Below are 72,089 nucleotides of genomic sequence, written 5' to 3'. Positions count from 1 at the left end.
CTAGGTGTATATATTGATAGCAAAATAAATCAAAAATGCAAAACAAATCCTATGTCTACTAAAACAAGAGTAAGGAATAGGAACAAGGTAGAAAGGACTGTTTTAAGTCATTATATTAATGGAAAAGGCAGAGAGGGGTGTATATAATTAGTTATTATATATGTTGTATTTGATACTATTAGTGGTTCTATATATATACATAAATGACTTCTAATCATGTTCATTGGTAATGTACTTTGCAGGAAATTATGAACTTTACTTAACAAAAGTGTTCTATAATATTCAAAACAGCAGCAGTGATACAATCAATATGTCTTACATAATATAAAAAATAGCATAAATCTGAAATTGTTGTTCTTATTGAGGAAATCTATAAAAAATGGGCCAATTCCCAATCCATATTGATGCCAAGTGGATGGAGGCTTTCCATACAGAAAATCCAAGACATTTCCCTTTTATTTAGAAGTTTAAGTCTATCTCCACCCCTTCTTGCTATTGGCACATGCTCAAGGCCTGAGAAGGAGAAACCCTTTATTCCCCCCATAGGCCACATAGAAAAGTTTCTCGGAACCGGATGTAAATTAGGGTAGGCAGCATGAAGTGGAGAGAAACTGTATATGTGGTCTTCCAGATCCAGGCGTTTTCAGGGTAACACGAACCCCACGTAGTATCCCCGATCTCGATGGGTACTACAAGAACCTCCTTCTCAGGAAAATATCTCCTGAATCTGTCCCAGGTCTCCTGTATATAATCTGCAGTTCCCCTCTGTGGGTGCAGGATGGGTAGCAGCTGGACCTGTGGTTCTGTCTGTATGTGCAGGATGGGTAACAGCTTGACCTGTGGTTCCCCTCTGTGGGTGCAGGATGGGCAGCAGCTGGACCTGTGGTTCCCCTCTGTGGGTGCAGGATGAGTAGCAGCTTGACGCTGGGGAGATGTTTAATCTCCTACCGGATGAGACCCACAGGTCCAGCTGGGGTAGCCAGACCATTTTACATGCATGGCTACATATATATATATATATATATATATATATATATATATATATATATATATATATATATATGTATATATATAATATATATGTAACGGGTATTCCACCCCACCCAATCGCAGATATAGTGTGGGTGCGGAGACCATACAGTGTTACCAGGTGTGGTGCGTTACCTGTTGGCTCACAGGAGGGCTAAGCTTCCGCCACGGGGAACCTGGGGCAATTATATTAAGAGTAACCCTGTACTCGGTGCAGCGCCTCCACCTGCGATGGTTCCTAGCAGAGCAGGAATTGTTCCTCGCAGGACACATACAATAACTCACACACCGTAATGTATGATAACTAATACCTTTACTTGGGAAACAGCATACAACACAAATACTGTCAACATAGAATAACGGGTGTCCCTCTCTAGAGGCGACACTGACTACGGCGTTGCGCAGGACGCTTCCCCAACACCGGATGATCCCACCCCGTGTCCATAGGATCCCCACCCAATGTCCCGCACTCTTGCAGAGAGAGAATATGGGTGACTGCGCAGTCACTATTAAAGCTAATGGGCCCAGTTGGTGCACTTGTGGCTTTAAAGTACCTGCCCGAGCACTCCAGTGCTCCGATCAGCAATGGCTTCGCAAAGGATCTGTCGCTCGGTGATTCCGTCTGATCCCAAGCTGGTTCCTTGCACGCGGACCCCAGGGGCGATCCCACCCTGGAGATAGTCTCTGTGGGCCCCGACTTGAGCCTCTTCACGGGAAACGCAGCATCCGCTGTGTCCCTATCTAACTCTAGCGCTACTGTGACAGGATCCCTAACCTAGGGCCTGTCCCTGTAGCACCACAAACTGGGGAGTGAGGACCTATGTGGGACCTAAGGGGTTAATAGCCTGCTCCGCTCCACTAACTCTTCCCGGTCCTGACTCTAACTGATAACTAGCAGCGCCTGCTGCAACGCACTGCAACCTGCTGGGTGCGTACAGCAAACTTGCTGCACAACCACTATGCCTTCTTGTCAGGCCTCACAGCACTGCCAGCCGTGACCCTGACAAGACAGCACTCACACACTCACTAAGGGCAGCGTCCCTACCAAGGGCCGTCCCTAATCAATTACCCACTAACCTGGTGGGGAGTTGGGGCCTACCTGGGATATGGGGGACCTTACGTGGTGCAGGAGCTTCACTCGCTCCCTGCACCCTTCCTTCCCCTTCAGCTCCCCAGCTCCAACTCACGTAAGTGACAGAGCCCCTATCCTGAGGGCTGTCCCTGGCAACACTTACTCTACTGGGCGACTCAGAGCTATCTTGGGCCTTGGGGGCTGCTGGCCTAGTGCAGGGAGTCACTGACTCCTGCACCCTACCTCCTTCCCTTGGCTGCTCCTGGGTCTGACTGATCTGCGTGCTCCAAGCCCGCGAAATGTATCTATCTGCACCTGCAGAGTCATCCTCTAGCCCTATTGGCTCCCTGGTGTCATGTGGCTCTACCCCTGGGCACCCTGGGGGCTGACAGTCCTGCACTGCGCATGCGCGAGCTATCTGTGGGCCTCCCGCGCTATTGGGCTCCTGCGCATGCGCAACAACACTCACAATGGCCGGGACCCTAGCGACGCGACCGCGGCCTTAGCAGTGGCCCGATCGCATCCCCGGCAACCGGCCGCATCTCGGAGGTAGCGTGCGGCTCCCCGCTCCGGCCCCCACCCTTGGAAGCAGCCGTCGGGTCTGGCGCTGGCTCCGGCGGCACCCGCGACCGCACTGCTCCAAAGGAGGGGGGTCTGAAGGAGCTGCTGGAGACCAGGGATATATATATATATATATATATATATATATATATATATATATATTGTGGCAGGATGGCCGTGGTAAGTGAGGAGACAACACGTCTTTTCCGGTGAAATAATGCTGTTGGGTTTATTTGTCCAAAAACGGTAACTAAACAATGGGTACACTGTCCCTTTAAAATTGAAATGAAACCAAATCCTAACCCCGGTCGGGGTACTAGCTAAACAAAAGTGCAGGCTAACTATCTGGCTGGCTAGCTAACCTATTCCAGCCCAATAAAGTACAGCAAACGCAGTTGGCTCCTTACCTGGGAGCTTTATTCTTCCCTCTTGGGACAGGATCGCTTTGGGCAGCTTGTGGCTGTCTTAACACTCCTCTGTCTTCCCTCTATGCCTCAGAGAGAGAGACTGCCGCCCCAGAGGCATTTCCTCTTCCTGTTTTTAAAGCAGGTGAAGGAGCTTAATTCAAATCACCTGTGGTCTGCTTAACAAGCTGAGTTAACCCCTCGTTTATTGGATAGCATGCATACTGCCATCTCCTATTCACATACACGGAGTCAATGACCCTGTCACATATCCCCCTTCCCAGCGTAACGTTACCGAGTGGAGCGGCCCATGCACCGAGACTGTGCACCCTAGAGAGTGCATCAGCATTACCGTGCAGTATGCCTGGCCGATGTTGGATCGTAAAGTTAAAAGGTTGCAACGACAGGAACCAACGGGTAACTCTCGAGTTCTTTTCTTTATTTCTGTGCATCCACTGTAGTGGTGCATGATCTGTTACGAGTGTAAAAGATCTGCCTAAAAGGTAATATTTCAATGTGTCTGTTGCCCACTTTACGGCCAAACACTCTTTTTCTACTGTGGCATATCTTTGTTCGCGGGGACACAATTTGTGACTTAAATAGAGGACCGGGTGTTCCTCTTCTCCTACAAACTGTGACAGTACTGCTCCGAGACCTACTTCGGAGGCGTCCGTTTGTAAAAAAAACTCCTATTTAAAATCCGGGGCTACCAAGACTGGGTGACTACAGAGCGTTGTGCGTAGGTCTACAAATGCGGTCTCCGCCTTACTGTTCCATTTTACAACATCAGGTGCCTTTGCCTTTACTAGATCTGAATGCTGTGCAGCCCGGGTTGCAAAATGGGGTATAAATCGCCTGTAGTAACCTACAATGCCCAGAAACGTCCTAACCTGTTTCTTTTTTAGGGGACGGGGCCAACTCTCAATGGCTTCAACTTTATTGAGCTGGGGTTTTACTGTCCCCCTTCCCACAACATAGCCAAGATATTTTGCCTCTGCTAGGCCGACTGAACATTTAGCTGGATTGGCTGTAAGACCCGCCTCCCGAAAGGTTCTTAACACTGCTTCAACCTTTCCTAGATGTGAGTCCCAATCTGGACTATGAATTACCACATCGTCTAAGTACGCTGAGGCGTAGTACGAGTGTGGGTGTAGCAATTTATTCATCAACCTTTGGAAGGTTGCAGGCGCCCCATGAAGACCAAAGGGTTAAACAGTATACTGAAATAGACCATCAGGTGTGGAGAAGGCCGTTTTCTCTTTTGCTGACCTTGTTAAGGGGATTTGCCAATAACCCTTTGTAAGATCTAAAGTGGTTAGAAAACGAGCCCTCGCCAACTTCTCAATTAACTCGTCTACCCGTGGCATAGGATAGGCATCAAACTTCGAGACTTCATTTACCTTTCTAAAGTCGTTACAGAACCGTATTGTCCCATCTGGCTTAGGTACCAAGACAATAGAGCTGGATCAATGACTATGGGACTCCTCAATTATGCCTAGATCTAGCATTTTCTTTACCTCCGACTGAATAGCCCCTCTTCTAGCTTCTGGGATTCTATAAGGTCTTATCTTAATGACTACCCCTGGCTTGGTGACGATATCATGAGAAATCATCCTAGTTTTCTCTGGTACGCTGGAAAAGACATCTCTGTTCCTTTTCACCAAATCTACAGCTTCTCTGTGTTGTTCAGGCGTAAGTTCTGCCGATATTTGAACAAGTGGTTCCTCCCCTTTCCTGGATTCGTTAGCTACTACCGACAGGCATACCTCTTTATCCTTCCAGGATTTTAATAGATTGATGTGATAGATTTGCTCTACCTTCCTCCGGTCTGGCTGTCGAATTTTATAATTCACCGGGCCGACCTGTTCTAGAACCTCATAGGGCCCCTGCCAATGTGATAACAGCTTGCTTTCGGCCGTGGGAACAAGGACCATTACTCGGTCCCCTGGTCGGAAGTTGCGAACCGTAGCCTGTCTGTTGTAAAGGTTCCGTTGGGCCCTCTGTGCCTCTTCTAGATGCTGTCTGACTATGGGGGTAATATGCGCAATACGGTCTTTCAAATCTTCCACAAATTGGACGACATTTTTCCCTGGCACAGCTTGTTGCTCACACTCTTCTTTAAGGCTATCCAGAATCCCTCTTGGGCGTCTCCCATACAGGAGTTCAAATGGGGAAAACCCCGTAGAGGCCTGTGGTACCTCTCGGATAGCAAACAAGAGATAAGGCAACAAGGTGTCCCAGTTCTTCCCATCACTAGCGACTACCTTTCTCAACATCATCTTCAACGTCTTATTGAATCGTTCTACCAGTCCGTCCGTTTGTGGATGGTACACAGAGGCTCTTAGGGACTGTATTTTTAGTTCTACACATAAGTCTCACATAAGTTTAGATGTAAACGGGGTACCCTGATCTGTCAGAATTTCTTTCGGTATCCCGAGTCGGGAAAACACCTGTAACAATTCCTTAGCTATAGCTTTGGAGGAAGTGTTACGTAAAGGTAGTGCCTCTGGATATCGAGTGGCATAGTCTAGGATCACCAGAATGTACTGATGACCCTTGGCAGATTTCTCCAAGGGACCCACTATATCCATGGCAATCCTCTCAAATGGGACCTCAATAATAGGCATAGGGATCAATGGGGCCCTCAAACATGGTCGGGGGGCTGTCAACTGACGCTCGGGACAAGAGGCACAGAATCTCTTTACTGCATTATATATCCCTGGCCAGTAAAACCTTTTTAGGATTCTTTGCTGTGTCTTCTCTACGCCCAGATGACCCCCCAACAAATGAGAGTGTGCTAGCTCTAGGACCTTCCTCACTAATGAACTGGGGACTCACAATTTTTCTATTTCTTGGCCCTCCTCTTGGCTCACATGGTATAACAAATCATTCTTAATGTAGAAATATGGATAGGATTCCTTTGTGGTTCCTTCTACGGGGACCCCATTAACTTCTACCGCCTGGCTAAACCCATTTTTCAACTGGGGATCATTAGCCTGTTCTCTACCAAAGTTAGTTAGGGACAGTTCTAGACTTCCAAAACCTTCTTCATCTGGAGTTTGGTCGGTTACCTCCACGGGTAACTCAGACACCTGATCATCAACAGGCCCTGTCTCGGACAACTCTTCTCCCTCTGGTCTGCCTCCGTTAGGGGTAGTGAGCAGTGCTAACTGGGGTGGGGGTGTACCTCTTTTTTTTTCATTCCTACGTTCTCGTTTTGACTTAGGGGTTTTAGACACCTCGGCGACTAATTCGGGGTCTGTAAATGGAAAAAGCTCATCTGGAGTAGGATTGTTCAAGGTGAGCTGTCCTCTGATCAGGGTGTCAAAACCAGGGAAATTACAGCCTAACACTAGGGAATGGGGTAATTTTGGCACAATTGCTGCCATAGTTTCGATGACTTGCCCCTCGACTTTTACTTTTATCAGAGTCGTGGTGTACGGAAGCGTACACCCATGTACACATAATACCTGCAACTTCTCACCCTGGGGTAATCGGAGAGGCTTAATCAACTTCCCGGATACCAAGTTAATATTGCTCCCTGAGTCTACCAGTGCGGAGACTGGTTTTCCATTTAACATCACCTTGGTGAGGAAGTTGTGGGTACGTTTTCCCTCGCGGGTCAAACCCACTACTCCACAAAATTCAGACTTCACAGAACCATATGCACACTCCATTGGCTCAGACAACTGTGGGCAGTGAGCCTTAATATGCCCCGTCTCCCCACACTCAAAACAAACAATTGGCACCGTTCGTTCTTGAAACCCTTTCTGAAATTTAGAGTTTCTGTCCCTATCCGGGTTTTCTTCCACCCGCTCAAATCGTGCGAACGGTCGTGGGTCCTGGCGCCAGCGCTGGCCTCTACTGTTCGTGTTGGGACGTGGGTTGTAGTTTGTGCGAGTGGGGCGTGATAGTTCACGGGTAGCCAGAAACTGCTCCACTGCGCCTACCATGGCATCACAAGAGAGGGGATCTCCCTGCCCCACCCACTGTTGAAGGTCCTGGGGTTACGCTCGAATGAAGCGGTCCAACACCACCATCTCAAGGATCCGTGCCGGGCTATGTTCCTCTGGTTTTAGCCACTTGGACGCTAGGTGAATCAAATCCCATAACTGGGATCTGGGCGGCTTCTGTTCCTGGTATTTCCACTTATGGAACCTCTGCGCACAAACTGCAGGAGTCACACCAATCCTTGCAAGGATTTCGCTTTTCAGACAGTCATAATCTGCTGTGGCTTCTTCGTCAAGGTCACAATACGCTTTTTGGGCTTCCCCCAGTAAAAAGGGTGCGATAATCCCAGCCCATTTGGAGCGGGCCCACCTTTCCCGGGAAGCGATTCGCTCAAAGGACCTGAGGTATCCCTCTACGTCATCGTGCGGCGTCATTTTCTGCAGGTACTCGTTCGCCTGGACGGGTCGCGCCGGGGCCGTACTTGACAAGGCCATTTTAATCTGGGCCAGCTGCTCAATCAGCTGCTTCTGTGTGTCTGCAACAATGTCAAGCTGGGCTGCAAATAACCGGTTCGTCTCGCGTTGTGCAGCCGTGCTGTCCTGTCCCTGTTTGTTAGCTTCTTGCTGGACAGCGGTGCTGTGTACTAAGGCCTTCACAACGTCCTCCATAGTGGCAGCTACCGCGTGGACAGATTCCACCAGACGCAATCTGTAGCTCCGCCCCTTTTACAGGGTGTTCGCCATCCCACTTCTGACACCACATGTGGCAGGATGGCCGTGGTAAGTGAGGAGACAACACGTCTTTTCCGGTGAAATAATGCTGTTGGGTTTATTTGTCCAAAAACGGTAACTAAACAATGGGTACACTGTCCCTTTAAAATTGAAATGAAACCAAATCCTAACCCCGGTCGGGGTACTAGCTAAACAAAAGTGCAGGCTAACTATCTGGCTGGCTAGCTAACCTATTCCAGCCCAATAAAGTACAGCAAACGCAGTTGGCTCCTTACCTGGGAGCTTTATTCTTCCCTCTTGGGACAGGATCGCTTTGGGCAGCTTATGGCTGTCTTAACACTCCTCTGTCTTCCCTCTATGCCTCAGAGAGAGAGACTGCATTTCCTCTTCCTGTTTTTAAAGCAGGTGAAGGAGCTTAATTCAAATCACCTGTGGTCTGCTTAACAAGCTGAGTTAACCCCTCGTTTACTGGATAGCATGCATACTGCCATCTCCTATTCACATACACGGAGTCAATGACCCTGTCACAATATATAAAGAAGAACACACTTCAACTGACAAAGGGATTACCTTATCCCCGAATTATTGTGTATTCTTTATATATCTCTGCAATTAAAAGCAACTACTATTTGCATTGCTTGTGTTGGATACAAGTTTGGAGAGCTGTGGATTTATTTATGTGATGTTTGGGCATTAGGTCACTGCCTTCCTCCTTACCAGCACCACTGAGATATTTCCGTTGAAAGGATCAGAAGATTGATCAGGTTGAGTGCAGTAGTTCCTGCGATACGGGGATTTGTATGAGTTTTATTAATCCAGTGATTTATCTCTGTACGGTTCCATCATATTTTTGCATGCATGTAAATAAGGTGGATCTCTCAAATGTCTCATTCCTTTTTGGCATACAATATTCCTCACTTTTGGCCATTATCTTGCTTATATCATTTAAAATATGTCTGAAAGCGCTGCAAATTTAAGCCTGAAATTCTTAACAATAGCAGAACATACAGAACACATCATGATACTTTTTTTTGAGGAAGTAATCCAGCAGCAACTCGATGGATGAAGTTAAATTATCAACAGCTGTAATATTGAACAGTTATAGAAAACTGTAGTTTCAACCATTTAAAACATTCCCAGTGTAGAAATAGAAAATAGCTAAACAAATCCACGCATAAGATGAAAAGGGGAAGTAAAGGCAATTTTTAGACAACAACAAACATACAGCAAATAAACATTCTTGTGAGCACATTCACATGTCTCATACAGTCTACAGACAAGAAATAGGGGGGTGAACCCCTCGGGATACCGTGGCTACCAAAACCGTGGTGGTTCTATTTATGCAAGTCCATGGTAGCAAGAGGTGGACATCCTTTAAATTATAAAGACAATAGGCAACCAGGATACAGCCGTGCAGACTAAAACAGGGCGGGGGGCTTAGACCGGGGGAAATACCCGTGGGCACGTCCAGGGAAATGCCCGAAAATAAGTCCCTGATAAACCGGTAGCAGGACGCCTCACCCACGCCCTGTGTCCCGGAATAAACCCAGCGGTCAGTACTCACGACTCCTTGTGTGATCTGCCAAAGTGCTGGTTGGGAGGTTGCCCAGCGGTCTGCTGTATGGTGGTGTCCTCGTGTGCTCCAGCCGGAAGTAGAAGAGATGAATGAAAAAACGAGTGACGCCGCGGTCACGACTCCTCTAAACAGCCAAACGCATGTAGAAAAATAAAAAACTTTATTGAACAAACAAGTGAACAACAGCCATAGTCAACCTCTGACGCGTTTCGTCCGGGTCACGGACTTTATCAAAGAGTAACTCCCTATGCCTGGGATGATCTCTATATAGGGTGTACTGCACTATGATTGGTCATAATGACGTGGAGGGTAAAACCTCTCACCTGCAGAATAATGTGTATTAGCTAATTTCATATACGCCCATACCGAGACCATCACATATTAGGCACAAAACCAAGTGTAAAAATACATAAATAATCCCCCCAAAAAAGGTTAAAAAATGGTTAAAAAACAAGAGTTAAAAACAAAGACTGCTGATTCATCCCGGTAGATATTGCATAAGAAGAAATACATGTTAGGAAAGCATATACAATGTATACATGTGAACTTCTAATATATACATATGACTTTAGATATACTCTAACTCACTACATTGAATGATAGGTACCTCTTGGTAAGTAATCAGATGACATGATAATCTTTAAACTGTAACAACATGTGTGGACTTAGATATAGTCCAACTCACTACATTAAATGGTAAGTGGATTATGTTTAGAATATCGAATAACATGATAATCAATAGACCATAATAACAAAGTATACATATTGTTAGTATTATCGCATTAATACCATTACTGATAGAAAAGTATACAGAAGCATACAACATCAAAGGTTCCCTAAGCCACCCCTCAGGATAAGACAGAGAGATATATATACACCCTGGAGGATATTCACAGGGATGTATATGGGATTGGTGACTATGTCAGGAAATGTTTTAACTCCCATTCCTGATTTGTACCTGATGGGAAAAGGGTACCCAAGGAGTAGATCCAAAACATTTCACGTTTATTCAATATATTCTCTCTGTCTCCCCCTCTGATGTGGCTAGGGATATGTTCTAAAGCTGCATATGAAAAATTTGTAATTCCCCCTCTAGAACACAAAGAAAAATGTCTAGGTACAGGATGTACCAAATCCTTCTTTTTTATCAATCTGACATGTTCTGCAATACGTACTTTCAAAGGTCTAATAGTACGCCCGATATACCGCTGGTCACATCCACAGAACAAAATGTAAATAACAAAACTGGAATTACAGTTTATAAAGCTGTTTACATAGAAACTCTTTTTACCAACATTAATTGATTTCATCGGTTTAACATACCTACACATGGAGCAAACACCACAAGAGAAAAAACCTTTTGGTATTCCCTGTATATGTGCTTTTCCTGATTGTGATTTAAACAGACTAGGCGACAGATGTGTCGCTATGGTTGGAGACTTGCGAAAAACAAAACGGGGTCCATCTTTTACATATTCCTTAATATCTTTGTCCAATGACAGGGTCCGCCAGTGTTTTTTGAAGATATCGCATATAAGATGTGATTGGCGATTATAAGTAGATATAAATAAAGGACTTTTATTCCCGTCATTGGAAAAAGACTGTGGAATGGCTCCATGTCTAGAATGTTTGGTTTTCCTAATTAATGTGGATCTTTCAGCGAGATTTGCTGACTCGAATGCCGATTTGATATCGCTATCCTTATAACCTCTAGCTGAAAAACGTTCAGCTAAAATTTTTGATTGTACCAGAAAGCTGTCATGATTTGAGCACAATCTCCTAAGCCTGAGGAACTGTGCTTTAGGGATGCTTTTGATGAGTGAACGAGGATGATTGCTCTGAGCTGACAACAAGGTATTACGAGAGTTTGGCTTACGGAAAATGTCCGTTTGTATTCTCATGTTATGGTCGATATACAGGAGGAGGTCTAGATAGTGGATGTGATTGATGTTATGATCATATGTGAACTTAATATTTAAATCATTCTCATTGAGACTCTGGATAAATGATATGAGAGATGACTCATCACCTTCCCATATCATTATCAGGTCATCAATAAACCTCTTAAAGAATTTAATATTTGAACGATAAGGATTATTACAGTGATAGATGTGTTGTGCTTCCCAAAAACCCATAAATAAATTTGCGTATGAAGGTGCAAAACTCGTGCCCATTGCAGTGCCTAATTTCTGTAAATAAAATAGTGAGTCAAACATAAAATAATTGTGAGTTAATAAAAAGGAAATAACTTCCGATATAAAAGTGCAATGTGAGGTTGATAACGTGGATAAACTCAAAAAGTGATCAATGGCGCGAAGGCCGTGCTCGTGTTTAATAATGGAATATAACGAAACAACTTCTAGTGTGACCCACCTGTAATGTGATTTCCAGACCACGTCCTGTAGATCGACCATAAGATGCATAGAATCTTTTATGAAAGATGGCAAACTAAGTACCATGGGTTGCAAAAAGCTGTCCACATACCGCGATAAACCATCTCCCAAAGATCCAATGCTCGCCACAATTGGACGACCAGGAGGGTCCTGTAGCGATTTATGGATCTTTGGGAGATGGTGAAATATCGGAATCACGGGATGTGGACAGCGTAAAAAGTCAATCTCTTTTTTATTGAGAACACATAAGATCTTGCCAAACTCAATTAATTCCTCAAGCTGTGTGTTGAACACTATTGTGGGATCTTTTTTAAGCAGAAGATAATTGTCTGTGTCTCCCAGTTGTCTAATCGCTTCACCCCTATACTGTTCTGCAGATAGAACTACAAGGGCCCCTCCCTTGTCTGCTGATTTAAAGACGATATCTTGTCTTTTTTTAAGTAAATTTAATTGTTGGGATTCAGTGTATGTCAGGTTGTTGGAACATACTTTAGAGTGTGAGAAACCTTGGGCCAATAATTTCAAATCTCTTTTAACGATATATTATATCTGGAAGAAGATGGCTGCTTTAATTGACTTTATGAAGCATTGAATATGGCTATTTTTCCTGCATATGTATAGTCTTTTTTTGGTAGCTTTCACCATCTCCCAAAGATCCATAAATCGCTACAGGACCCTCCTGGTCGTCCAATTGTGGCGAGCATTGGATCTTTGGGAGATGGTTTATCGCGGTATGTGGACAGCTTTTTGCAACCCATGGTACTTAGTTTGCCATCTTTCATAAAAGATTCTATGCATCTTATGGTCGATCTACAGGACGTGGTCTGGAAATCACATTACAGGTGGGTCACACTAGACGTTGTTTCGTTATATTCCATTATTAAACACGAGCACGGCCTTCGCGCCATTGATCATTTTTTGAGTTTATCCACGTTATCAACCCCACATTGCACTTTTATATCGGAAGCTATTTCCTTTTTATTAACTCACAATTATTTTATGTTTGACTCACTATTTTATTTCCCGAAATTAGGCACTGCAATGGGCACGAGTTTTGCACCTTCATACGCAAATTTATTTATGGGTTTTTGGGAAGCACAACACATCTATCACTGTAATAATCCTTATCGTTCAAATATTAAATTCTTTAAGAGGTTTATTGATGACCTGATAATGATATGGGAAGGTGATGAGTCATCTCTCATATCATATATCCAGAGTCTCAATGAGAATGATTTAAATATTAAGTTCACATATGATCATAACATCAATCACATCCACTATCTAGACCTCCTCCTGTATATCGACCATAACATGAGTATACAAACGGACATTTTCCGTAAGCCAAACTCTCGTAATACCTTGTTGTCAGCTCAGAGCAATCATCCTCGTTCACTCATCAAAAGCATCCCTAAAGCACAGTTCCTCAGGCTTAGGAGATTGTGCTCAAATCATGACAGCTTTCTGGTACAATCAAAAATTTTAGCTGAACGTTTTTCAGCTAGAGGTTATAAGGATAGCGATATCAAATCGGCATTCGAGTCAGCAAATCTCGCTGAAAGATCCACATTAATTAGGAAAACCAAACATTCTAGACATGGAGCCATTCCACAGTCTTTTTCCAATGACGGGAATAAAAGTCTTTTATTTATATCTACTTATAATCGCCAATCACATCTTATATGCGATATCTTCAAAAAACACTGGCGGACCCTGTCATTGGACAAAGATATTAAGGAATATGTAAAAGATGGACCCCGTTTTGTTTTTCGCAAGTCTCCAACCATAGCGACACATCTGTCGCCTAGTCTGTTTAAATCACAATCAGGAAAAGCACATATACAGGGAATACCAAAAGGTTTTTTCTCTTGTGGTGTTTGCTCCATGTGTAGGTATGTTAAACCGATGAAATCAATTAATGTTGGTAAAAAGAGTTTCTATGTAAACAGCTTTATAAACTGTAATTCCAGTTTTGTTATTTACATTTTGTTCTGTGGATGTGACCAGCGGTATATCGGGCGTACGATTAGACCTTTGAAAGTACGTATTGCAGAACATGTCAGATTGATAAAAAAGAAGGATTTGGTACATCCTGTACCTAGACATTTTTCTTTGTGTTCTAGAGGGGGAATTACAAATTTTTCATATGCAGCTTTAGAACATATCCCTAGCCACATCAGAGGGGGAGACAGAGAGAATATATTGAATAAACGTGAAATGTTTTGGATCTACTCCTTGGGTACCCTTTTCCCATCAGGTATAAATCAGTAATGGGAGTTAAAACATTTCCTGACATAGTCACCAATCCCATATACATCCCTGTGAATATCCTCCAGGGTGTATATATATCTCTCTGTCTTATCCTGAGGGGTGGCTTAGGGAACCTTTGATGTTGTATGCTTCTGTATACTTTTCTATCAGTAATGGTATTAATGCGATAATACTAACAATATTTATACTTTGTTATTATGGTCTATTGATTATCATGTTATTCGATATTCTAAACATAAACCACTTACCATTTAATGTAGTGAGTTGGACTATATCTAAGTCCACACATGTTGTTACAGTTTAAAGATTATCATGTCATCTGATTTCTTACCAAGAGGTACCTATCATTCAATGTAGTGAGTTAGAGTATATCTAAAGTCATATGTATATATTAGAAGTTCACATGTATACATTGTATATGCTTTCCTAACATGTATTTCTTCTTATGCAATATCTACCGGGATGAATCAGCAGTCTTTGTTTTTAACTCTTGTTTTTTAACCATTTTTTAACCTTTTTTGGGGGGATTATTTATGTATTTTTACACTTGGTTTTGTGCCTAATATGTGATGGTCTCGGTATGGGCGTATATGAAATTAGCTAATACACATTATTCTGCAGGTGAGAGGTTTTACCCTCCACGTCATTATGACCAATCATAGTGCAGTACACCCTATATAGAGATCATCCCAGGCATAGGGAGTTACTCTTTGATAAAGTCCGTGACCCGGATGAAACGCGTCAGAGGTTGACTATGGCTGTTGTTCACTTGTTTGTTCAATAAAGTTTTTTATTTTTCTACATGCGTTTGGCTGTTTAGAGGAGTCGTGACCGCGGCGTCACTCGGTTTTTCATTCATACAGTCTACAACCCTGCATTTCCCCATTATCTCTTCGCATACAGTGCTTCCACTGCAGCCAGGGATTCTGGGAAATTACATGCAAATGAGCACGCAGTATCACCTTTATCCTTCTTATCCATTTTAATATGGAGCCCTATAAACATATCCCTGCTGCATTACGTATCTTTTCAGCACAGCGTGGATTAAAGAAATGCAGAGCCAGTAACCTACTCACAGACAGCTCCTTCCACCTTTTGGGTCTCGTCAGTGTGAGGATGGTTTTACTGACTTTGCAATATGAAGCTGGGATAGGTTTCAACCACACATTATATACGTTATGGTGGGTGAAAAAGTGACAAAACCCCTCCCCCGTACAGTGTACAGAGAATAAAAATATCACTTAATATCAATTAAGTGAATTTTTATTTTCATGCAGTGGGATCTTCTCGCGCTTATTTAGTTTTAGTTAAAATTGGTGTAGATGCCTGTTAATAAATAACTAGAATTTTTGGACTGAGCTAGAGAGAAAATACACAACCCACTAGGTGTGGAGAAGACTGCAGATATGTTATCCCTATGATAGGTCATGGAAGGACAAAAAAAAGATTAAAGGTGAGCCTGCTTGTACAAACATAAACTGCATTTCAGTTCTTCCTTTTCATTGTCGTCTTCTCCTACATATATTTTTCATACAAACACTATGTGAGAACAATGTTATGGGTCTCTCATAATAAAGAAAAGGTTTGGACACGCAGAGCTACTGTGTGAATCCCTTTTTACATTACATTAATTTATTTATTTATCAAATGTTTTGCCAGGCAGTAATACATTGAGCGTTACCTCTCGTTTAAAAGTATGTCCTTGGCACAGAGTTAGGATGACAGATAAATGGTTACAAGTATATGGTTACATTAAGTGAACAGGGTATACATTATATACAAGACATTGCATGCACAGTAAGAGATAATAAATGTTATAGGCGTATGTAACAGTTACAGACCAGATTAAAATGTGAGACAGCTTTAGTATTGAAAGAACTTAGGCTGGGGCCATAGTAACGCAGACCATGCGGACGTGTCCACACACTGAGAGAACAGACTGCCTTAAGGCAGTGTTCGCGTCCATGCGGCGTGCAGGCGCGTGCATGCGGAAGAGGGAGGGGGTTACGCGTTGTGCAAGAAATCAGTTGAAACTGATTTCTTGCCGAGACATGCCTGTCCCGTGAGTGGTTCGCCCAATGAGAGCGAACCAGCTCCGTGACGCCATAGGCATGCACCCAGAACACGCCCCCCCATGGCACGGCGCGGCCCGTCGACCATGCCCAGGGAAAGCACCCACTTTCCCACAGCCTCTGCACGCCTCCGTGAGGGCGAAGGCACCATGGCCCGGGCCTTAGACTGATGGCGGCTTTGAGAGTCTCGGGTAGATTTCTCCAGTTGTGGGGTGCACAGTAAGAGAAGGAGGAGGGACGGATACTTTGTTGGACCTTGGGACCATGAAGAGTCTTTTGGAGTCAGATCTCAGATGTTAAGTGCTGCATGTGGTAGGGGTGAGGAGCTTGTTCAGATAGGCAGGTAGTTTGCCCAGAAAGTATTTGAAAGAACGACAGGAAAGGTGAACTTTGCGCCTAGACTTAAGTGATGATCAATCTAGTTCTTTGAGCATTTTGTAGTGATGTGTGTATTGTAGTTGCATTGGAGGACAAAGCAGCATATTGAATTGCAGAGGGTATCAATTGCTAAGGTGATTGTGGGGTGATGTGCTATATACTGTGTCCTCATAGTCTATAATTGGCATTAGCCATCGCTGTGCAATGTGCTTTCTGACTAGCAGACTTAGGGAGGATTTGTTCCTATAAAGTACACCTTGTTTGGCATAGGTTTCAGATGTCAGGGTACCAATGTGCAACCCAAATGTTAAATGGGAGTCAAACCATATGCCCAAATATTTCAAACTAGTAACAGGGGCTAGAATGGTATTAGAGTTGGTTCTGATCTGAGGTTCATTCGTTGGAAGTTTAGAAATTTAGCCATGATCCCAAATACCATTGTTACAGTGTTGTGTGAGTTTTTTTAAAACTATTTGTTTTGGGAAATCTAATTTTCAAGTCTCAAAAAGTCAGATTGAAGTACGTGGCCAAGGTCGGAGAGGCTAGGGCTGTGTGCATATAAGATTGTGTCATCTGCATACATGTGTATTGAAGCTCCCTTACAAGCTGTATGAACATCATTGATGATCACTGAGAAGAGTAGAAGCCCCAGAACAGAGCCTTGCGGGACGCTACAGGTGATATCCAAGGGGTTGGAGTAAGAGCCTGAGATGGACACATGTTGGGATCTAACTGATAGGTAGGAATGAAACCAGTTTAAAGCATGCTTCCCTATTCCAGAGCACTGGAGTTTGTTTAGCAAGAAAACATGATCAACAGTATCAAAAGCCTTTGCAAAATCTTGGAATATTGCACCAGTGAGTTGTCCCAGTCCCATTCCACACTGGATCTCATTGCAAACTTTTAGCAGGGTAGTTACGGTAGAGTGTTTGGGGTGAAAGCCAGATTGGAATTGGCTACGGAAATTTGTCTTGGTATTGGAATCGCTTAATTGGGAGTGAACACATTTTTCCATGACTTTGGATAGTATTGGGAGAAGAGAGATTGGCCTGTAGTTTGAGACAGTGTTTTTGTCCCCACTTTTGAAGATTGGGACAAATCTGGCAGTTTTCCAGGTTTTAGGGATATAGCCTGAAGACAAAATAGAGTTGATTAGGGAAGCAATTGGTTTGGCGATGGCTGGGGCACCAAGTCATAGGAACTTAGATTGTAGTAGGTCAGGTTCACATTGGCTGCTTAGTTTTAATTTGAGGAGCGCTTGTGTAATCTCCTCTTCAGATACTGGGACAAATTGAAAACTGTGGGCAGTGTTGGGAGAGGGTGGGGCTATAAGGGTACTCCCAGGATGAGGTTCATGTATGTAGTTTGGGCTGCGTTTCGCTAATAAGGTAGTAGCACACCCCACAAAGTAATCACTGAATGCATTTGCAATTTGTTTGCTATACTGCCGCTGCTTTATCTAAGTTTATGGAATAGGGCCAGTGGCAGATTTCCCATAAGGCCCAATAGGCTCGGGCCTAAGGCGGTAAAATTTGGGAGCGGCATGAGCGATCGGCGCTTGCCAGCCGCTCGTACACGTGCGCAATCTGCACTTGCCAGCCGGGCATGCACAATCGGTACTTGCCGGCTTGCGAGCGCCGATCGCACATGTGCTGCCGGCAAGTGTCAAACGCGCATGTGCGACTGGCAAGGTGACATCTCATGGCATTGCATTGCCATGGAAACAGAACGGCGCGGCGCTGGAGGATGAGGGCGGCACCAGGTAAGTGCCTAAGGGTGGCATTTTTGAAAAACCGACACTGAATAAGGCCCTATGTAAGAAAATTATATTATTATTATTATTTACGTGGGTCACTACATCCTGTTTTGCTGATAAATGTATACGATCTACTTAAAAGAACGTTCCCTCATCCCAATGCGATCACATCTCCTTGAAGAGAGTCTCCAGATGTTGGCCCATATGAAAAGGGGAAATATATTTACAGTGCTATGTAGCTGTAGTGTAATTCATTCTCAATTTAATATGGCAACTGATTGCATGAACCTTGTTGTGATTCAGTTTGCCTGTAAAAAAATTGTGAACACAACTGAATTACTGTTCCCAAGAGCTTACCATCTTTTTTTTAGTGACTTGTGCAAAAAAGGTGGTTATTTTGCGCACCTATACAGTGAAAACAGTGATGAATAATAATTAAATATTAAATATAGAATCACTGAAAGGTGTATACAGTGCACTGATATAACTTAAATAGTGATACTGCAAATGCAAGATCCAAGCAAGCTACTCACCTTTAATTTTTATGTGTCCATGCTTAATGATAAAAATGTAAGTGTAATACCATCTGGTCTAATATACATTTCTAATATACATTTCTATTGAACAAACAATGTTGCACTAAATTGTCATCTTTGTTCTATTGAGGAACACAATGCATCGACCCCAGTTATTCACCTGAGTTTGGAAGAGATCTAAGACTACACCAGTGTGGAAATTGCTATCTATTTGCTGGGAAAGTGTGAGTCCCCATTTTTGGGTGATACCTAGAAGTCACAACATTTTGGAACTTATTGCGCTCCCCAAAGCTACAACTGCATCTTATTGTTAGTGCCTTTTACCACGTACAATTAAGTAACTTACTGTAAAATACATGGTACTTGCTCTGACCATGAGAATCCTGTCTCGTTATCTCTAATGGCGCATTAGGCATTTAAAGGAGAATAAGTTAAATAGCAGAGATGGATTCATATGGAAAAAAATGTAATCCTGACTCCTAGAGGGGATAAAAATGCTTCAGTCTTATGAAGTACATTATCCATCATAGCAAAATCAATGAACATTTTAAAAGGAAGAAAACAGAACAACTGCTCTGTGTCACTCATTAAAGATATGTGTTATATTCGTAATTTTTATTTTGCACCTTTTATACAAATTGGATCCAACAGACTTTCCACTAATACCTCAGATGATCTAGACATGCAGCCACCTCTGAGATGGAATTAGTGGCAGCTAAAAGATTTCCTTTCGCACCTAGCTATGTGGATGCTGATTTCATTTGATCATTTTTCAATCTCTGTAACTAGATTTCATATTCCACCTTGACCTTTGTCGGTTTTTAGCAAGTGTTTCTATCTTTAATATCACAGATGGACTGTAGTATAAATTAAACATTTCTTCATATTATGATTGCTTTATATTTATTTGTATTGTGCAGCCACTGTTTTTTTTTCCATATTTTTATCAAGCTGAAGCCTGTGATTGTGTGTGTCTGTGTGTGTGTGTGTGTTAGGTCCATCCCACAATCTCTTCAAAACCTGTCCACCCCTTTCCCCTGCCCATAACTTCCACCCTCCCCTCCATCATATAATTTCAAACGGCACTTTCAAAAGAAACAATCGATCAGCAAAGATCCTGCTTCCCAGGGTTCACTAAATGGCTGCCTTTTCAGTTTCAATCAATCCTTCAGTCAGTGTAACTCAGCAGCTACAATGTATTCTTATATTACTATGGTCAAATGATCTATTGTTACAGTTTGCAGCTCAAACTGCTGGGAATATTGGCAACAAATGATTCAACAGGAAAGTGTTACAAAGGTCTGGTACTGCTGGGGAAGTGGGCTAAACCTGCTATAGAAATCAATGGAAGCTCAGTATATTAAAACTCATAAAAAAATGTAGTAAGTATTATCAAATACTACAGAACCGATTTATTAAAAATAAAACCCACACATGTAGGATATTGCATGGAGTGCTCCTTAGGCCCTCATTGAGGCCTAACCTATTTATTATCCAGGCCATAGCTTCTTTCAATAAACCTGATATTGTTCTGTCCACATCACACACACACACACACACACACACACACACACACACACACACACACACACACACACACACACACACACACACACACACACACACACACACACACACACACACACACACACACACGCTACCAGGCCCTTTTGGCAGTGAAGGGGTTGAAATGTAGAGCAGGATTTGGAAAGAAAGGCAACCCAGGGGTAACCAGATGCTTGCTCTGGCTTTAAATCCCTCTGGTGCGTCTTCTCTTTTTAATAATTTATGGCTTAATTGATATTGCCATAATATGCCAAAGCTCTATTCAAAAACGCATTGATCACAGCTGACGTTTTCTGGCTGCTCATGGTAATGTTACCCAGTGGAATTCTGTGATGAGGACGGGAATATCAGAGGCCAAGTGAGTGTTACAATTTCCCTGCGTGGAACAAACTTGAAGGTGTTTTGTTTCTCTGAAATAAATACCAGAGAATATCACAATAAGATAAGTATGGGATCAGGGTAATAAAAAAATGGTGCAGTAGGTCAAATACACCATTATAGTACAAGCTGACCACTGACTGATGAAAAATACCTGTCCTGGAGTGACAATAGTGACAGTTTTCTATTTGTTAAAACAGAGTTTCCCTCTACCCGGCATCTATTTTTGTATTTTTTCTTTAAAACGCTATTGCATTGGAGCATATTACATGACACTGCACTGGCGACACATACAATATCTTCCTCCGTTTATACTGCCCTCTGATCACGGAATTACAGGTGCAATTGGCATCTTGCTTCCTGTGCATCTACTTCCACCCTGCAGTGAGCATGTAGGAGCTCGTAAGGGAAATGGAGGACAGTATTAAATAAATAATGTTAATCCAGGAGACACCGAAATTAGAGAGATGAGTAATGAATCTCAAAACACTTCAGCCTTTCTGATATGCAAATGTTATATATGACATTACAAATCCAACATGGCTGCCTCCTGGGTTCCTGCCAAGAGCACAGATAATCGTTTTGTATTTTCCACTTTACATTTGTTCACGGGGATTTCACGTAAGTCTTTGGTATTAAATACGACATTGAGACGGTTAATTAAAGTGCTAGCACCTTTTTGGAAAATCTGATCTTAAACCCTTCAATCCCATCATCACTATGATCCCCCTCCTCCTCCATCATCATCCTCCTCCTCCTTCATCACCCTCCTCCGTCATCATCATAATCATCCTCATCATCATCATCACCCTCCTCCTTCATCATCATTCTCCTCCTCCTTAACCATCATCCTCCTTCATCATGATCATCCTTCATCATCATCATCATCCTAATCCATTATCATCCTCCTCCTCCTTCATCATTATCCTTCTCCTCCTTCATCATCCTCCTCCTTTTTCTCCTCCTCCATTATCATCCTCCTTCTCTTACGCCATTGTCATCCTCCATCCTCCTCCTCCTTAACCATCATCCTCTTCCTACTTTATCATCATCATCCTTCATCATCATCATCATCATCATCATCATCATCATCATCATCATCATCATCATCATCATCATCATCATCATCATCATCATCATCATCCTAATCCATTATCATCATCCTCCTCCTCCTCCTCCTCCATAATCCTCCTTTATCATCATTATCATCCTCCTCTTCCGTCATCATTCTCCTCCTCCATAATCCTCCTTTATCATCATCATTATCATCCTCCTCCTCCGTCATCATTCTCCTCCATCATCCATCCAGATTCTTGTTAACACACTTTATCCTTTTGTTATGTGAAAGTACTATACGCTATAACAATCTGTTACAGTTTTTAAAGCATTAAAACAAAGTGCCCACCACAAATGATATCGTTGTTTGTAGCATTGAAACAATGTGAACCACAAAATAATGGATTTTTCTCACAGCGTTCAACCAAACTGCTCCACAAGGTAAACACATGCTCTCAGTATTAAAATATTGGGCAGAACAGTTTGCTTCAAGCACATTTTGTAACAAAATAAATCACTAAAATATATGAACTTTAAAAGTGGCCCATCCACTGGGTATGTGACAAACTAAAAAGCACAGCAAATAAATAATACCTGTCCATCGGCATGTCTTCCCCAAGCCTGCTTCATTTTCTCCATTGTAACAGATTATACAGTGGTCAAGCTAGAGTAAAGAATTCTGGGTAGTCAAATGCAAATGAGGTAAGTGGATGTGTGACTTTCAGCTTCCTATCCATTTCTATATAAATTTCCTATAGCTTTTGCCTGCTTCATTTCACCATGTAAAGTGAACATTTACTTTGGATGCTCTTCCAAAATGAACAAGTTTATTTTCTACAAGAACACAGTCATTCTTGTTCCTCACTTATTTCCCTCTACTTTTGATCACTACTCTGTCAAGACATCTTTCCCATGTCAGTCATAATGATGTGAGAGCTTGACTAACAGGGGGAAGAAATCTTCACAGCATATTAAACAGGATCTGTATACCCCAAACCTGTCAGCGTTGCCTACAATGCATTTCGTCTATCTCAGATGGCTCAGGTTGCATTACTGCAGTGTGTTTAGACAAGGCATGGGCAAATCCAGTCCATGGGATGGTGGCCTGTGGCCCGCCACAGGTAGGGACTCGCTACCTGGGCCCTACATGTAGTATGGGTGGCGGAGGCAGGGGAGACAGCAGAGTGACGGGAGCCCACCCAGGTGGTCATAATACGGAAGTTGGGATCAGCCGGAAATCAGGCTCAACATCTGTAATCATCAACTAGGTAGGCTCACGCCGTCGTGTATGGACCTGCATCGAGCCCAACTACAGGTAGGGCCTGGGATGGGTGGAGAAGACTGAGAGAGAAGGGGGGTGAGGTGGAGAAGATTTATAGAGAAAGGAGAAGAGTGAGGGGGGGGGGAAGATTGAGCGAGAGGGAGGGGAGAAGAGTGAAAGAGAGAGGGGGTGAAGAATAAGAAGGGGCGATAAGAGTAAGAGAAGAGGGGGAAGAGTGAGAGAGAGGGGGGTAGAAGAGAGAGATGGGGAGGAGGATTAAAAGAAGGGGGGAGTGAGAAATAAGGGTGGAGTGAGAGAAAGGAGAGTGGTGGAGAATGAATGAGAAAAATGGAGGAGGAGAGTGAGGGGGTGAGAGAGTGAAGGGAGTAAAAAAAAAGGGTAAGGGAGATGCAAGTGAGAAAAAGAGTATGTATGGGAGAAGCTGGAGAGTAGGGGAGCATGTGTGGGGGAAGCTGACGAGGGGTAGAGCTTTGGTGAGCTTTGTGGTCCACATACTTAATGTAGATTCTACATTAAGTGTGTGGTCCACAAAGCTTACCAAAGCTTGTCAAGGGGCCCTCCAGCCAAAATAATTGCTCACCCCTGGTTTAGATGTACTACTCTGTTTACAGGATCAGAGCTGCAGCATGTGTGAGAACAGTTTCTTACATCTTATGCAGAATTTTCTTACACCATTTATCAAATAAATGGTGCACAGAGACACATAATGTGATTCATGTCATTATAATAGGTGCACTGTGTAACTCCTACTGACATCCCGAAGTGCAAGCTAGGGCAGACTGGCAAAATTGGGGCAAAATGCTTTGATACATAGGTGCAGGGTAAAAATGCCACGATTTTGCTCCAATATTGCCTTCATACATAGGCCCCTCAATGCCAAAAGCATCTGAAAGGATATTTTAAATGTACGTATTGTCTGAGGGCATTAAATACTAGGAAAATACTATATTTTATACCGCATTGTGGGATGAGCGAGTAAACCTAAGATGGCAAAGATTCATAACATTGAATGAGCCAAAATTTGAAACGCCATCAATTTGTAGATTTTGGAATAAAATTGTCCTAGTATTCTCAAACTTCAGTTAAAAATGGCAATGCCCAGTAAATGTAATTCTCACACTATTGTATGATATTATACAAGCCTATAAATAAGCCTAGTTTCCACTGACAGTCGAGGCACTGTCAGCGAAGTTGTGCAGAAAGGCGGCTATTGTCTGTCACACTGATCAAGCACGGTCACCTTAACTCTCACGTTATTGCGACTCGAAAAGAAATACGGTTAATATAATATCACAAACTGTAAAATACTTCCATGTACCAATGCCAATTGCAGCAAACTGTCTGTAAGTAGAAAAGCAAAAAGCAAAACACAAAACTCATTATATTGACATTGTGGATACTGTGGCAAACCAATCAAAAACCTATTGCTCAGTGAATAATTATCACTGCCACCTAGATGTCAAAGGGCCTCATGCAGTAAGCGTTGATAAGGGAAATATGGCCATGTTATAGCCAAAATTGGGTTTGAGATTCAGTAAGCGCCGATAAGTGCTTCATATCGCCAGGTTTCGGAGCCGATAATTTGGTTATGGCCAGTCGCCTGCCGATAAGCCTGTTTTCGACACTGATCGCCACTTTTTTAAATCGGCTGGATTCAACAAAAAAAACCAGCTTATCGGGGCTGATCGGCACTACGAAATTGAGATGTTATGGCCGATTTCTCCCGCCAACTAAAGTTGGCAGTTTGGACGGGAGAACGATCGCTAAGGCTGCCGGAACGGCACTTAGAAAAAAAAAATCTTCTGTACATCAATGGAAGTCAATGGAGCGGGGACGTATAACAGTATAGTACTGTTTACGTTTCATTGCTCACAATACAAGGGGGATTTGCATTACAGTGTGGGGGCATTCCCTGCATTGTGTCACAGCTGATGTGTCTTATTTGCATAACATTCGACTTTTACATGTTTTCAGCATTTGCGGGTCACATTACTCATCATGTGATGATGTGGCAAGGGAAAATACTATACTACACTCTTAAAGGAGAACCTCACATCATAGCACACATTTTACTCAACTCAGCGACAATTATTTACATGATGTTACACATGTCACACATGTCACACATACACAGTATATTCATCTTCCTTTACATTACACAATGCTTGTAATGTGACACGCATCTTTAAACGTTCATGTACATCTGTCTTCTCATGTTTACATATACTTTTGGGTCCTCCCTATTTTCATGACGTCACTTATTGGACGCTCAATCACATTGCATGTTTACATTGTAACCGTTGCATTACAAGCACTTCAACCTAACTTATACACACATGTACAGTAATTCATCATTGGGACACCTTGTAAACTCATTCTATACCAACTATCCTCCTTACACAAATGCATGCATATGCACACGACTATTCATTGTTGCCAACATGTCACAATAACATGGATAATTACACATGTTACACAAAACTTTTCCCACGTCAATCTCAGCCTTTTTGTCTCATTACATGACTGACTCTTGCGTTCACAAGTGTTACATGCATTGCACATGCAACTATTTATTTGCAAGCAATCTTTGTACAAAGCTTCACGTCACATCATTGCCAAATATCATCATTCCCTGCAGAATACACACAACAAATACTTAGAACAACAAGTGCACACAGCTTGCCACAGAAGTACTTTATTATGTTAATGTAACACCTTGCATTTTACTATGTCACCTGACATCATCACATACCTATTTAAAGGACGCACATTACCTGCTCATTCACAGCTACTCATTTCAAAATGTTGCGAATGTTTAGGAGACGCAGGAACATTCTTTTCTATGACATGCTTGCTGATCAAGAGAATGATATAGGGCAAGGTAGGGACACACCGAGGGACAGTGACAGTGACGCGGATACGACAGGGACAGGGAGAGGGACAGGCCGAGGGACAGGTAGAGGGACAGGAGATCAGAGGAGAAGACAGAGGAGACAACTTGTGCCTCGTCCGCGTCTGTACAGGGAGAGAACCCTGTTAGATGGGATGAGTGAGGAGGAGATTGTAAGTCGCTATCGTTTGAGTTCAGCAGCAATCTTAGCTCTTTATGAGGAGATAAGGGGGGATTTAGATTTTTTCACAGCCAGAGGTCGTGCAGTCCCTGGGCTTGTTAAAATGCTGTGCTCATTACATTATCTTGCTTCCGCGTCATACCAGACAACTGTGGGCATAGTGGGCGGGGTCTCGCAATCTACATTCTCGCGGGCCTTGACCCAGTTTCTCTATGCACTCAATAGACGCGCTAGGAATTATATTCATTTTCCTACAGAGGCAACAGAGTGGCTGGAAGTCAGGACTGGCTTTTATAATATAGCAGGGATACCATCTGTGCTGGGTGCAATCGATTGCACACATGTTGCTTTGATTGCACCTAGTCAGAGTGAGCATGTGTACCGCAATCGGAAGCACTACCATTCACTCAATGTACAGGTGGTATGTGATGCCACGATGAGGATAATGCATGTGGTACCCAAGTTCCCTGGTTCCAGTCACGATTCCTCTATCCTGAGGAACTCTTCAGTCTTCCATGCGTTCGAAGAGGGACATTTTGAACCTGGTTGGCTGCTGGGTGAGTACATATTTACATGTTCTAACACAAAACACATGTTGATTTAGGAATGTTGGCATTGTACAATTTGATCACTAATGTCAGCTTATGTGTGCTCCATTCATTATAGGTGACTCAGGATACGGAATTAGGCCGTGGCTCTTGACTCCGGTGCTAAACCCTCAAACTGAAGCAGAGGACAGGTACAATGCAGCCCATATATCTACAAGATCTGTTATAGAGAGGACATTTGGCCTACTCAAGACCAGGTTTAGGTGTCTGGACAGAACTGGTGGGGCTCTTCTATACAAGCCTCAAAAAGTGTCTGATATTATCCTTGCCTGTTGCATTTTGCACAATGTTGCACTCAGGCACAATGTACAGTCAGACTTAGCTGAGGCTTTGGTAGACGAGCATCCCACCCATGTAGCTGCTGAAAATGAACAAACAGCCAGTGGTGGCCAGACACGACAGAATCTCATCAATTCATTTTTTTCTTGTAAGTACAAACTCATATGTTCCTAGTACTACTTTTATAGTTTAATTATGTTATATTAACAATAATGTTTCTTTATATAACCTTCTGTTAGGACACAGATGAATATGGGTTGCACACCTTTCTTTTCTCTGCTGTGTGCACAAAGGGATGTGGCACCGGTATGTTATTGTTGCACAGGTTATATAATCCCTCTTCAATTGTACTTTAGTTGTGTGTATGTGAATACAACTTGGGTAACAAAGCAATAATATTTTAGCATTGTGTTATTCCTTATGCTAAGACAAAACACATATTATGCCCATAATCATTCATGCTTCTAGTATGCTTACATACAATGTTATTGGTGCAGTGTAACATGTACATCCATATGATGTGTACACCAGGCTGATTTACATTTTGAATGTCATGAAATATACATGGTGTTGTACATTTAACACCAAATACACACTTTGCTGTGTTGTTTACGGTACTGAAGATGGCATGTCAATGTTTGCAATTTATATATTGTTCCTTTGCATTATAGGTATATCTCCAGTATGACTGATCATGGTATGTATATTTGCTGACATCTCTCATAAGATGTGGCTACCTCAATCTTCCTATAATTATTGGAACTAAAAACCCAACATATTGGTTTAAACACAAATGTTACATATATGTACTTTCTGTATCATGTATATGCATTTAGCTACTCTTGAGCTTTCATGTGCATTGTATTACAAAATGATTACTCACATTTCATCACATTTTATGTATGTTTCCTTATAATTTCCATTAATGTAATATAGAGGTGGTTGGAGAAAAGGGGATAACTGTACTTATTTGTTTACTTACGGGAGCACATTCATCACTAGCATAGACACACTTTTTAAGACAACTGTTTGTGTCTCTATCAATTGGTGTAGGATCCATGTATAACACCGACAAATGATAACACCAGCTTTATTATGGTAGCTTATATCATCATATTGACTATACTATGTATTTCTAAACGATTAATAAACACAGTAAACTATAGTTAGTTAGGTTAATGAAATATACACAGAAACGTACTTCATAACATGATGGTGATGTCATATTCAGAACATCATGCATTGGAGGGGACCATAACATCTGGCCAGTAACATTATTTGCTACAGTCCCAAACCATTTTATCTACATACCCATGTAACAAGAGATTTTAAAAATAAATGGCTACTTGGTTGTAAGTGTCCTTTACATTGGGAGAAGGAGTGGCTCACTGAGTAAAGACACACACTGGCACTGATAGTTTGAAGCAGGGGAGTCTGGTTCAATTCCCGGTGTGGGCTCCTTGTGACCTTGGCCAAGTCACTTTATCTCCCTGTGCCTCATGCGGCAAAAAAACATTTGTACGTTCCACGGGCCAGGGACCTCAGGCTGAAACATGTGTCTGTAAATCGCTGCGTACAACTAGCAGCCCTATACATGAACATGCTCATATTATTATTATTATTGTTACATAGTTTCGACAGTCATACGTTCCATTACATATTAGAATACACAAATGTGTTAGCAGAGTGGGAATGGTTGTTATATATAAAACACACCATGTCATAAAATGTTAGTAGTCATTAAAGAACACTCAATAAAAATTCATGAGGCACTCTTTTGCAACATCATTATGTTAATTAAGTGCTTATGCAATATAGGCATAAGGGTATCACATTTTTAATTGTTTGTTAATAAGCGCTGCAAGCAATATAAAATTAGTTCCATATGTAGTATAGTAGTCGGTGGCTCCTCCTCACAATCATCTCATATAAAGGTAGACTCTTCTGAAATCATACATTGATCCGATTGTATCTTCCCCGACATCTCTGAAATACAGCAAACACATGATGGTCAAAGATGGCACCTTACTAGATATGCATCCGTGACAACGCGTTACGCAGCTCTATATGATTGTGTAGATACACACGTCAGTCACTTATATGTTAGAAGTAAAACTGTTCATCAGTATGTAATGTTTCTTTAAATTTGTAGCAGGCATAACTATGTATAAGAAGTGAATGTTGCCTGTATACTGAAAGATGTGCGCGCACATCTTTGTGTGCGCACGCACTTCACGCTTGGCTCCACTAACTGTTAGCGCATGCGCAAAACAAAGCGTACGTTGTGCGTTCAATACATGTTGAAAATACCAGTAAACATAACATCTTTATTTCAAATACAATGAAGACGAAACTACATTCGTTCTAAACGAGTACATCTGTATTCTTTTTAAACAGACGTGTTTGAACAGAAAGCACGGCCGATAACACAATGCGCAAATGCAATACGTGTGACGTCATGTTAAGCCAGCGTGAAACGCACGCTAACACTCCTCCCACTCAATTAACATTCGGCTAACGCCCAGGGTACGCCTACAAACACTGAGCCGCACGCATCACACACTGCAGTTACCGTTACTATAACAAAACATGACAGCCAATAGGCTTTGAGGCGCGCACGTCGCTTGGGGGCGGGACTTACATCACTAATCCTTTTTAAGGACGCCTTGGCCCATGACAAGGGTCCCACGTCATACGTGGTGGACCCGGTTTTTAATGTTGTAGATGTTGCATGATAACAAAACAGGTATGTGTTAGAGTAATGGTAAAATGTTGCTAATATGTTTAAAGGGATAGGAAAGTACGTATATTTATTCCGTCAGCAATGTGTACTACTCTTTCAGGTCCTACTATATTGTATTAGGAAACAATTTGTTTGTGATCGCTACATGTTATGCAGTCTGCAATGTTACGCTGTATCCACGCATTGAAAGTGAAAATGGTGGTTACAAAAAAAAAAAAAATTTAAACGCAGAGTCAACGCATAACGATTGTTATATTTACCATTCTTCTAGAATTAACTCTTCGCCTGGCTGCAACTGGTCGCTCCAGAAATGCAAGGCATTTTCATCCACGCTTAACCCAACCGCTGAATCCAGTATGGCACATATCTCCTCCAGGATGCGCTCATAGGAATCGCCACTGCTTTCTTCAAATAATTGGTCGGGAGGTAGGTTCATTTCTTCCGGTTCCCATTCCAATGCATTTTCAGCTGAAAGGCTTGGTACATAATCATAGTACTTTTGTTCTTGTACAATGTGGGTTTCAGGAATGGAGGCTGCAGATATTGCAGCACGTATCGATTCAAACGGATCAGTAGTAGCGGATACATTGCTATTGCCATTAGGAATAAATATGCCTTTCACGACAATATAAGTGCCGTCTTTCAGGAGAAATTGTTTTTCCGGGGCAATCTTCCAGAAACCATAGGGGTGTTGTAGCTTATCCTGGTCACGTTCAAAAAAGTCATTACTTGATAAAGTGAATCTTATTGAGGAATTAAAATTCCGTGCATGCTTACGGTCTTGGTAATAAGGATATTTTGCTCGAATGAAATCATCGATTTGGCGTGTGCTTGCTTTCTGTCCGCGACTGTTCAAGATGGCTTCACAGATCATGTACTTATACCCTAAAAGGGGATTAATATTGTTAACGAATTCATCAGCCATGTCTGAGTAGCACAAAAGCTGTGTGCAGGTCTGTGTTATTTGCTCATCAAAATGAATGTGCTGAATGGCTAACAAACTCCTGTTTTTCCTTGTCAAGGTCAACAAAACTAACTACTTTGACTCCTTATTTCAAACGCCAATTGGATTTGTTTGTCTAATTGGGTTAACAGTTGTGGTTCGTGATATGGGACTGTGGGAGAAACATTTCTCCTTCTTTTATCTCGTTTGTGAAAAACATCCCTACACTTTGAATGCGTTCACATAGTGTTTTTTTGAAAACTAACAAAGACCAGTGTGTGAAAATATTTCTTAGCCAGGCATATCAGTAAAAACACACCTGCAAAAAGAAATGTTTTTTCCCCGCTTACATTTCTGTGTGTATGTGAAAGTCTGGTTAACTCCCTGTCTGCATGAGTTTAAATACGTGTGTATATATATATATATATATATATATATAAATATATCTCTTATAAAAATATATATATATTTATATATTATATTTTATTTTTTTTTATATTGCAGGAGTACACACAACATTGATGGCATTAAGTATACCTTGTATGAAACCTATTTAAATGGTGAGAAACATGATTGAATTAAGTAATAAACATTTGTTTAAGCACAATACTGTTAGAGTCTCATACTTAGGATATTTCTCAAACATTAGGCCTGTATTATTAAAATAGTGTTTTCACAAGGAAGCATGAAGTGTATTAGTTTGTGTATACCAGTTTATATAGTACTATATATATATATATATATATATATATATATATATATATATATATATACACATATATACATATATATATACACATATATACATATATATATACACATATATACATATATATATATACACATATACATATATATATACACACTCACACACTCACACTCACTCAGTGTGTGTGTGTGTGTGTGTGTGTGTATATATATTATTATACATTCTGAGATGTTATAGAAACGAACACACAACTGATTAAAGGACAAAATTACAATGGCCAAGCAAGGCAAAGGTAAGTAATAATTTACACATAATCCTGCTGTACACGTACAAGAAAGATGTTTGCACTTACTTAGGTGTTTTAATAATTGCATGTGACTAATATGCATATGCAATTCTTACATCAATTAACACACCCAAATGCAATGTTTTGCTGCAAAGTCAATGGCAGCTTCTCTAAACTTAGCAACTGGCTCCTGGTGGACCATTACTGAACAGACGATTACAACATAAATATTTATAACACAATTAATTATGAGTGTTAACATTTCCAAAACTTCACGTGTACAAGAACATAGTTGAAAGTTTGGAAACAACACAGTCTTCAGAATACATACAATAGTAATTAGATAATCTGAAGTCAACAAAACAAGGCCAAAGACATATTTTCTGAATTATAACATTTATTTTTTTTGTTCCTTTTGCGAGCGAGTAACAGGCCTGCTTGTTGTCTCTTGAATTTTCCTTTTTCTTTTGCCACCAACTTTAGGCACAACAGAGCCACTTTGAGTGGCCTCTGGCACTTCACGGGCAGGGCTTGTGGCCAGTGACTGTTCACCTACGGGGCTTGTGGCCAGTGACTCACCTACAGGGCTTGTGGCCAGTGACTCACCTACAGGGCTTTTGGGCAGTGATTCACCTACAGGGCTTTTGGGCAGCGATTCACCTACAGGGCTTTTGGGCAGCGATTCACCTACAGGGCTTTTGGGCAGCGACTCACCTACAGGGCTTTTGGGCAGCGATTCACCTACAGGGCTTTTGGGCAGCGACTCACCTACAGGGCTTTTGGGTAGTGACTGTTCACGGACAGGGCTTGTGCCCAGTGACACATGTGAGCAAGTTGGTAGACACTGCACAAGTGATGGTTGGTCTGTTTCATGTGTGTCTTGTTTTGTTTTTGTCGCCTCCTTTGTAGGTGTCTGCTGCTGAATTTGTACAGATGGCAGCGGTAGGATGTCATCAGGAACCTGCACAGCAATGTCTGCTACTTGACCGGTAACATTTGGGCCTGGTGAATGAATATCAGATGAATGTGGTGAAAACTGACCTGCATGAACAGATCCTGGCTGGGAGGTGTTGAATTGTGGTACATTAGTCATTCTTCAGTAATTAGCTTGTGTTTGCTGAACAACTAATGCTTCGAATGAGGTGTTGATTTTTTGCAACTGTTTAGGCACTTCAATGAAGACTCTGTGGAGATGTGCCAATTGTGATACTGTTTCTTCCTGCAGTCCAATCATCCTTTCCAGCACTGTCATCATGTCTGAATGGCGACGATTTTCTGCGTCCACTATTTTTCCCTCTGAAGCTACAATTGCATCGTATGTGGAAGTTGATGGACGATTTGGCGGTACAACAGTTTCTATTGGCACCTCTTCATGGTCACATGATTGTATTTCAGTCTCTTCTGTGGCGTCATCCTCATCATACTCATCATCCTCATCACCATGATGTTCTAAAAAGAAATGTACACATTATTAAATGGCATGTTAATGTATGCTGTGTTACTATGTAATTGTACTGTGTCCTAAGTAACACCTAACATGTTAGCATACGTTTTATAACCTCATTAAAAACTACCTTGACTTACGAATAATGTTTGGACTCAGTATGAAATATGAATGAATGAAAAGTTGCTCTAAACTCAGAAGTCCTACATGATAATTAACATCACTAACACAATACATGTTGCCTTACACTTAATTTTCACTGACACTAAGTAATCCTATTTAAAGAAGATGTGCAAAACAAATAATGCACATGACAACATAACATATAGAAGAGCACATATTATATGGCCAGCAAATGATACACTCACCTTCTAGTAGTGTTGAGCTGGCTGACCCAGGTGAAGACACTTGTTCCATCTCAGGTGACACATGTCCTCCAGGGGCAACTATATATAACAATAACATAAGTTTTACATTTACATGTGTAAATATTGAACAAACACTTATTGTATGTTCTGTATTTATGATTAACTAACAACATCAGTTCCTTAACCGAAAATGTGTGTGAAAGTGAACATAAATAGTTGTAATAACACTGTACATGCCTGTGTACTTAGAATTTTTGAGTTCCCTAACATACAACATACTATGTTTCTGCAGTAATGCGTGAGGATAAATAGATTAAATGAGTACATAAAAATCATATGTTGTGTAGTGATATCAGTATCATAATGTACATAACTATCATGAGATGACCATTCACAATGGTTATCATGAAGGTGGTCATATTGCAAAAAGTGTTATTTTTGGTAGAGGATATGTGTGGTACATTAATCGAAGATGTGGCACACCTGAATGTGGCTGTGACTCAACAAGACAACACATGCAGTGTGTGATAATGTGTCTTTCATAGTAGTTCAACTATAGATATGAGTGAACTAATGTGTGACGTACGCTTTGATAAGTAATGAGTTGTTGGGGCATTTAGTAGCTAGAGTTAAGCTTTCAAATGAGTGTGATTAACTTCAGTTGTGCTATTCAGGTTGTAAGAAAGGTATTCCCTTCCCCAAAAAGCCTAATCAGCCACACCTTTCAATGACTTGAAACAGGTGCAAATGGTGTGAACTAAGTTGACCGTGAAATGAGGCTGTAATTAGTGTGTGTGCTGAACCCCACCCCCTCTGTTGAAGTGTATGCTGTGATGAGATATTAATTGCAGCTGCTTTAACACAATGGTAGATGAGCTAAGTAGTCATCTGCAGTGTTTAAGTGATGAAAACAATGACATAACATATGATACGTGTGCCTCATTATGCTGTCTGTATATGACATAAAGCAAAAATGGACCTTTTCATAAGCAACTATAGATGTGTTAGTGCCAGTGATGTTTGTAGGCCGTTACATGCAATTTCTTTGATGCATGCTTAAAATAGGCAGTAATGTCATGTTTGTCGGAGTAAAATCAATAAAATACACAATAATATGATACATATTTCTGTTCTGTACCTGTAGCTACTAATAATTTCTCATGAACATGTGTTACACATGTGTACTACCCTGTTGTTCCCCATCTTCGCCCACCATCAATTGCTTCCACTGCAGCTATGCATTTTGGGAATTCACATGTAAATGAGCACGCAATGGCACGTGCTATATTAGTTACTGCTTTTAGTAGGACTACTACATATATGTCTATTTTGAGATATATATATACAGAATCAGACATATACATATATAGATGCAGGTATGCTTATATTGTGAAGACAGTATAAAAAGCAGTGTAAATATGCAAAATAACTGTAAGCAACGACACGCCTAGTACAGTAATATTTATCACCTGCTGGAAATTGTGACGGATAAATTCCAATGTCACGGTCACCAGCCAAGCCTTCCACGACGACGGTAAGTAATTTTGGCCGAAGCAGCTCCTCCAATGGAGTCAATATGAGACGTTGTGGTGTGGGCCCACCTCCAGTGCCAGTAGCATGCACGCGTTGGTCTTGTATTTTCTTTTTCAATTTGGACCTAATATCATCAAATCTTTTCCGACAATGATACTTGTCCCTGACACTATTCCCACAGGCATTGACACCAATGACTATTGTGTCCCACATTTCTTTTTTGCTTGCTGCACTTGTCCGCCCTTGAAAAACATATAAAAGATATGAGGTAAATTAATAATAATATAAGCACCAGTTTCCTACACTGCTAGCTGTTCCAAGAGATAGCAAACATGCTGTTTTATGTGTAATATGTGCAGCACATGAGCATTCACTACTAAACCTATACATGTAAGCAAGGTTGCATTCATATTGTATGCAGTTCTGGCAAATTGACCGCCTGTGTTTATTTGTCCTTGTAAGGCATGATAAAAAGCTGTGTTTCCACACTAATGAACATAGAAAGATATTGTGTACCCATATTTGCATATGAACAAAACTCAGATGACCTAGGATCACATGTATTTGAATAATAAATGTAAAGTTACACTTACCTACTAAATGTCCATAGAGACTGTCATAGTGCTCCAGAATGCCAGTGACAAGAGCCCTATTTTCCTGGTCATTGAAGCGAGGATTACGTGGCTTCTCCACACGTTTTTTCCGAGCAGGTTTAGGGTCAGAGCTTGGCTGGTGCTGACTGGACTCTCCTTCTTCCAATGGAAGAGCCTCCAAAAGCTGGCCACCAGCAAGCACGCCACCACCAGACACCCCATCAGCAACTGCGCCACCAGCAGCACTCCCAGCACCAGCACTCCCACTCCTAGCACCAGCACTCACACTCCTAGCACCAGCACTCACACTCCTAGCACCAGCACTCACACTCCTAGCACCAGCACTCCCAGCACCAGCACTCCCACTCACAGCAACAGCACTCCCACTCCCAGCACCAGCACTCCCACTCACAGCAACAGCACTCCCACTCCCAACAACAGCACTCCCACTCCCAACAACAGCACTCCCACTCCCAGCAACACCACTCGGTGCACCAGCAACATCACTCCCCTGAACAGAACGTTCACTCCGACGCGTACTCCCACGAGTAGCACTCCCACTCCCACCAGCATCACTCTTCCCACGCTTTGCGGGCATACTTCCAGCACTCACAAAAAACAGACAAGAAATGTACAGGCAATCACACGACCCACTTCCACATATAAAACAAGACAAAGATGTAAACAAAACAACAAAGGACAAAGCTCACCCAATACACAACAAGTCTCTCAGTCAATATGCAAATCTTCAATCGTCCAGCTCTGTGCGTCTCTCTCTCTCTCTCACTCCCAACAACACAGAGAATGATTAGCAGTACACGTTGCCTTTAAATATGGCGCGCAATCAAAAACATGCTTGTTTCGCCTGATTCAGCAAGATTTGTGATTGTGCAACCTAACAGCACCCCGCCACGCACGCCGATACACCTGTGTGTGATCGGCTCATCATCGTGAGAGTCGGCGGATTTGTTTTCTGGTTGATTTTGAATGTATTCGGCACTTACTGCATACGGAGAGGGAAAAACGCCAATAACATGACTAATCGATAAGCTTGCCGATTTCACATAATCGTCGCTTACTGCATGAGGCCCAAAGTAAATCTACAGGTTGTTGTTGTACAGAGTTGTTTGTTACGGTAATTACCAATTTATTTTCATTTTGAATATTTAATTTCTCTGAAAACGGTTCAAGGAAATTGTCTAAAATTTAGTAGAAGTTGCAAAATAATAATTTTATGTTTTGTATCATGAATCTGATCGATGATATGTAATGCACACACAACCAAAGTGTGCACAAAGTCTAGTTCGGTGTTTTTCAACAGAGGTCCCTTGGGTTCCCCGGCCGTCGCTAAAGGATTCCCTGCAATTTGCAGGTAATTTGAAAACTGTACCTAATACAGAATAATTTACAATGCATCTGATCTCGGACGCGCTATTAGAGAGGGTTGGGGTTCCTTACAATGCATCTGATCTCAGACACACTATTAGAGAGGGTTGGGGTTCCTTACAATGCATCTGACCTCAGACGCGCTATTAGAGAGGGTTGGGGTTCCTTACAATGCATCTGATCTCAGACGCACAATTAGAGACGGTTGGGGTTCCTTACACTGCATCTGATCTCAGACGCGCTATTAGAGAGGGTTCGGGTACAACTATTAATGAAGTTGCAAAGGTGATACTGAGACCACAGCACACATTTGCCAATATTTTGCACCCAAGAGCTTCATGACACTGCAATCTATTTATAGCAGCACAGAAATTCAATATGTTTGAAGGACATGTCCTCAGCATTTAGTACAGAGGAATAAAATATCTGTACCCCTGAAATCATTCCATTGTAAGGGTATCACGTGCATTTCTATTATACCCCTTTACATCCATCTATTGCCACATCATAGTTCAAAGGGATCACCTTCTTATAAAGTATGAATACCAGTCAGCACATATCAGTTGCCTCCATTAACTTTAATAGAATAGCTCTCTTTAAAGCCCAATATCCATCCATAAGTGCAGCAATACAGTGAGGTCTATAAAGATAAATAATGCATTAGATAAGGTTAATAACCTACTATATAGTAGTCACATTACTTGTATTGAGTTCTGTAGGACGAGCTATACCTATTACACAGAAGTTTGTGTGTGTGGTAAGTTCTATAGGTCAGGGGACTTCCATAGGAACGGCTTAGAAGAGCCTCCAGTAGAAGTAAAGTAACTACAGTGGTACCTACTTTTAAATGCAAAATATGGGAGGATCTGATATTTGCTAAAGCAGCCCCAAGCAACACATGTAGTGCATAAACAATCCTTATATGTGATTGTGGGCACTGAGTAGATGCACCACCATACATGTTACATGTATGTAACAACATCAGCTCTATCAGGTACATGTGGCAGGCAAATGAGAAGGAACTCTTCATCTTCTTTGGTCTTTCCTAGGAAAGTATCAGACACATACTGTGTACATCACACATTTTGAAGCACCATTCCTGATCAATGGGTAGGGTTGGTCAGCTATGGAGCACCTGATCCTATTATACCAAGAAGAAGAAGAACAGCAAGTCTGCATCATTATCCAAAACATAGGAGTGGAACTTCTCTGGGCTGGTGAAATATTGGGAGAGAACAAAAAACAGGACTGGCTGAGCCTACTGGTCTGACTGCAAGAAGTCACTGCAGCCTGCACCAGCCCCCCCCCCCCCCCCCCCAAGCCCAGAGCCGCACAGAGTGGAGGCTGTCCTGGTTACGTCACACGGCACTGGTTTGCTGCGGTAGCAGGAGGAGGTGAGATAGAGACTGGAGCAGAGGATGTTGTCGCCGTGGAGACGGGATCCGACTGTTGCCAAGGGGTGGGGTAAGGGCGGTGACGTCACCCTGCGGCTCAGAGAAGGAGATGCTCTGAGAGTGGAAAACAAGAGACAGAGGAGGAATAAACAAAGAGAGGAGAGAGAGAGACAGAGTGATTGAGGAGAAAGAAACAAAGAGAGAGAGAGAGAGGGAGAGACAGAGGGAGAGGGAGGAAGAGAGAGAGAGAGAGAGAGAGAGGAGAGAAAGAAAGAGACAGAAGAAGAGAGAGAGAGAGAGAGGGAAGAGAGAAAGCAATAGGTAGACAATTATAGAAAGGCAGGATCCATCAGTAGGGACACAGGAGTGAGACTGAACCTGTCCCATGTTTGCTTGGCTGTCAGTGTCTATAGGGTGCTGTGTGTCTACATAGGGGCCTGTGTGGCTGCCAGTGTCTATAGGGGGCTGTGTGTCTCTATAGGGGGAGGTGTAGCTGTCAGAGGCAATCTTTGTAAAGTCTGGTTATACATCTGAGCAGTCCCTGAAAGCTCGGGGTCTCTGCATGCTATCTCAGTCATATCTCTGATTTGATTGCGCCAGGATTGGGGAGTCTCTGGGTTTTTGTTACTGTAGGACTAAGTTTTCCTTTGGTAAATCATTAAGATTAGGATGTCCCTGTTTGCATCTGTATGCTATGGGTCTTGCTGCGATGACTGTGTAAAATTGGGGGTTGTCTGGTTATTGTCAGTGTAAGATTGAAATCTGTCTTGTTATTGAATATATAATATTGGTATCACTCTGGTTCTGGTTTCTGTAAGACGTGGGGGTTGTCTTCTTCTTATTCTTCTTATTGTCTATGTAAGATTTGTATCTCTTTGTTATATCTCTGTATGATTTGTATCTCTCTGTTATAGCACTGTAAAATTGGGATCTCCCTGGTTATTATCACTGTAATATTTGGGATCTCCCTGTTATCACTGTAACATTTGGGATCTCTCTAGTTGTTATCACTGTAACATTTGGGATCTCCCTTGTTATTATCACTGTAACATTGGGATCACCCTAGTTATTATCACTGTAATATTGGAATCCCTCTGAGCATTTATGAAATTTCTGTTTTAGACTGGTATCTGTTTACATGTTTTACCCAGATTGTGGTCCCTCTATGTAACATTTCTGTATGGTTTGCATCTGCATGCCTTCTCACTGTCTCGAGGTGATGCTGTGTTATTGATCAGTAGGTCTGGAGTATCTCTCAGTCCTGTCTGTGTAATAGATTGCCGTCCCTCTTGCTTTTATTTCTTTATGATCAGCGTCCATTTGGGACTTTTCTTGTCCTTCAGGCCCGGCTGGGCTATTTAAAATCACGCTCTGCCTTCAGAGATGCGATAGGAAGACACATGGTTCTCGTCCTCCTTCTCTCGGCCTATAAACTCGGCAGGTTCTTCAACATGTTCAACAGTGACCGCCTCCTGGTGCCAGCCTATGTCAACAATATGTGCTGGTGGCACACTTCAGCAGGGACAGGCGGAGGTCAGGAGGTGTCCCCCGGGGTCAGTATGGATGTGCAGGCGGCTTTGGACAATGTCCTGCCTGAGCTGCATGTTGCCATCTCTACCCTAAAGCAGGAAGCGTGTGCACAGAGCATCCGCAACAGCATCTCCGAGATATTTCAGCTGGTGGAGGAGGCGTGGGTAATGCCAACATTGGGGAGAGAGGTTGCCCAGGGGCTCTGTGAAGCTATCAGGCTGGAGGGTGCACTGGACCTGCTCCTCTACCTACTGCAGACAGCTGAGATAGAGGTGAAGTATCAGGCCTGCCAGCTTCTGGAGCAGATTTTGGTTGCAGAGAACAGGTAATCCCTCCTCACAAACACTGCTGTATATGCGGGACATTTGCAGAATTTCTCAATTACGTTCATATATTTCTAGAAACCAAGAATTCCCTGATAAAAGCAGTTTGTTTTTGTTTTGTTCCTTAGTTACTTTTCAGTTTTTCTGTTTAATTTCATGTAAATACTTTTTTTTTTTAATTACTGTTGTCATAAATATTTGTGTTTTTAAAAGTCAGTCGATCAAGGTGATTGTTTAAAATATCCAGCCTTAAGTGTTTTATGTTCATAAAACATTGTATGAGGTTGGGATCATAAATGTATGCTATCACAATGCATTATTGCCCTAGTATGGGAAATTCTATTTCCCAGGCACATTCTCATTGGCAGAAAAAAAAGTGTCTTTATCCCTCTGAACAAAAACTGAACCCTTGAAATGTGGACCCTGTAATTGTTTTCAAATCAGGGTTTTTAGGTGCAAGTTTTTGTCTTTTAAACCTGGATTCAATTACCCACATTGTATCATATGGTCGTGCCGTTATTTGCATAAACACATTTTGACAGGACAGATTAGAAGTGGGTGTCAAGAGAGCATACGATGCACAATTAATGTGTTGAGGGCATAAGAGCAATTTATGCCCTTTTTTTATTTATTAGTTTTTAATATAGGTTTGAAGCAGGGGGTCTCCGGAGCTGAACCCAATTAATTTCAGCACCATGGGACCCCCTGCTTCCTGAGAAACTTACCTCCAAAGGGGGTGCTGGTTTTTAACACACGTGACACAATAGAAATAAGTGCTTCACACATAAAAGTAGACATTAAAAAAGGATTCCTTGTCCTGCAGAGCTTACAATCTAATATAGAAGTATACATAACAAAGACAAATACAATCAAAATCAGAATACCACTAGTTTGTTATTTTTTTTTAAAATAATGAGGTATTTCATTTAAATAGGTTTGTAAATGTCCAGTCTTTGTTCTGAGAGCATTGTATAATTCCTCCTAAAATGAGACTAAAGGAGCTCCTCCAGCCCATTGTTTAAAAGGGTTAGAACTTCTTGAAATGAGACACAGTACCTCTCCTTTTCTTAGCCACTCCAACCCCACTGCTTCCAGGGTGTGAAGACAGCTTAATGTTTTACTTACTATTAGAAGGACAACTACTCCATTCTGCGTTTTCCATCACAACACAAGGGATTAGTTTGCCAGTTGTATGACATTATATTACATTCAATTCACAGTCACATATTTTGTTTATATACATTTCGAGGGTTATGAATAATGTGAATGCTCCCAGGTCTGGGTATAACTAATGGGTTCACTAAAGATTAGCCGATGGAACAAAATAATGTCAATATCAAATAGTAAGAGCTAACACTCTTTCGAGAATGACACCCACACCTAAACTGAGACAGCAGGTGAAAACATGGAATGAACCACTGAGTAATGATAAGGAAAAATCCAGCACTCCACGGATTTTGCAAAAAAGTTCAAATTTATTGCGCCATACACAACGACCGTTTCGACCTTAGTAGGTCTTTCTCAAGTGAAAAGGCGTAATGCCTAAGACAAAAAAACGGATATATATACCCCCCACATTCAATAGAAAAGTAATAAACACTAAACACCTGCACATTTAGCAAACAACACATAATGTCCTTATTGACAATCTTATCTTTAGGCTTCCGATTGGCTATAGCTCCTGTTGTTGATAACCCTCTCTGCTGCTTCTAATCCTGGTTGATTCCTGATGTGTCCGGAAGTGCGCCATGCGCATGCGCAGTCATGCGTTCCACGCATACATTTCGCGCATTACGCACTTCCGGACACATCAGGAATCAACCAGGATTAGAAGCAGCAGAGGGGGTTATCAACAACAGGAGCTATAGCCAATCGGAAGCCTAAAGATAAGATTGTCAATATGGACATTATGTGTTGTTTGCTAAATGTGCAGGTGTTTAGTGTTTATCACTTTTCTATTGAATGTGGGGGGTATATATATCCGTTTTTTTGTCTTAGGCATTATGCCTTTTCACTTGAGAAAGACCTACTAAGGTCGAAACGGTCGTTGTGTATAGCGCAATAAATTTGAACTTTTTTGCAAAATCCGTGGAGCGCTGGATCTTTCCTTATCATTGTTCATGCTTGGATAATCACTACAGGTATCCCTCTTGAACCAGCAGCACCAGTAATACTGTTTGTATATTTATTTAATGGTGTGCAGCATATCACTATTTCCATGAACCACTGAGCAACATTACAGAGTTTCTTGCTTCATACCGACATTCCCAGCTTGTTTCAGTAGCCCTCATACATCACACTGGGAAAACATTGCAGACATCATCGGGGGGGGGGGGGGGGGGGGTAGTTACAAAAACATGATAGCTGCAGTCTCCATTTGCTTGAATAGCAGTTAACGCACAATCACAGCTATAGCGCTTTAATGAATCTCCCACAAAGGATTCTGGGAATAGACATAAAGAATGAGCATCTGCGTGTAGTTTTAGGTACATCATCAATTCGTAGAGGAATCTTTTAAACATCTTCAATATACAGTGTTACCCAATGTGTACTGATTAACCATTGAGTGAGAATGCAAGGTTAAAGGAACTAGACACATTTGTTCTTATCTGTGGGTGGTGACGCCGCATAGTCAGTTGTAAACCATCTAAAAGGGTATGCAAACATTGCGCAGGGTATGCAAACTTTGCTTATTGTGACACAACCTCCAATATTGATCTTCTATTGAGTCTTGGGATGCTGCATGTTCAAAAGTACAGTTTGTACTGAGCTTGCAAGGCTGGCTGCCAGAGACTCACTTCCTCTTTACGGACCATCAAAAGGCTGGAATATAACCCCGAGAACTGCAACACAGTAGAGACATCTTCCATTAGGAAAGTTTATTTTAGCAACTTTTAATTAATGTTTCTAAATTCACCATTCTGGCACATTACAGAAGATGGAACTCTATGTGCTGATCTAATGATGTTCTGTGTGTGTGCAGTACTACATACTTTATGTATTTATTGGTGTGTTGTGTTTGGCCTAGGTGCTGTCAATTGTGGGTATACACAAAAAACAACACTAGACTGCTTCCTCACACGTGCCTTCCCTTGTCTCTGGATTATGTTCTCCCTTCTGAATAGTGTTTACTGTTATATTCCTTTATGTATGTTAATTCATTGCAGTCTATGGGGGATTGACTAAGCCCCGTTAATGTGTGTTGGTGCTTGATCTGCGTTAACGGTCATTCAAGTCAGTTGCGGTTAACATACTGTAAATACAGCTGTGATACCTGTTGTCAGAGCTTCATGAGCACGCACTAATGCATAAAGGCTGGAAATATAATGGTGCAAAAAGTGATACACATTTATCACCGAAAGAACGTTATATTTCTTTCAATTAGATATTTGTATTTGATGAGTTGCAGTTTACAGGTTTGTCTCAAAATTGCAACTGAGAAATGCAAAAGCTCCCTATGTTCTATCCTCTCCATTCTCTGTTTTACCCACTGGGGTCTTCACTGTCTTTTTCCTTTTAGAATCCATTCTATCTCTTTACTCCATTCTGCATCTCCAGTGACTCCTATATTTGCCCACTCTTAGTCTACACCTCCCGTTCCCACTCTTGAAATTCCCACCAGCGGTGTCCACTATATATTGCTTCCCTTCTTCAGCAATGTCCATTGATTGCCTTTCCCATAACTGTGTCTCTCTTATAATCCCTGTAAGATATTTTGATTTCTACGTTCATGAATGCTCTCTGCCCCCTGATCCCGACAAGGGGGCCTATGCAGAGAGCAGCGAATTTTCGAAATTCGCCATTTTTTGGAGAAAATCGCGCAGAAAACAGCAGAAAATGGCGAGTTCCGAAAAACGCGCCAATTTTTCTTTTCTATTTGTAAAACTCGCCTCGCGGCTGGCGAGAACCTCAATCTCGCCAGTTTAAAAAATATCCGTATGCAGAGAGGCGCGAACGGCATCTAGCGGCTGTTCGCGCCAATAAAATGGCGCGATTGTCTCCGTTTTGCCTCGCCAAAAAAAACTGCCGCTCGCGGCCATTGCAAAGGGGAAAAAAAAGGCGCGAATTTGTTTTAACACATTTCTGAAGCGCGCATCTCGCCAATTTAAACTCGCCACACGCATCCATGTTAAACATAGCAGAATTCGCACTTTTCTGCATATGGAGATTAAAACTCTCCAAAAAAGCTACTTTTTAATAAATTCGCCAATTTTAAAATTCGCTGCTCTCTGCATAGGCCCCAAGGTGTGTCCACTATCTATTCACCCACAGCCCTGTTAGATACTGTATGTCTACTGTCTATCCTCTCCCGGCATGTCTGCAATCTCTCTTGTCCACTGTGTTTCTTCACCTTCTTCTTTCTCTCATGAGTCACCACGGTATGGTCCTACCTCTGTTCCCATCCACCTATGTTTTTCTGATTTTCTCGTCACTTTCTAAAGTGTCTCAGCGCCTCCTTTGGAATTCTTCACTTGTTATCCCCTCCCATCAGAGTACGCACTTAGCATGTACATGCATATAATACTCCTGAAATCTCTTATCCACACATCAAAATAAAGTTAAGGAGCATTTGTACGCATTATACTTAACTATAGTTACATCAGCCCCTTAAAGTTTCACTTGTCCACTGTGGAGGCTCAGTAGTGGACCACTTGTGCAGAACCTCATTAGAGGCAATGCTGTCAATCACTACTTTGCTTGCCAAATTCACACCCGTCATACCTTGCATATCGCAATATAAGGCACGACTTTGGTAAGGCCAGTGATGATTGACACCTCCAGTCTGATTCCTCTCGTGGTCTTTACCCCATCAAGTTTTGATCGTGGTCTTTACCCCATCAATATTTTCAAATATATTGAAATATTCGGCAATCAGCGTTGACTTCTGTGATCTTTCATTTCATTATTATTGTTGTTCTTTCATACTGTAAGTCATTAGAAACAATCATTATAATGCTTGTTATATACTGTATGTGTTTGTTATATGTTTTAAAATTGTTACCCTTGTGTTATATTACAGATATAGGACTGTATTTACTGCCGCTGGAAGACACCTTCCCACCCATTAACTAAGAAATGGCCTATAATGCTTGGCATACACAGTCTTCACAAGCTCAAAATCCAAACCCACTGCATTGTATATATTTATTTGTGTCAATTGGAGTACTACTGGGATAGTGACCTCAAGAAAACAACAATAGACAAAGAGGCCCCAATGTTACATCCAATATGACACATTATTTAATTCAATACTATCTGTTTTTTTCTTTTCATAAGTATGGGTCATTTAGTGCAATCCTTTGGCCAAAACATTTCAAGCCTGCAACTACGTCAAGGTAGCACCCTATCAGCAGGTCCTACACTACCGGTTGTATATTGTGTCTTTTGTATTTCTTCCACTGCACAGAGATAAGAGGACACAAATAATATAGCCAGCAGCATGGGATGCGTGACAGGTATGCAGTGCCTAAAGGGTTAACATTAAGAAGCACTATATGTGCTATGTATGAGCTACAGTGCAGGTAAAACAGGTTAAAAAACAGAAGTGCCCTAATATAACTAAATAACTAAACTACATAACAACAAAAAAAAGAACAGCTACAGTAGTATTGAACGAAATATTTTGTCATATTGAATGTAGCATTGGAGCCACTTTGTCTATTGTTGTAGAGTATACTGCTCTTGGGACTGAAATTCTCCTTTAGCATTTAAAAAGAAATAGTTCTATTCCATAGATAAAAATTAAATGCAGCCTCTGCCTCCCATGTTTTGCCCCTTATTCATTCTTTTAGTTTTCATCCGCAGAGATCGTATCGCACGTGTTGGACTGGGGGTTATTCTGAATCTCACCAAGGAAAGGGATGACCCCCATCTTGCCCGCAGCCTCTCTGGTATCCTGGAGCACATGTTCAAACAGTCCGAAGAGACCTGTTACCAGCTCATTTGTGATGGAGGCTTGGACTCCATCCTCTTCTGGTGCCGCTGGACGGACCCAGTGGTTCTGCGGCACTGTGCCGTGGGCCTGGCTAACTGTGCTATGTATAGTGGACCCTCTAACCAGCGCTTGATGATCGAGAAGAGAGCACCTGAGTGGCTTTTCCCTCTAGTCTTTTCCAAAGAGGATGATTTGATCCGGTTCCATGCCTGCCTGGCTATCACTGTTCTGGCAACAAACAAGGAAATCGAGAAAGAGGTGGAGAGGTCGGGCACGCTTGCATTAGTTGAGCCCTTCATCTCTTCCCTGGACCCTGAGGAATTTGCGCGCTGCCTCTTGGACAGCAGCGACAACACACAGGGCAGGACTGCTGGCGACCTGCAGCGGCTTGTGCCTCTGCTGGACAGCTCCCGGTTAGAGGCTCAGTGCATTGCTGTCTTTTATCTGTGTGTGGAAGCTGCGATCAAATCTCAACAGAAGAAGACAAAGGTAAACAAGAGGCTCTGTTCAACCCCTTACCAAGTACAAATAGAAACTGGATATGGGGAATGCATTTAAACAATAATATTAGTCTCCTTACAGAAATTGCTGCTTTAGCATAGTATTGATTTCCCTTTTAAAAGTGTTGTACAGTACCTTGGAAGGATTATTGGACAAAAGTATTATGTGATATACTGTAGAACCATGATCTGTGTTTTTGGCAAGCATACCGAGTATGCATTATTTGTAAACTTCATGCTAATTACAGAAGTGATGCTGAGGTGTGTCTGCACATACAATAACATAGTAAATAATAACTTTATTGCATATAGTGCCTTTCTCTCTATAGGACTCAAAGTGCTTCACAATTACAGTACAGTGCATGGTAAGCAACACATAGAAATGTTACCGACACAATCCCCGCCCAGATGAGCTAACAATCTATGTTTTGGGGAAATAAAGTGACTTGCCCAAGGTCACAAGGAGCTGACACTGGGAATTGAACCAGGTTATCCTATTCAAACTCAAGAGTCTAGAGTCAGTGTCGTAACTCACTGAGCAAGTCCTAGTACCAATCCAGTTGTGAAATATACTGGACACCTAACAAGCTCCTATTGAACCCGCAAAATAACCACAACATATATATAAGCATATGAGTGTCACAGAGGAGTGCTACTGAGCATGGCAATATATATTTTTAACCAGAGACAGAACATAAAACACAGACAAAGCTCAGTTTTAGCACATCCAGTGAAACTCATACACGGTACAGTGCCTAAATATATATGTATAAATATCTATTAAGTAAAATGGTCTTTTAGTTTGATATTTTTGGCCAAAATTGTTGTAAGCCCCTGAGCCAACTTCACGGCAAACCACAATTCAGGGGTCCCTAACGCTAATATAAATTCTTAATAACCTGTGTAATAACAGGAAGAATGATTTATAGTAAATCTGTCAATATTAGTTGCAAAGTTCTAAGTCTGATTGAAGCCTTTATTAACCTGTACATTACCAGGAAAAGCACTCTGTATTAGAGTTGTCACAACCATCCTGCAAGCAAACAAGTTCCCCTGTGTGGAAGATGCTATGGAGTGAGCCCTTAACCATTTAAATGTGGGAGGGGGTGAGCTTAAATTAAGTAGGAGGTTGCCAACCTCCAATCAGCCAGGACTAGCTGAAACACAATTGTGAAATATACTGGACACATAACAAGCTCCTATTGAACCCGCAAAATAACCACAACATATAACCAATCCAGGTTTGTCTTTGACTCCAAAAGTTGCATTAAAGACTTTAATTCATTAGTATAATTAAAGCTTTATTTCTTTATTAATATGTCTTTCTTTTTACTTCATTTTGTGGCCATATATGAAAAAAATACCTCCACACTTTGGACAGCTCCAAAAGGCACATTTTACACTTTATTCTTTAATCTGATTGAAGATATCAAACGTATGTCAAGTAAACTGCCTAATCATCAGATCGCCACGTAAACTGCCTAATCATCAGACCGCCACGTAAACTGCCTAATCATCAGACCGCCACGTAAACAGCCTTATCATCAGACCGCCACGTAAACAGCCTTATCATCAGACCGCCACGTAAACTGCCTAATCATCAGACCGCCACGTAAACAGCCTTATCATCAGACCGCCACGTAAACTGCCTAATCATCAGATCATCTGGGAGTGAGATTGGAGTTTAAACCTCAGTCTTGCAAAAAATATTCCACCATCTATTGGTTAGGCCAGGGATGCGCAAACTGGGCAGGGGGGCTAGATTTTCAGGGGGGGGGGGAGGGCAGCGGCAGTTATAGAGGTCCTGCACTTTCCCCCCAGGCATTTAAAATAAATGCCAGGGGACCGCGCGAGGCCTATATAACACTTACCTTCTCTTCTAGTGACGCGTCATCATTGTAAACCCAGCGTTAAATGACGCCGTGGGGTCACGTGACGTCACATTACCATGGCCAAGCAGGGGGGTCGGTGAAGGCTGCTGAGGAGAGCAGGCAGGGGTGCACACGGGGAAAAGTTTGCGCACCCCTGGGTTAGGCAGCACTGCCACCGACCACCACCAAAAATAATTGGGGCACTCGAAAAGATTCAGGCAAAATGCCTCAACTTTTGACTATTTCCCCAGTGATAACTATACAGCAATACAGAACTCAGTAGTGATAATACCAACAAGATGGAATTGCTGTAACATTAAGAAACTAGTCTCATGTGGTTCATTTGGATTGTTGCTATCTGACTTGCACTTGGCCATGAGAGACATATTTTGGCACAGGGATCACTGTGTGTTCAGAAGATGTATCCTTAACTGTGAATCCTAGTTTCCTGTTATATAATCCATTGTCCTATCAATCATCCACGGAGTCCTCTCAAATGACAGCTCTATCCATATCCTTAAGGGGAAACAGTGCACTGATCACACATATTGTGGAAAGTCTTTAGTCTATTATCCTCAGCGTCGTTTTACCTAAAATTCAGCCCCAATTGGGGGATGAGCGTAGTGGCACTCTCAGCGACATGAAAGGTTGGTTATAGCTTATTATTTCTGATATGAAAGCAATAATCATTTAGTATGTGTGGAGCTGTCATACATCTATGCTAAATAAGCAATACATATTTTTCCCTTCTGTTGCCTCAATTATTTGCTAGGTTATGTCACCAAGCACACATAATAACGTGTTTTATTTGAGCACATACAAATATATATTCCTGCGTATCTACTGGCTGGGGATGAACACTGTAGCACTGTAGCCTTGGTCTATACCCTATAATGACCAACTGGTTGTGTCTGGTTTAATCTCTAGTTCACAGCAGAGAACTACAGACAAAGCATGAGTTTGTGTAATGACATTTATATTTCTTGTTTGCAGGTATTCAATGAAATTGGAGCCACACAAAGCCTGAGACGGATAGTGTGTTACTCCATAGATGGCACAGTGTCTTCTCTGGCCAAAAAGGCTCTCCATTTGATGGGAGAAGAGGTTCCACAACGCATTGTGCGCTCTGTCCCCAACTGGAAACCACTGGAGGTGCAGAACTGGCTGCAGCAGATTGGCTTTAACAAATACTCTGAAACCTTTTTGGTATGTTTTTGTGTATGTGTGTGTGTGTGTGTGTGTGTGTGTGTATCTGTTGGATTTCTAGATGCAATATATGCATGTTCCACATGTTTTTTCCTCCCAGTAACTCTGTGTCAACATGTCCATCAATACAGGAGCATCAGATCGATGGTGATCTCCTACTAAGGCTGACTGAGTTGGATTTGAGAGATGACTTAGGCATGAGCTCCAGCATCACTCGCAAGAGGTAAGCACCTTGCTGTGTGTGTCAGACTTTTGGAAAACATACAGGTTTAAGCATTAAGCACAGCATTAAGGCTTTTTTGTTTGTGTGCCTAGTAGTGTCTGTGTGTGTGTACTCAGTCTGACTACTTGGTTCCACTAAGCTTTTAGGTAGTAAAACCATGGATGTTGTGTGCAAACTAAAAATATGGGGGGGGGGGGGGCATTTATTGAAAATAGTGCATGTGGCTCAGTGGCATTAGCTATATATTGGAAGTGGGATTGCATATCCCAATTGACTTCTAGGAAATGTGAGAGCCCAGGTTATCTATCCAATTGTAATGAGTTAAAAAAAAATAAGGCTATTTTGTAATTAAAATTTTTAGACAGCCAAACAAAAAAGGAGGCATCAGGATTTGAATATGGTGTCCATTATCCAACTTTGATGATATGCTAATGAGATGTACAATTGGAAACCCTAACTCTGCAGCGTCGCGTTAAGATGCTAAGAAAATCACCCTTAGCTGGCTTGTGAGGCACAGAGTGGACTGCACACAAGTAAAACAGGCACCCCAGTGTAACATTATTCCGAGGATCGATGTCTCCGTCCTGCCTTGGACCTTTGTCAAGATACCTTTTCACAAAGGTCCGAAATTTGACCGAAACGTCGATGCCCTGAATGAGGTTCCATTTTATTTTTTACAAAAAGCCCACTGGAGTGCCTGTTTTACTTGTGTTTAGTCCTGATATATCACCACACTAGTGGTTTACAGTGCACCCGTGGCAGGTATCATGTTTTTGTGAGTGCACCTATTTCTATAATAATAGTTTTTCCTTGTGTAGCACTGCCAGTGTATGCACAAGTCCCTGCCCCATGGAGCTTACAGTCTATTTTTGTGGTGCCTGAGGCACAGCAAGATAAATGGAGTTGCCCAAGGTCACAAGGAGCGGACACCGGGCTTTAAACCAGGCTCCTTGCCTCAAACTCAGTGTCATTGTTTTTCCAGTTAGTGCCTTTACTCACTGAGCGCTCCTTCAGTCCTGTATTACCATCTGAGATACAGTTACAGAAAACAGTAGGTCAATGACTGACTAATTCTGAAGCCCAGCTTTGCTTGACTTACCTACTGGTAAGAGGTATGTGAGTGCCTAATTTTTGTTAGACCAGGTTATAGGCATTTATAGACACACATAACTGTGTATACACAGACTCATGCAGTCATATACAGCTCTATACACATGCACATACACTCCGACATCTACAGACCCATTACAGCCCAGCACTTACACATACACACTTGAAAGCACATTCTATTGAAACAAGACTATCAAATCTACATCTTATATCCGGCCTTCAAACAACAAACATTTTCATGATTATCATTAGCTGTTTGCTCCCGGGCTCCAAAACACTGCTATACTACTCCTCAATTACACGCACCCATAAATAAACTCAACTGTGCTTTACTGGCTATGCACACCATAAATCTATACATGCTGTGTATGATGATGTTGTGAGAATTGAGAACAATACAGAGGCATTTACACTCAACTGTAATTGAGTAGTAGTGCATTAGCTAGAACATGTTTGTCATGCATTTCACCCATTCAGATAATGACATCCGCAATGCTATATGGGTCAAATTTAGATATTGCACGAATTTAACATTATTGAAATTGGTATGCAATGAAAAACAGATACCGTATATTCCACAGGAAGCATAAATAAATATAAAGCTATGACAATGGCATTACCTGCCATATCTAAGTATTTAATATACAGTATATTACACAAGGCAGTATACAGTACTGTATTAGTTAAAATAGTCAGATTGCTTGTTGAATTCTTTAAAGTGATGCACGGGAAAAAAAGCAATTGGTACAAGATCAAGCCGTGGATAAGTCTACTGTTTTTCTAATTTGGTTAAAGCTGCATTTAGCAGCTTTTTTTTGCCGTCTCCTAAAAACATATTTGTATTATTTATTGGTGTGATGGGATATTTTAAAAGCATCGGGAGTGAGCTTCCTCTAGTTTTGAAAAAAAACTTTTCAGTCAAATCACTATGCATAAAGGCATTAGGCACTGAACAGCTTTACAACTCATACCATCATGCAGCCTAATCACACGAGAGCTACAGTGGTTATAACTTGTATTTTTCTGCAGCTTGGATCTGTGGCACTTGGTATACCATCATGATATGTTTTGATATAGTGTGGTATAGTGTGCATGTGTTATCGTCAAATCCTGTGGCAAAAAATGTTATTTCACCCTGCTTCTGGAGATACTTACCTCCTAACTAGGTGCCTGTAGCCACTCTCCTCGGCTACCAGAGTTCACAGTATGTTTGCTCTTCAAACATTTCCTGCCCTGCGGACCAATAGGAGGCCATAAAGTAATCAGTGCGGCTTCCTATTGGCCCATGTGACGCATGAGCTTTAAACTTTAATGTCCTTCTTACTGAGCTGGAGCAGCTACCGGCACCTACTTCGGAGGTATGTATCTCTGGAAGCAGAGGGTCCCCTGAGATGAAATTAATGGGGTTCAGCTCCAGAGACCCCCTGTTTCAATCCTATATTAACAAAATATATAAAAACGTCACCAAAAAAATTGCCGGCATGGATTGCTTCTTTAAAGGGCCCCAACATGTCCCCTCTACAGATTCATGCGAGAGCTAGTCGAACTGAAGACATTTGCCAACTACTCGACGTGTGACCGCAGCAATCTGTCAGACTGGCTGGGCAGCGTAGAGCCGCGGTTCAGGCAGTACACGTACAACCTTGTGACCTGCGGCATTGACCGCAACTTCCTGCATCACGTGACTGAGCAGCAGTTAGAGGAGGACTGTCATATTGAGATGGGGTTCCACCGCGTCCGCATCCTGTCAGCGGCAAGAGGTGACACAGAACCCACCGCCATCACCTGCCATTTACCTGAAAGGCAATTGTCTGCATGCCTCAGGCTATTATTATGATGCCTTTGTGTCTCTGGTTACAATCAGGGTAATAGGCTTTTTATGTCTTTGGTTCTAGTCAGGATGACAGTCTGTATTTCTCCGGTTGCAGAAATAGTGACTGTCTGTATGTCTCTGATTGCAGTAATGATTCTGGCTACAAGTGTATGTGTCCAGCTAGAGACAGGGTGACAGTCTCTGGCTACAGTGATGGTGATAGTCCTGTATATATGACTAGTCAGGGTGACCGTCTATTTGTGGTTACAGTTAGGGTACATACAGTCAGGTACAAATTTCCTCTAGAACCAACGTGATAATATTCCTGCAATAACAGATTTACATTCAGGCAGTTAGTAATATAATGCAATACAATGTACAGTACAATAATAAAATACAACTGGTTACAGTCGATCTTTGGCTCTAACTGGACGGTCTCTTTGCAGTCACATTGAGAGTAACTATTCCTCTGAAGACTGCTATGTTGACAGTCTCTTTCCAATCACAGTCTTGGGTGACATTCTCACTCATATTTACTAAGTGGTGCTATTCCATAAGACACCTTTGGTGCTGGAAGAGACGTTATGACCCATTGACTTGAATGGGCCATATTGTGCCTTTCTGGCCCTGGATGATGTCTTATGGAGTAGTAAATACGGGCCTCTATCTCTTATTTGGGTCTTGATGACATTATCTCTCCAGCTATAGACAAGGTATCTGCTCGTCTTTGGGTACATTCTTGTGAAAGTCTTTCTCATGTTATAGTCACGGTCTTGGTTTCAGGCAATGTAACAACAGCTTGTCTCTGGGTGACTATATTTCTCTGTGTTACAGAGATGCTGCACTCACCTCTGCCATGCAGTGCAGGTAAATCCAGTGCGGACGGTCCCGATGTTTTCATCAGTTACAGACGTAGCACAGGATCACAGCTGGCCAGGTATGTAGTGCGGGTCACAGACATTGGGCTATGTTTTTCCCATTTTGTTAGGAGACAAATCTGTCACGGCTGAGACTCGGGAAGTTCGAAGCAAAGAGGATTTTTTTGATCGCAAGGCCCTTTGCACAGGAAAAAGAGACATACCAGATAATCAAAGCATCGTGTATTCATAGGCAAATGGGGGGCTGAGCATCTCAGATGGCCTATAAATACAATTACCACCTTATCCGGTCTCTCATATCCGGTCACTGCTCACATGGTGCGGAATGGAATGTTCAACTTGAGCAATTTTAGCAAAACAAATGTTATTTGGCAATTAATTTTAATAATCAGTAATAAATGCTAAATTTATACAGTGTTAATACAAATATCAGCAATATAATATAATATAAATCATAAAATATAACAGCTTTGTCACAACAACTTCTCATTGTTATTTCTCTCTAATAGATAACAGTTCCTTGGTGTGAGTTAATTCTACTAGGCACAAAATAGTTGTTTTTAATTCAGTGTCTGATCTACCCAAAACTTTCACGTTCACCTTGGTTCTCAGCTCGGCTAACTCCCTATCTATTGTTTAACTTTCCCCTTGGGAACATCTTGTAGCAGTGGCTATGATAATTGACTGTTTAGGAGAGTGTAAGTTATTCTGCAACTAGAAAAAGCAGTGGTACTAGTATTGGAATAGACTAATAGTTTTTCCTCTTTCTTCTGTCATGTAACAATAATGATGTTAACCTTAAAATTAGACTGTCAAATAACCTTAATTACAATGGTAAAAATAATAGAATTAATAAACAGATTACACGTTATATTTGCTTCTGTGTTATTCCTAGGACTAAACACATTGATTATATTAAAGATATAACTGTTTCACCCCTGATTCCCAATACACATCATCCCGACTAGATCACTTTCTAAAACCAGATCCTCATAGTGATTGTCTGGGGCCCTTGGTCCTGGTCTTCCAACATCTCTTGATCTCACAATCCCTCATTTATCCCACTCAACAGTAACCATAAAATTGTGATAGTCTCAAATATTCTGCACTTGATTTTAGTGTCTCTCTCTCTCTCTCTCTCTCTCTCTCTCTCTCTCTCTCTCTCTCTCTCTCTCTCTCTCTCTCTCTCTCTCTCTCTCTCTCTCGTCTTGTTGCTCCTTCAGTTTCTGTGCTATCTCTCTTTACCATCTTCTTGTGTGGCTGCTCTGTATCTTTTCATTACCCCTCCTCGTGTTTCCCTTCACCTTTGTCCTAGTTATCTGCTAATATCCTCTGCCCCCAATCCCTCCCTATCCGTTGTATGTTACATTTAATTCTGGAAGTTTTTTATGTTTGTTTTATCTGTTGATCTACTTTTGGTTCAATTTATAAGGAACGTTCTAAACAAACTACTTGACACAGTGTCAAGTCTTTTGTCTCATATGTGGGATAATATAGCACTTCACTTGTATATGCAAAAAAACTGTATCCAAGAGTTATTTCTTGGCTAGCTACACATTAGTGGGTCTGAATTGTCCCTAATGGTCACTTCGCTAATGAACATGAATACAGAAGACATGAACTATAGATTCACTAAAACAAAATATATTTACATTAAAGAAACCATAACATAAAGTAACACTGTGTCATTGTACTATATTCACAGTTATTATTTATATTGTTATATGCCATCTACTGGGTATTACTTTAGAATAGAGTGTCCATTATCTAGAGTTTTATTCTCCTAGCATGAATCATGTAATTTTGCTTCTGCTGCTTAGGTCTAGAGCTCGGCAGTTTTATGATTTTAGAGGTCAGGAGTTACCAGTCTAGGCTCCATTACTAGAATAGCAGCAGCTGAGTGAGCATGCCTTTTTTGTTTAGCCTATCTGTACCTGTTGCTGCCAGGGAACACCATATCTTTTCACCCTTTTGTTCTAATTATTGTATAGAATATCACTTCTTGCAACAATAATGTACATGTCAAGGCACCTGATTTCAACTATAAATGTTAAAATACCTTGCTTTTAATATTACCATGCTGCAGTTACCCATGTTCTAGTGAATATTTAAGAGTTCAGAAAGTCACCTTGTCTTGTGCGCATAAAGTTGGAACAGAGTTTAGCTTTCTTTGTAGTCTCACAGTGCTACCTGTAATGAGGACATAATAACCATATATACAGACATATTTATAGAAACCTGAAATAATGAGGGATAGCCTCAAACTTGGTTAATATTCATCTAGATCAGTAGTTTCCAACTCCAGTCCTCAAGTACCCCCAACAGGTTAGGTTTTAAGGATATCTCTGCTTCAACACAGGTGGCTCAATCAGTGGCTCAGTGATTTTGATTGAGTCTCCTGTGCTGAAGCAGGGATCTCCTTAATATCTGACCTGTCTTGAGGATTGGAGTTGGGGACCACTGATTAGCAAAGGAACTAAGGTATGAGTACCCACAGAGCTACATTTCCCATTCTGCCTTAAAAACTGCATATATGTGGTAAGGTTCTAATGTAGCAGTTTTCACTGAATGAATGAACTGCAGCCAAAGTACTTGATACTTGTTGGAGGATTTAGTAGGACCCAGTTCATAGGAATGGTTAACGTGCAGCAATGTCACTTAAAATTGGGAAATAAGGTGATTCCTTTTTTCCATCCAGTCATTCAATGCATGTTTCTGTGTGAGGTGGTATCTTTAAATCCCCTCCCCTGTGACGGTAAGGGGTAGCTGGCCTTCATGAATAAAGGTGGAGCCCGGCTGGCGGCCCATTAAACCGTATGGGAAGGTCTGAGAGTGTCAGCTCTTGGGTCTAATATTGTACCTTACCGTGTTGCTGTGTAGTTCTGTTCCCCTTATACTGTCCCCCATAGGGTTATAAGCTAAGAAACGTGTGTGTGGGGTTAACTATGTAAGCCCAGTGGGCCAGTTAAGGCATTCTATGTTGTATTCCCTTTGACTCATGGTCCCGTAGCTGCCTGTTCAAGCTTATAATTGGGTTGCTTTGTTTGGGTGGCCCCTTATGAGAAATAGCTGCAGGGCAGAGACTTCTGGAACATGAGGAAAAGGGTGGATATTTGGGGGCAAACAGGGTTAACCTGTATTGCCTGCCAGCAAGGTATTAGAGCTGGGTCTAAAAGGCTTGTATGCTAATGCAGGTTTTAGAACCCCAACTCGCAGATCCCAGTTTTAGAGCATTAGCTCTAGGGCTCAAATGTTACTGTATTGGGTGTAGGGGCTGGTGTCCTAGAACAGGTTTTAGAGCCCAGTTCAAAGACCCCACATTTTAGGTTCAAATGGTAGAGTGCTAGCTCTAGGGATCAAGTTTCAGTGTTGCTGTGTTTTAAAACTACAATGCCTTGTGTGTTTCTCCCGTGAGGAAAAAACTGTTTGGTGACAAAAGGCAGCCAGAGGTAAATTAGCATAGCAAAAGAAATGCAGGTTTGTTGCACATGGTGCGGGGGAAGGGCTTTGAACAGGATATCTTGAGTAAAAAGTCTTTGTTTCACGTAGACCCACAGGAGCCAGGAACCCAGGGGGTATGGGACTGGCCAGGAAAATGGTTGCTGGATGTCAAACTCATAGGCACGATTTCCATTGGCAAGTTTTACATTTTCCCCTCCGATCATTGAATGCACAACCACAATCCATGCTCTAATTGGCTGCCAGCCCCCTCAGTGTATTAGATAGGCAGCAAGCCCTATATAAGGGAAAGCAGTGTAGCAGAACTCTTTTCTGTTGGAGATTTGAAGGAAGAAGCAGCTGCTGACGGGCTTCTCAAATGTCCTTCTGGGTGAAAGAGCTATTCACCCCCGCCCCAGAGAAGCATGGAGAGGCCCAGCCAGCAGGCTGGAACCAACCAGAGCAGACAGGGTAACACCTTTTGCTGAAGCAGGAGCCCTGAAACTAGGAAAAGGCTAGATCTCAACCCCCAGACCCCAGTAAGTGTGTATATTCTCTGTATTTTGTATTTCTGTGTGTTTCAGAGGTCTTTTCCAAATAACCCTCAGTTTATTTCACTGCCTTGTTTTGCCTTGGGATTGATCCCTTAAATATAAATGTGTTAAAAGACCTGGTCTACCGTGACACTGCTCACTTTCCCCATGTTCGAGCAGCCTCCTGAAGGTGCACCTATATCTACACGGCTTCAGTGCATTCATCGACGTGGAGAAGTTGGAGGCAGGAAAGTTTGAAGACAAATTGATTCAGAGTGTGATCAGCGCCAGGAACTTTGTCTTGGTTCTATCTGCTGGATCTTTGGACAAGTGCATGGGGGACACTGACTGTAAGGATTGGGTGCACAAGGTATGAGGTCATAACCCTGTATATTACTGAAAGGATTCCTCTGTACAAGACATGAGCCATAACTCCCATAAGACATGACTGACCACTGCAAAATAGCTGTGTCAGAGTTATCCTGATCTATGACCCTTCATATGTCATTATTTTTTATTTCAATGATACACCAGTATATATCCATTGTCACTCCCATATTGTCACTTTGCCATATTTACTTGAGTGCACGCTGAACTTTCGCACATCCACAATAGTGCATTTTAGTTCACTTGTACAAGTGCACTTTGCTGTGCTCACCATACGTGTTGTTCCTATGTGCCTTTACATTGGTAAATAACAAAACATGAAGCCATTTAGAATGAATAGTTTATTCCACGCATTACACGTGTGGACTCAACAAGACCCTACTAAACTAAGTTTGAACACTGCTAGAATTTTAATTCCTTGCTGATCCCATTGATTGGCTCCTCTGCTAGCAAATGGAATCATCTCTAGGCATAGCATTTGTTGCTCTGAAAAGAGACCCTATATGCACCACTACTCCCAAATACTATCAAGAGAACACACATACCTGTATATCTACAGAATGTAATATGTGTCTACAATCTTTTTATCTGCAGGAGATCGCCACAGCATTAGGCTGCAGTAAAAACATTGTCCCAGTCACAGATCACTTTGAATGGCCAGATCCCTTGAGCCTTCCGGAAGACATGAGAGCAGTGCTCAAGTTCAATGGCATCAAGTGAGTGTTTTCTATGTCTGTTACCCACTCCCCAACTTTAAAAGAACAGGTAATAATGAATCAAACCAATGGGCAATAATACCCAATATACTGAATTCAACAGTGATCAGAGCTTTAAATTGCTGGCTACAAGATAGAATAGGGCATCTTTGCATTATGACATCCCCCTTGCTTCAAGCACTGTACTTCTTAATTATTGCCAGTGATGGACATATCCTGCATGATCATGTGTAATCCTTTGTTAAATCCATTAATAGTACCTGATTTAACTACATCCAATTGTTTTGAGTTTGTTTAATATACATTACTGTCCCCTATAAATCTGCAATAGTGTGTAGGAGTAGAAAAGTTATCAAATATCAGTTCCCTATTCATTTCGTCCTACTTCTCACAGTGAAAGCAGCAGATTTGCAGGAATTTTCAGACCAAGGGTATCTAATCTGATTGTTAGTAAAGTTTGATTAAGTTGGAGTCAAAATATTGTTGAATTTAGCTGCACACTCTTTTTTGCAGAGCGTTGAAGAGTTAATGTCAGTCAAGGCATTCCATGCTGTAGTTATAATCATCACTTAGCTTTCTGTGGGCTAAATGTCCAGTCTTTCTCCCTAATACCAGGTGGTCCCACGAGTACCAAGATGCCACCGTCGAGAAGATTATCCGCTTTCTGCAAGGCCGCTCATCTCGAGATTCTTCAGCTGGCTCTGAAAACAGCCTGGATGGCAGCCCATCTCTTGGGCAAACATAGAGGGAAAGTTACCTGGGGCCCTATAGACAGTCACGCCTGCAGGAACTCTTACTCTTGTTGTTACTTCTGTCCCCTTGCCCTATGGGTGTGAGCCCTGTAAGGTCCCTTCTCCCTCTGCTAACTGCTAGTCTTCCTCAGGCTTCTCTTTGTACCTATTTTGAAGCTAAGTCAGTGGGGAAAAGGGCTCAGTGCCTGCACTTTCCTATGAAGTACATATTCAAGGATCGCTGCTTAGTTATTTTACACTAACATCTTGCTAGCACTAAAGCCAGAATCAGCCTCATTCTGCAGTGTGGCTCCCTGTAACCCTGTATCTATTCCTCTTTTCAAACTTTGTAAGTAGGACAACATGAGTATTTGAGCAATTCTCAAGGCCTAGGAATATGCAGTATATGTAACAGCAAAGGCTGACAATCTGGAGAGGACCCAGGCGCTTTAATGCTACACGGCATTCTTTGACTCTTTTATAAGCAGCAAATAGTTCTTCACATGTTCTATAGGATCCTATCTGCTGACGCTTCCATAAAAAGTCCAAGACAAGCTACATCATCAGTGTGTAATAAGCAACTACAATATTGTCATTTCTGTGTGAAATCATCACAGCAGAAAATTGACTGATAAAAAAAAAAAGAAATATGTCCTGCACTGGACACAGGTCACCTCAATCAGGTAGGTGAACCTCCTCAGGAACTGGGAAAGCCAATGTATATGCATTAGGACTAATCCGGTAATACATGTTTGTAGGAAACTGGTCCTTCTGGTGTTTGCATGATGCGACTTTCATTATAATGGATAGATGTGATGACCATTGAGAAGGTAGCTCATCTGCAGCAATACAGTGTGGAATCTCCAACAAAGATTATCATGTGTCATGGAATTGGATCCCATAAGCCAAAACACATAATACTTATAAGACTATAGCCTTTCAGGCACTTAAATTGCAGGAGCAAGCTGCTCTGAAACAATCAGATATTCCCCTCCAGTTTCTCTAACAGTAGCTGAAAGAATGATTGATTATCATAATATCTCCCAACTGCTTTGCAAGTGGCATCTTAGTTTGCATAACCAAGATAATAACAGTTGGATGTGTGAGTGTGCGTTAGAAAGAGTTGCAGGGAAGAGTGCAAGCATATAAAGGTATGGTGAAGATACATGAAGACCCGCTTGTCCAGTATTTTCTCATACTACTGTATGTCTGATATCATGCAAATAAAGGGGCTGTGTGTCAAGCACATTGGCTTAGCACCATACAGCATGTATAGCATTTATAGTTCTGTAATTTAGCATCTCTGCTACATGCTAGAAGACACTTTTTTAGCCAGCTGAGACCTAACTCTTTAATCAATATATATATAACGTGAAGGAGAACAATATATTATATTACCTTGTGCGTCAAGCAAACCCTTGCATCCATGCACACAATCCCTATGTCTTTTGCTAATGCAAGCAGGGTATCAGTGCAAAATACATTGATACATTAACATCAAGAGGGCCATTTTTTAAATTACTTTCCTAATAACATCATAAAGCAAATAGACGAACTATGGAAGCTTTACAAACCACTCCTTCCCAATCACGTTTGTACGCATTTATATTCATGTAATCGTCTTTAATGTGTTGTCATTGTTTATCTTGTAATGATGCATGAAATACAGTGCAGAACTGCTGGCAGTGCTGCTCAAGAGATATTAGGTAACCAAATAGGTCCCCTAGCATCAGATTTTCTCAGCTCTTTCTCACAGCAACTCAAGCTTGCCACTGCTACAGCCCTACCACGCTTAGTATTATTCACTATCCCTTACTCTTCATATCAAGCAGTGCTATTCCACAAAGCACCTTGCAGCCCAACTTCAGATATATTGCTGAGGCGTCTTCTAGCACTGATGGTGTCTTATGGCCCATTGACTTGAATGGGACTGTATGGTGTCTTACAGCATGGAAGGTGTTTCATGTAATAGCTCTCTTAATAAACATGGCCCTAAAGGTTAGCATGCATGAGTGACTGAGTAAAAGGAGACAGGAAAGATATGTATTATATTTAAGAAACAATTTTCTGCTATAAGGCACGTCCTGGTTCTGGAAAACACCTTACTTATTCAAGTTAATGGGCTGTAAGGGGTCGCCCACTGTCAAAGGGTGTCCTATGTTAGAAGACTATAAATATGGACCTACAGATGCAGCGGGCCGTTATTCGAACAAATCACGGAGCCGTCTTCGTGTGCTCCATGCTGTACTCCACGCGGCCAATCACGCGGTTGCATTGTTTGAATTTTCATGGATTCCGATTTCTTTGCGTGCAATTCTTCGCGTTTCCGTGGCAGAAATGAATGAATTGTAATGTGTACAGTACTGTGCTACTGTGTCAATTTGCAGGTGTTTAAAAACCAGAAAACTAAAATTAAATTTTCTGCACTCGATAAAAACGAGTCACCACGCGGGAATGACACGCCATGACGTGGGTATTCCGAGGTATACAACGCGTGAAGTGTTCGAATAACGGCCGCTGCATCTGTATATGCCTTACCATTAAAGTAAAAAAAAAAAGATTTGTATACTGTACCTACAATTTAGACAATAATGTGTGGAAACTTCTGAAGAAAAATCCTAGCACAGAAGTGACACAAAAACGCTCTCCCTGCCGCTGCTTTGTTGCAGAATGTAATATTTTCCTGCTGCACGTTGTCTGGATTATTGTGCATTGGTCCTTCCAGTCTGCACCATCAGGTCACCATAGGTGGGCTGGGAAGATTTAAATGACCAGAGGTTCTTTCTGTGTCATTGGCAGCACCTTGCAACCTTCATTAACAAAGGGTCCATGTTTGCTGCTCCATGTGTCAAGTGTTGCCAAAGAAGGTTTATTTCTAATTAAGCAGCTCTGAGCATCTCTGCGTACACTGGGAAATTAAGTTATACAGTGGTTAAGGTAATACGGTTTACACATTATTTGGAAGACGTGACTTATACTGTGAGGCACATCTTCAGATGAACATAAACATAATGGAGATGGAACAAATGGTGTATGGTTTGCATCAAACAACTTATCAAGTTTAAAGGATCTCACATTATCGAAGAAATAAAAGATAGGGCGTCTTATGGAAACTTCCTAATATATCAAGGTATTGATACGGTAACCAATGGAGCTTGTGAGTAGCACTTAAAAAATAAACTATTGTAATTTTGTTTGTATGTGAAAGTGTTCTGTACACAGATGGCAGCACCATGTAATTATTGTAAAAATAATGCTATGAAAACTTGCTTGCATGGCATAGGCTTGGGAAAGCTCACAACTATTTAAACAAATACAGAGGGGTTTATTTATTTACATGCGATAGTGCCCCAGTTGGTACTAACACAGCTTAATCATGAATAACCCCCAATGTGTTTGGTAGTTCAATGCTGCCCCCTACAGGAAAACTAGTATATTACAATCCACTACTTAATACTTCTGCATTTATGCACATTTTCTTTATGATACGACCATATTTACAGAGCGTCCTTAGTACGTACAAGACTATTTGAAAGGTTTATTTGACTATCCTTAATAGGGTTGCCAGGTGGCTTCTCTAGAAATACTGGACACAATGGTGAAAAGGTGCGAGGCACTGTAGACACATGCACACACACACCCTTTCACCTCTCTCCGCTCCATGCTGTTTCCTCATCCTTGTTGGCCCCACCCCCAGGCTCCTGCTACCTCCTTATTGGCTGTATTATCCAGCAGCAGCCAATCAGAATGGAGGAAGCTGCCCAGCCCCTTAACAACAACCCTGCTCTCTCCCCGCTCAGGGAAATCCAGTGGCCCCCCAAGCCGGTCAGCGCACTATGTCCAGAGAGGTAATATCAGACACATACATGTCCAGTATTACCTCTATTTGTTTACTAGACAGAGTGTCCAAATACAGGACAGTCCGGTTCAATAATGAACACCTGGCAACCCTAATTCCTTAACCATCCAATCTTTCTATAAAGCAAACACATTGACTTGATCAATCATGTAATAAAAAAGTGAGAACAGCTCTACACAACAGGAGGATACTTTTGTAAGCACAGTCATTTGCCTACATTCCCCTGGATCCAGTTGTAAGGAAACGTACGCTTGCAATATTAAGAAGGGAAGCGTTCCACAGTCTCGTTATGACATACATTCACGAGCCAGCAAACAGTAATTTATTTTAAGGAGAAAAAATATTCTTGCAATGTCAAAAATGTCTGATCGTCCTTTTTTTTTTTCAAGATGCAGGCGGAGCCTTCTATTCCCAGATCGAAAAATTCTTAATCTGTATTGTTCAGAAACCCACTGAAATTAATATTCAGCCATGATATGCAAAGCTAGTACATATTTAAAACAGATTTCTTAGAATTAAATGAGATGCCTTGGGGATGATTTAGAGTTGGTGTACGACAGTAGAGTCATATTGGATCTCGTTGCATGGGCACAAATGGTTGGCCTGGTTCTTGTCAAAATAAGACCCCAATTTAGAGTTGGCCAAAAATAAGGGCAAAAGACAGTTTGCGTGGGGATCATTAACATAACGACTCGACAGACGCAGCGGAGGTGTGGCTATTTGTAATTTATTTAAATGAGCTCAACATGGGCGTGCTCGTGTTAACACCTGTCCTATACTAGCATCCAAGTTAGAGTTCGATTAATGTCTGTTCTGAATTTAAGACCCCTTCTTAATTATGTGCCTATAGGGACCAGGCACTAATCACAGCCCAGCATACATTATGGAGCCATGGAAAAATCATTATTATGATGATTATTAAAATATTTCTATTAAATTGAAGTTTTCTTTCTCTGTGCCTCCTGGCAGCTTGTTTCCTCTGTCATTGTGCTGCAGAGTTTTCTTCTGCTAGACCCAATTGTTTCCGACGGAGGTCAACCCAGCCACGTTTTTAAAGGCGTGTGCTGATGCCATTAAGCACAAATGTTAAGCAGACATAATTATTACGCACAAACGTATTGTGTAAGTCTTATTAATGGCGCATAGCCAGTTATGCAAATTTGGGACCTCATTATCATATTTTAAGACCAGCTGCCAATGACTCCGTAATGTCAAAATCGATTACATCTAAACTCTGAACTTGGCTATCCAAATTCTCCAGGCTGCAAAATTGTTGCAAACAACTGCACCGTATTCATTAAGAGGAAAAATAGCCTTCTGCAGGATTCCTTTTGTTTGATAAATCTAGTTCTGCATTTTGCTGCAGTTTTGCCCGGGTTTTGCAAGCGGCGATCTTAGAGTGTCCCATGCATCTCACTGTGTGAAGAAACACAAGGCGTGTGAAGAAACACAAGGCATATGAAGGCAAGTCAGTGACTTAATTCAATTGTTTCGGGATTGCTTTTTTTAAAAAAAAAAATTTTTTTTGCATTAGTTTTGCCCCATTTCAGCATGCAGGAGATTTTAGTAAATGGATCCTAGAATGCCCCTTGTGCAGATATTTACTTTGGCTATTTATTGGGGGGCATTTATCAAAGTCTCTGAAATGCAAAATCAGGGGGTAGAAACCAGTAGCAAAGGTATCAAGAAAAAATATTCCCCTTGTGATTAATTGCATTTTTTCCCTTTGATACATTTGGTGCAGTGGTTTTGCATTACTTATGTCCCAGTTTTGCTGCGGGGAGACTTTCATATTTCAACCCCAACATCTCAGCATATTCTCCCCCACCCCCCTGTTATTATGTCAATTTCCATACACTTTTCCATTCCCCATTGTCCTGACAATGAAGGATTGCATGGACCTTCTAATTTCTATGCAGTACATGTGCTTAGTGACCAGGATTGTGCATTACTCACCATGGAATATAACTCCATGTGTGTGGTTATTTAATTGCCACCATGTGGCCTAAATATCTGCAGGAATAGAAACCGTTTGCAATAAAATGTTTTTAAAGCGGTCTCCGGAGCTAAACCCCATTAATTTCAGCTCCGGGCCCTCCTGCTTCTGGGGATACAGACCTCCGTATGGGGTGTCGGTAGCTGCTTGGCTTGCAGGGATCACGTATTGGTGGAGTTTTGACGTTCCCGCGCCCTGCGGGCTGATGGGAAGCAGTGACATCATCAGGTGAGGCTTCCTATTGGCCCACGTGACGCGGAAGCTTTAAACTTTGCTGAGATACCAGCACCCCCTTTGAAGCTCTGTATCTCGGCAATCAGGGTGTCTCCCATAGCTGAAATTAATGGGGTTGAGTTCCGGAGACCCCCCTGCTTCAAGCCTATGTTAAAAAAAACTCCATCACTCCTAAATGGGCCTGCAATACATTGCTCAGACGAAGCACGGATAAAAGAACATTTAGACATGTTATGGATACCACTAAAAAATAATATGTGCAATCTGCATGTGTGCAGCTGGCTGTAACTGAGTAACCAAGCTGCTGTCCTATGTGCTTTCCTTGTAAATCTAATCCTTCAGATAACCCAACTCTACCTTTTGACCCCAAGCTTTTGACTTTATAATTAGGTAGATAACCCTTTACCTGTGGCCTTTCTGAAATTGTATACTTTTTTTTTTCTATAGTAACATATTTGAACTCATGTAAAAATATTGCAATTGTTTTTTTTTTTTTTTAATTGTGCAATTTTCTGATTTCCAAGAACTATCTGTATTTATCTAAACATGACATGTAAAAAAACAAACAAAAAGGTGGTCCTGTTTTCATTCATTCTTTTTTGGCTTATTTTATGTGTGAATTATTTGTAGTTTATAATCCAAGCCGTGTGATTCCAAAAGACCGTAAGCGCAGAAAATCGGGAGCGGAAGGAAAAAGAAGAGGAGGAAGAAAAAAACGAAATAGGGAGTAGTTAGTTTGTAAAAAAGCAGAAAAAATATCAGCGTTGGTAATGCACTCACATATAGGAAACTTGATCTAGCGCATCTATGGCCTATAATATAGTGCGTGCACGTGTGCTACCGTGCGCGTCAATTAGAATTGGCTGTGTTAGCCATACGTTTCTATACTAGGGACGCGCGCACTGCCTTGAGCGGTGGCGCGGCAGACCAGGGAAATGACAATAAAATTGTATTTTCGTGCTGCTGCCATGCCGCAAACCAATCAGAGCAGCCTAACGCTGTGATGTCAGAGTCACGCCCCCTAACCGCGCTCGTCACTGTTTGAACCCTAACAACTAAATGCGCAAGCCACGTGCACTTGCAACACCGGGCGCACGCCCATTCCTGCACCTGCGCCTACTATATAACAAGCCTAAGGCACATTAGCTGAGGATCAACTCCAGGATATCCTCTCCTTGATCCTCGCAAGGATACACCACACAGAAAGAAATAGTGGAAATAGTGTATATCCTTTTTTTAATATTAAAAGTTTAACAAGCAATGCACTCGCATGCACTCGTGTGCGTCCAACTCCGCCCTCGTGATGACATCACTGGAGACCTGGATTGGTGTTTCTCCGTTCTCTGCCGCTGTTGATGTCACATTTCACGGACCCGGTGGAGCTGTAGAGCAGTGGAGCAGAGGAGCGGTATCTCGCTGAATATTTGGAGCATGAGTATCATCTCATAAACTGCTTTTTTACCTTCATTGTTTGTGAGTTCGATATATGAGCTTTTTGGAAAATTAAATATACTTTTGCACAGTAATGCACTAGGATCGGGTGATTTTTTCTTTTCTTTTTATATATATATACATACATACCCTTAGAAAATAATATAATTTTCCTATTGTAACTGTATTACATATAATCCCCAACTGGAACATACATATTTGAAGTAAAAAAAACAAAAACAACTAACAATAAAATGGTTATATGTTGAGATATACCTCAGGGACCATCATCAGTGATACTTACTCTATTACTTAAATCTAAAAAAATCGAAATCACTTTCCTAATATATATGTAATAAATCTCCAATAATAACAACGATAATAAAAAGTCTAATATATAAATGTAAAAAGCAAAATGGAAAATATATAATATATGTACTGTTATCTTAAAAGTGCAATCCATTCAGTTTTGTTGTTGTTTGTTTTTTACACAGTATTGCAGCAGGGAGTCTCCAGAGCTGAACCACATTAATTTCAGCTTCGGGGAACCCTTGCTTCTCGAGCTACTTCCGTAAGGAGATCCCGTTTTTTTAACAAAGTTTAAAGCTCCCGTGTCACGCGGGCCAATAGGAAGCTGAACCGGATGAGGTCAAGATTATGTGAACCCAGCTAGTCGAGTCGAGCGGCTACCGGCACCCCTTACGGAGGTAAGTATCTCCCGAAGTAGGGGGTCCCCTGTGCTTCAAACCTGTGTAAAAAAGTTATAATAAAGAAAAATTATTTCCCCAAGGGTAAGATGGTGTAGTCTCTGCTGTACATACTCTTAATAATAAAATCCTCTACTTCAGCATATGTAGGGATTGTCTCCAGTACATCGGACCGAACACCTCCGGAGGCCTTTCCCAACTGTTACAGCCCTGGAAAACACATAGAACACACAATATCATAAGACAAAAATAAAGAACTATATCGTAAAGACATTACGGAACTAGAAAATGTACATAGAAGAGCCATCAAATTAATAAAGGGGATGGATAAAGTGGTTTATAAGGAGAGGCTAGCTAAATTGGATTTGTTTACATTAGAAAAGAGGCATCTAAGAAGGGATATGATAACTATATACAAATATATTCGGGGACAGTACAAGGAGCTTTTAAAATAACTATTCATCCCAAGGGCAGTACAAGGGACACAGGGTCATTCCATAAGGTTGGAGGAAAGGACATTTCACCAGCAACAAAGGAAAGGGTTATTTACAGTAAGGTCAGTTAAAATGTGGGATTCATTACCCATGGAGACTGTGATGGCAGATATAATAGATAAGTTCAAAAAAAGTTTGGCCATCTTTTTATAAAAGAAAGGTATACAGGGATTGTATTGTATGTCTTTATTTATATAGCGCCAAAAGTGTACTCAGCGCTTCACAAAGAATACAGTACAGGGAATTATAATAATACAATAAGTGCAGCAAAAATCAGGCAATGGGAAAGGAAATCCCTGCCTCGAAGAGCTTACAATCTAAGAGGTTTGAGGGGAAACTTACAGAGATAGCAGGTGAGGGAATAAGTGCTGTAGATGGGTGTGCTTGGCCACAATGGGTGGTTTAAGTGACTGTGGGACAATAGTCATGAGTGCAGGCTATTGGGATGCTTGATTTGTGGGGCAAGTTTTAAGGTTGGTCAGTGTTAAATGAAAAGATTAACACCATTTACAAGGGAAGAGATGGCAGGGATCTGAGGGTGAGATCAGGTGTGTATGTCTGGCTTCAGGCTTAGGGGAGATCCCCAGCAGCAGGAAGGAGTAGATAGAGGGTTTGAATAGAGGATTTGTGGGGGGAATTTTATTGATGGTTGTTGGGAGAACAGGGACATAAATAATGGTGCAGTGGGGAGTGGGGATGTTGGAGAGAACAGGGACATTCACCAAGGAGTGAGGGATATACCAAATAAGTAAACATGGGAAGGATGTTGATCCAGGGAGAAATCTGATTGCCAATATTAGGAATCCAAGAAGGAATTAAAATTTTCCCCTTATCATTGAATGTTGTTTCACTGGGGTTTTTTGTTTGCCTTCCACCTGGATCAATATACTGTAAATACAAATATAGGTTAAGTGTTAAGGGGAGACTCCTGGAGCAAGTAGGACCTCAGTGGCCGGAACAGCTGGGAGCAGGCAAGGATTGTTGGGGTCACCAGCAGGGTTCGGTGGCAGGCAGCAAGCAGGATCCTCGTGGTCACGGGCAGGGTCAGCAACCGGAAGGCAGGAACAGGGCAGGGGAGCAGGAACTGAGACTAAGGAGCAGGAACAGGACTGGAACTTGCTAGCAGGAAACAGACTGGAGCAATCTAGTTCAATAGCAAGGGCCTTTAATATGAACAGGACTCAAAACAGGAACATAAACAGATCAGGGCAGAGGGAGTCTGGACACAAAACAAAGGCAAGGGAGGAACAGGAAACAGGAAACTATAAGGACAGAGGACAGGAACAACAAAGGAGATAGACAGAAAGAGGAAACCCAGAGCAGACAGAAACCAGCAGCACACCCGGTGGACAGAGAAAGGAACTATGGCTAGGAGCAGGGTGTCTAGGAGACCCTGACACTAAGTATCTGTCGTCTAAATTTAGCATAGGTTGAAGTCGATGGACATGTCTTTTTTCAATGTCATCTACTATGTAACTATGCGACAATGTAACTATGTGACTACGTATTCATGTGAAACAGAAGGGAAAAAAGCGAGTTTAAGATTAAATACACAGAAAGATAACAGAAATGTAGGGAAGATGTAAAATAAAGCATAGAACTTCCTTAATCTCTAAGAAATGACCCCAGATCTATGTTTATGTTTAATTCATCTGGTATAATAGTTTTAATGCATAGAACCAATTAGTCTCTTGTCTAGAAATATTGGTTATTTATTAGTTCCCCTCTAGCTTTAATTTCGCTTTTCAATAACCATAAATTGGAGGTCACTAGGAGCCTGCCCGTGTTATTCTTTAAAGTGCTTAGAAGAGCTGGGTTGCTCTGCTATACTTACCTTTAATTTTCTTGTTGTTCTCCCGATATATTGTTTATTGCACGGGCATCGTAGCAAATAAATCACATGCTCAGTAACACAATAAAGCTTTTTATTTGAAAACTTTTGTTTTCTGTGACTTAAATTCTTTAAAATTGTTTTAATATTCAGATGCCGGTTACATGCCCAACATTTTAAACATCTAAAGTATCCCTTAGCATTTTCCTTAAAACCATCCTTGTTCATCTCGTTTTTTCTTCTTATACAGCTTGGGGCCAATTTTTGTTTTAAATTGGGGCTTCTCGTGAACAACTTTTCAGGTATCAGAGGTAACATCGTATGTAAAATTGTTTCTTTATGTACAGGTGCGCCGACGAGTATTCTAAAACTTGCCTTAAACTTGCCTTGGAAAATCTGGGGCTATCACCAACAAGACCCAGGTACATGCTGGGTACATGCTGCAACATTTCAGTGACTTTTCTGCAGAGACTAATGGCCCATCGGATTAACACAGCAGGGGTCCCTTGCAGTCCCATTTAGTTTGAATGGGACTGCCAGGGACCCCCGCTGTTAATCTGATGGGCCATTAGTCTGTCTGCAGAAATGTCACTGAAATGTTGCAGCATGTAACATTGTGGGTGTGAACAGAAAATAAGTGATTGTATTTCATACAGCGTAGGGTACGGCCCCAGTGCCTCCGCTGCATGCGCGCCCGCGAGGCTGGCAGCGCGTGCAGCTGATTCCCCGGTCTGCAGTGAGCTGCAGGGGGAAAGACAGGGGGAGGGGGCGTGGCGGGGGAGTGACAGGGGCGAGGCCATGATGTCACCCGGCAGGTTCACCCTCATTGGCTGAACCGCCAGGGCGTGGCCTAGCGCTCCGACGCGAGTCCTGCTCTCAATTCTGTTGAGAGCAGGAGAAACTCTCGGTGCAGCGCTGCGGCCCCCCCTTGCAGCGGGCCCTGCCCCATTGAGGGGAGGGCTCTTGTCCCTGCAGCGTCCGCCACAGCGGGTGCTGCAGTAGCCAGCAGGGACCTGGCCTTAGTGCCATCTCACTTCCAGTGCTGCTTAAGACATAATTGTATTTCATTCACAACTCTAAAACCATAGCAGTAGAAGCCAACAAGTCCCATAGGGAATGCACTGTGAGGCCTGATTGCCAGATGGCTTCTTAATTCCATGCTTTTCCAATTTGTGATTGCATGTACAATGACGTTTCAAGCCTTTGAAAACAGTGGCTGCAGACTCCTGTAATCCCTCTTTACTAATCCATCTCTGGGTTCCTCTGACAATTCATATTTTCCTCTGGACTTATGAGGTTTGCCTCTCACCTGATAAGAACAGTTTCATGTTAGCTGTATCACATGCCCAAACCACTCATCTGAGCTGTGCAAAGAAAATGACAACTGTATAATTACAGTATGACAGGGGGCTTATACTAAGAACATTTACTCCCCACGCTCTCCCAGTGCCTTTAAATAACCACCTAATGTCACAATTGTTGGACCAAACTCCATGCTATCTAATACCTCCTAACATCCACAACTCTAAACCTTGATAGATACAGCTGTGCGGCTGGATAATGCTCGATCCTGAGGCATACTCCATTCCACAATGATCAGCCACTTTATCTTTTGTTTCAACATTGCCCCTTATTCCCTGTACAGTAGATCAGTGTTTTTCAACCAGTGCTCCTAGGATGCTTAGGTTTCCGCGGGTCTCCCTATAGGGTTTCCTGCAATGTTCCGGTTATTTGCAAATTGCCCCCCGACGAAACCTATTGGCGAAACGTGCGTTGGGTGCATGGGATGTCATGATACGTGTGACGCAGACACGGAGGAAGGGGGAGAGATATGCTTCTGATCCTATTATGGCACTGGGCGGGATGCCGTTCCAGTGCTAAGGAAACCTTGTTACTAGCAGCTATATAGTTATTATACAGCGATCTTTACCTAAGAGATTTTTATCTGTAGCGGGGCCCACTTAACATGCCACT

The 72,089-nt window shown here is 41.8% G+C and overlaps 1 protein-coding gene across 1 annotated transcript; it reads left to right on the top strand.

The window, feature by feature from the left end:
• Window positions 1-38,387: 38,387 nt before the first annotated feature.
• Window positions 38,388-66,208, top strand: SARM1 (sterile alpha and TIR motif containing 1). Its single transcript, XM_075589281.1, has 9 exons — window positions 38,388-40,224; window positions 46,028-46,646; window positions 49,522-49,734; window positions 49,866-49,957; window positions 52,592-52,827; window positions 53,715-53,817; window positions 57,910-58,099; window positions 58,711-58,832; window positions 59,448-66,208. Exons 1-9 carry the CDS (start codon window positions 39,770-39,772, stop codon window positions 59,575-59,577), a joined length of 2,160 nt encoding a protein of 719 aa, XP_075445396.1. The 5' UTR covers window positions 38,388-39,769; the 3' UTR covers window positions 59,578-66,208.
• Window positions 66,209-72,089: the final 5,881 nt, after the last annotated feature.

This window comes from Ascaphus truei, chromosome 3 (genome assembly GCF_040206685.1).
Source record: "Ascaphus truei isolate aAscTru1 chromosome 3, aAscTru1.hap1, whole genome shotgun sequence".
Taxonomy (NCBI): Eukaryota; Metazoa; Chordata; class Amphibia; order Anura; family Ascaphidae; genus Ascaphus; species Ascaphus truei.
The sequence above is the reverse complement of the archived record's forward strand: the minus strand, read 5'-3'. Positions and strand labels throughout refer to the sequence as shown.

Excerpts from the sequence above, each read along its gene's own strand:
- SARM1 (XM_075589281.1), top strand. The coding sequence starts at position 39,770 with ATGGTTCTCGTCCTCCTTCTCTCGGCCTATAAACTCGGCAGGTTCTTC. Across the intron at positions 49,958-52,591 it reads TCCAGCATCACTCGCAAGAG|ATTCATGCGAGAGCTAGTCG; the intron begins GTAAGCACCTTG and ends TCCCCTCTACAG. Across the intron at positions 52,828-53,714 it reads CATCCTGTCAGCGGCAAGAG|AGATGCTGCACTCACCTCTG; the intron begins GTGACACAGAAC and ends TCTGTGTTACAG.